The sequence below is a fragment of the Lolium perenne genome, chromosome 7, assembly GCF_019359855.2.
Source record: "Lolium perenne isolate Kyuss_39 chromosome 7, Kyuss_2.0, whole genome shotgun sequence".
Taxonomy (NCBI): Eukaryota; Viridiplantae; Streptophyta; class Magnoliopsida; order Poales; family Poaceae; genus Lolium; species Lolium perenne.
This window is the reverse complement of record NC_067250.2, coordinates 49304055-49375657: the sequence shown is the minus strand read 5'-3', so window position 1 is coordinate 49375657 and position 71603 is coordinate 49304055. Positions and strand designations below refer to the sequence as shown.

General features: G+C 44.8%; 4 protein-coding genes across 5 annotated transcripts; 3 read left to right on the top strand and 1 right to left on the bottom strand.

Annotated features, from left to right (window-relative positions):
* The first annotated feature begins 36701 nt into the window (after positions 1-36701).
* On the top strand, positions 36702-39080 carry LOC127317571 (sphinganine C4-monooxygenase 1). Its single transcript, XM_051348137.2, has 3 exons — positions 36702-37086; positions 37315-37607; positions 38317-39080. The coding sequence occupies exons 2-3, from the start codon at positions 37380-37382 to the stop codon at positions 38881-38883; spliced, it is 795 nt and encodes a 264-aa protein (XP_051204097.1). The 5' UTR covers positions 36702-37086; positions 37315-37379; the 3' UTR covers positions 38884-39080.
* A 2790-nt stretch (positions 39081-41870) lies between these two features.
* LOC127317572 (uncharacterized) lies at positions 41871-44630 on the top strand. The gene is made up of 3 exons (XM_051348138.2): positions 41871-43133; positions 44135-44213; positions 44363-44630. The coding sequence occupies exons 1-3, from the start codon at positions 42008-42010 to the stop codon at positions 44400-44402; spliced, it is 1245 nt and encodes a 414-aa protein (XP_051204098.1). The 5' UTR covers positions 41871-42007; the 3' UTR covers positions 44403-44630.
* Positions 44631-45881: 1251 nt separating this feature from the next.
* LOC127317573 (zinc finger BED domain-containing protein RICESLEEPER 2-like) lies at positions 45882-50886 on the bottom strand. 2 transcript variants are annotated; one of them, XM_051348140.2, is made up of 6 exons: positions 50391-50886; positions 49196-49279; positions 48845-49103; positions 46882-48729; positions 46741-46798; positions 45882-46327 (listed from the first exon to the last, which is right to left on the bottom strand). In XM_051348140.2, the coding sequence occupies exons 1-5, from the start codon at positions 50784-50786 to the stop codon at positions 46776-46778; spliced, it is 2610 nt and encodes an 869-aa protein (XP_051204100.1). In that variant the 5' UTR covers positions 50787-50886; the 3' UTR covers positions 45882-46327; positions 46741-46775. The 2 variants fall into 2 exon arrangements, with proteins under 2 accessions (XP_051204100.1, XP_051204101.1); XM_051348141.2 differs by having other exon boundaries at positions 45882-46322.
* Positions 50887-58283: 7397 nt separating this feature from the next.
* LOC127316058 (glycosyltransferase BC10-like) lies at positions 58284-63649 on the top strand. The gene is made up of 2 exons (XM_051346481.2): positions 58284-58844; positions 62905-63649. Exons 1-2 carry the CDS (start codon positions 58284-58286, stop codon positions 63547-63549), a joined length of 1206 nt encoding a protein of 401 aa, XP_051202441.1. The 3' UTR covers positions 63550-63649.
* Positions 63650-71603: the final 7954 nt, after the last annotated feature.

Sequence of the window (71603 nt, the reverse complement as noted above, 5' to 3'; positions counted from 1 at the left end):
CTCCACCACCGCCTTACGTGGATCCTAATTCTAACGGAGCGGTCTCGATGATTCAGAAGGGAAGGCCATCCAATAGAACTCAGAAAGTAATCTCGCGACAGGTGTTCATGGCAGAAAAAATGCCTCCACCAACAGTCGAGTACCTTAATTGGTCAGGGCAAGACATTGGCTTCACAATAGCGGACCATCCACAGCAAGTTCCTCGACCAGGGCAGTCAGCACTCATACTACCAGCGGTCATCGCAGGATTTGACGTATCTCGCGTGTTTATAGATGGTGGCAGCAGCTTAAACCTTATGTATGCAGATACATTAAGGAAGATGAACATATCCATAGCAAACCTGAAGCCAACAGACACGAGATTCCACGGTATCACACCAGAGAAGCCAAGCTATCCGCTGGGGAAGATTAATCTCGACGTTCAGTTTGGGACCCGAGAAAATTATAGAATCGAGAAGCTGGAGTTTGAAGTCGTAGATTTCCCATCACAGTACCACGCTCTGTTGGGACGACCAACATATGCTAGATTTATGGCGGTACCACATTACACGTACCTGTTGTGGAGGATGCCTAGACCTAAGGGACCAATCACAGTCAAAGGAAGCTTCGCCCTAGCCGATAAATGTGATAAAGATTTTCATCGAATATCAGAAACTTTCGGGATGCAAGCTGAGTATTTGGCGTCAAGGCTCATGACTGACTACGACGTGCTGCCAGACGTTGGAAGGCCAAATAAAGAATCAACTTTCAACACTGAGAAAAATTCTAAGGAGGTGCAGATTCACCCGACATACCCGAAAAAGACGACATCCATCGCAAACGACATGGACCTCGCATAGGAAAGCGCGCTCGTCGAGTTCCTCCGTGAGAACTGGAAAATCTTCGCATGGTGTCCAGCTGACATGCCAGGAGTACCCAGGGAACTTGCCGAGCACCACCTAAACTTGGATCCACTAGCGAGACCAATCAAACAACCCTTGCGACGTTTTTCGGAACCAAACCGCAAGGCTATGCTGTCAGAAATTGATCGACTAAGAGAAGCTGGTTTTATCAAGGAGCTGCACACAGAGGCCACATGGGTAGCTAATCCAGTGTTGGTGCCAAAGAAAAACATTAAGGTCCTTCGCATGTGCGTCGACTTTACGTGTCTCAATAAACATTGTCCAAAGGATCACTTTCCCCTCCCGAGGATCGACCAAATTATCGACTCCACGGCAGGATGTGAACGTCTTTCCTTTTTGGACGCATATTCTGGTTATAACCAGATCAGGTTAAAAGAAGAAGATGAAGTAAAAACAGCGTTCATCACAACTTACGGTGTGTTTTGCTACAGAACAATGCCCTTTGGTCTGAAAAACGCGGGAGCAACATATCAGAGGATGATGCAGAAGTGTTTGGCGACACAGATTGGGAAAAATGTGCAAGTATACATCGACGATGTCATCATAACATCAAAAAAGGGGGCGACGCTGATCGCGGATCTCAAGGAAACCTTTGACAACCTCGACAAATTCTGCGTCAAGCTGAACCCGACGAAGTGCTCCTTCGGCGTCCCAGCAGGAGAACTTCTTGGGTTTCTAGTTTCAGCAAGAGGGATTGAAGCAAATCCCGACAAAATACAAGCTATCGTAACAATGAGGAAGCCAACAAAGTTGAAAGAAATACAGCAATTAACTGGGCGAGTCACAGCTTTAAGCAGATTCGTCGCCAGGCTGGGAGAAAAAGCGTTACCATTTTATGCTTTAATAAAGCAAGGGGAGAAATTCCAGTGGAACGAAGAAGCCGATAGAGCTTTCGAGGATTTGAAACGCACAATCTCGACACCACCAATCTTGGTGGCGCCGAAGGAAAAGGAACCTCTCCTGCTGTACATTGCAGCCACACCCCAGGTGGTTAGCACGGTGCTAGTCGTCGAAAGAGAAGAAGAAGGAAAACTCCATGGAGTGCAAAGGCCGGTATATTTCATCAGTGAAGTTTTATCGCCTTCTAAACAGCGGTACCCGCAGTACCAGAAGCTAGCATATGGAGTGATCACAACGGCAAGAAAGTTGCGCCACTATTTTTCGGCACACCCGATAATAGTAGTCAATGAAGCACCTCTCTCAAATATACTGAACAATCCAGAAGCTACAGGGCGTGTCTCCCTTTGGGGAATAGAACTTTCCCCTCGGGACATCACGTACGAAAAAAGAAAGGCAATCAAGTCGCAAGTTTTGCCAGATTTCATTGCAGAGTGGATGGAGCTGCAAAACACGGGACCCCCAGATTTGTCAAGAACTTGGACTATGAACTTTGATGGATCCAAGAGAGTAGAAGGAGCTGGCGCAGGAGTGATACTTATATCACCTGAAGGCGACAAGTTAAAGTATGTACTACGGATGACGTTCCCAAACGCATCCAACAATGAAGCAGAATACGAAGCCCTCATACACGGGATGAAGATGGCGAAAGCTTGCGGCGCAACTCGACTAAAAATCTTTGGCGACTCACAATTGGTGGCTCAGCAAGTTATGAACCAATGTGATGCAGTCAATGATAGCATGATAGCATACAAGGAGGTGTACAATGAGCTTGAGAAGCTGTTTGTGGATGCGAGGTAAATCACATCAGTAGGTTGAGCAATGATGAAGCCGACGTTCTCGCAAACATCGGGTCGCAGTGCCTCTCAATCCCACCAGGTGTATTTTGGGAAGAAATAGCGGAAAGATCCACAAAGCCGAAGAAGGCGCAGAAAAAAGCAAAGGAAGAAAAAACTTCGGCGTCCCTCAAAGAGGCCGTGGAGGACGAAGAAGACCAAGAGCTTGTGATGATGGTAGAAGTTCCTTGGATGCAAGCATACATATCGTATATCCTTAGGAAAGAAATACCCGACGATCCAGTTCTGGCAAGGCGAATTATTCGACGGTCCAAAGCTTTCACAGTGGTCAAAGGGGAGTTATACAAGCGAAGTATTTCAGGCGTCCTGCAAAGGTGCGTCACACCCGAAGAAGGAAGGATAATCCTAAGGATGTGCATGAAGGAATATGTGGTCACCATGCGAGCAGTTGAGCTATTGCAGCCAAGGTTTTTCGGGCAGGATTTTACTGGTTGACAGCAATCGAGGATGCAAAAGAGATAGTAAGAACCTGCGACGCGTGCCAGAGATTCGCCGCAAAACCTCACTCTCCGGCGGCAGAACTGATGCCAATACCATTGTCGTGGCCCTTTGCCCAATGGGGACTCGATATGGTGGGCAAGTTGCACAAAGCTTCGCCAGGAGGATATGAGTACCTGTTGGTTCCTGTCGACAAATTCACAAAGTGGGTAGAAGCGAAGCCAATAAATTCACCAGATGCAGCATCAGCAATAAAGTTTGTGAAAGGCCTCGTTTTTCGGTTCGGAGTGCCTCATAGCATTGTCACAGACAACGGTACCAACTTTACATCCAAGGAATTCAAGGAGTACTGCGCAGAAGTAGGCATTAAATTACACTTTGCGTCAGTTGGGCACCCGCAAACCAATGGCCAAGTCGAGAAAGCCAATGGCATCATCTGCAACGGTATCAAAAAGCGCTTGCTAGGACCGCTTGAAAAGGCTCGACATACCTGGCCAGAAGAATTGCCAAGTGTTTTATGGAGCAGCCGAACAACACCAAATACGGCGACACAAGAAACTCCGTTCTTCCTCGTCCACGGAGCTGAGGCAGTACTGCCAATTGAGATAGAGCATGATTCTCCAAGAGTGATAGAGTATGATGAGGAAACTTCAAGAAAAGCTTTGGAGGACGACGTAGACGCACTCGATGAAGCTCGAGATGAAGTACTTTCACGAGTCACCAAGTACCAGCAGGACCTCAAAAACTACCACAGTCGACGGTTAAGGCCAAGATCTTTCCAGGTCGGAGATTTGGTCTTACGGTTAAATCAAAAAAGTACTGAAAAGCTCGAATCGCCATGGCTAGGCCCTTACATCATCACAGAAGTAATCGAAGGAGGTGCATACAGGATCAAGGACAAGAAGACAGGGGTTCCCGAGAAAAACCCCTGGAACGTGGCGCAGCTCAGGCGGTTCTACGCCTAGAGTCGAAATATAGTCCTCCTCTGTAAAAATACAATGTACTGAAACGCCCGCGAGTTTTCAGACGCACTCTTTTCCTTTTCGGGGCACCGAGTGGGGCCGGAAAGGTTTTTAATGAGGCGGGCTCGCGGTGCTGCAATATAATAAAGATAGTGGAGATATACTTCTTATTCTTCGACACGCTCGGGGGCTCAATGCCTTCAAGTTACAAAATATACACAATATAGATAAACTAGATTTACCGAAATATTTCGCCTTGGTACAAGAATACCTCGCAAAATAGAACATCGGAAGCTAACAACTATAAATATAGAGTACTGATACGCGTACAGCACGCGACCGTTGGGAACCCCAAGAGGAAGGTGTGATGCGTACAGCAGCAAGTTTTCCCTCAATATGAAACCAAGGTTTATCGAACCAGTAGGAGCCAAGAAGCACGTTGAAGGTTGATGGCGGCGAGATGTAGTGCGGCGCAACACCAGGGATTCCGGCGCCAACGTGGAACCTGCACAACACAAACCAAGTACTTTGCCCCAACGAAACAGCGAGGTTGTCAATCTCACCGGCTTGCTGTAACAAAGGATTAGATGTATAGTGTGGATGATGATTGTTTGCAGAAAACAGTAGAACAGTATTGCAGTAGATTGTATTTCAGTATAGAGAATTGGACCGGGGTCCACAGTTCACTAGAGGTGTCTCTCCCATAAGATACATAGCATGTTGGGTGAACAAATTACAGTTGGGCAATTGACAAATAGAGAGGGCATGACCATGCACATACATATTATGATGAGTATAGTGAGATTTAATTGGGCATTACGACAAAGTACATAGACCGCTATCCAGCATGCATCTATGCCTAAAAAGTCCACCTTCAGGTTATCATCCGAACCCCCTCCAGTATTAAGTTGCTAACAACAGACAATTGCATTAAGTATTGCGCGTAATGTAATCAGTAACTACATCCTCGAACATAGCACCAATGTTTTATCCCTAGTGGCAACAGCACATCCATAATCTTAGAGATTTCTGTCACTTCCCCATATTCACGGAGACATGAATCCACTATCGAGCATAAATACTCCCTCTTGGAGTTAATAGCAAAAACTTGGCCAGAGCCTCTGCTAATAACGGAGAGCATGCAAGATCATAAACAACACATAGATATAAATTGATAATCAACATAACAAGTATTCTCTATTCATCGGATCCCAACAAACACAACATATAGAATTACAGATAGATGATCTTGATCATGTTCGGCAGCTCACAAGACCCGACAATTAAGCACAATGGGGAGAAGACAACCATCTAGCTACTGCTATGGACCCATAGTCCAGGGATAGACTACTCACTCATCACTCCGGAGGCGACCATGGCGGCGTAGAGTCCTCCGGGAGATGATTCCCCTCTCCGGCAGGGTGCCGGAGGCGATCTCCTGAATCCCCCGAGATGGGATTGGCGGCGGCGGCGTCTCTGGAAGGTTTTCCGTATCGTGGCTCTCGGTACTGGGGGTTTCGCGACGAAGGCTATTTGTAGGCGGAAGGGCAGGTCAAGGGGCGTCACGAGGGGCCCAGATGACAGGGTGGCGCGGCCAGGGCTTGGGCTGCGCCGCCCTATCATCTGGCCGCCTCGTGGCCCCACTTTGTTGACTCTTCGGTCTTCTGGAAGCTTCGTGACAAAATAGGACCCTGGGCGTTGATTTCGTCCAATTCTGAGAATATTTCCTTACTAGGATTTCTGAAACCAAAAGCACGAGAAAACAAAGAATCGGCACTTCGGCATCTTGTTAATAGGTTAGTTCCAGAAAATGCACAAATATGACATAAAGTGTGCATAAAACATGTAGATATCATCAATAATGTGGCATGGAACATAAGAAATTATCGATACGTCAGAGACGTATCAGCATCCCCAAGCTTAGTTCCTGCTCGTCCCGAGCAGGTAAACGATAAACAAAGATAATTTCTGGAGTGACATGCCATCATAACCTTGATCATACTATTGTAAAGCATATGTAGTGAATGCAGCGATCAAAACAATGTATATGACATGAGTAAACAAATGAATCATATAGCAAAGACTTTTCATGAATAGTACTTCAAGACAAGCATCAATAAGTCTTGCATAAGAGTTAACTCATAAAGCAATAAATTAAAGTAAAGGTATTGAAGCAACACAAAGGAAGATTAAGTTTCAGTGGTTGCTTTCAACTTATAACATGTATATCTCATGGATATTGTCAATGTAAAGTAATATAACAAGTGCAATATGCAAATATGTAGGAATCAATGCACAGTTCACACAAGTGTTTGCTTCTTGAGATGGAGAGAGATAGGTGAACTGACTCAACAATAAAAGTAAAAGAATGGTCCTTCAAAGAGGAAAGCATCGATTGCTATATTTGTGCTAGAGCTTTGATTTTGAAAACAAGAAACAATTTTGTCAACGGTAGTAATAAAGCATATGTATCATGTAAATTATATCTTACAAGTTGCAAGCCTCATGCATAGTATACTAATAGTGCCCGCACCTTGTCCTAATTAGCTTGGATTACCGGGATTATCACAATGCACATGTTTTAACCAAGTGTCACAAAGGGGTACCTCTATGCCGCCTGTACAAAGGTCTAAGGAGAAAGCTCGCATTGGATTTCTCGCTATTGATTATTCTCAACTTAGACATCCATACCGGGACAACATAGACAACAGATAATGGACTCCTCTTTTATGCATAAGCATGTAGCAACAATTAATTTTCTCATTTGAGATTGAGGATATATGTCCAAAACTGAAACTTCCACCATGGATCATGGCTTTAGTTAGCGGCCCAATGTTCTTCTCTAACAATATGCATGCTCTAATCATAAGGTGGTAAATCGCCCTTACTTCAGACAAGACGAACATGCATAGCAACTCACATGATATTCAACAAAGAGTAGTTGATGGCGTCCCCAGGAACATGGTTATCGCACAACAAGCAACTTAATAAGAGATAAAGTGCATAAGTACATATTCAATACCACAATAGTTTTTAAGCTATTTGTCCCATGAGCTATATATTGTAAAGGTGAAGAATAGAAATTTAAAGGTAGCACTCAAGCAATTTACTTTGGAATGGCGGAGAAATACCATGTAGTAGGTAGGTATGGTGGACACAAATGGCATAGTGGTTGGCTCAAGTATTTTGGATGCATGAGATGTATTCCCTCTCGATACAAGGTTTAGGCTAGCAAGGCTATTTGAAACAAACACAAGGATGAAGCGGTGCAGCAAAACTCACATAAAAGACATATTGTAAACATTATAAGACTCTACACCGTCTTCCTTGTTGTTCAAACTCAATACTAGAAATTATCTAGACCTTAGAGAGACCAAATATGCAAACCAAATTTTAGCATGCTCTATGTATTTCTTCATTAATGGGTGCAATGTATATGATGCAAGAGCTTAATCATGAGCACAACAATTGCCAAGTATCACATTATCCAAGACATTTTAGCAATTAGTACATGTAGCATTTTCCAATTCCAACCATATAACAATTTAACGAAGAAGAAACTTTTGCCATGAATATTATGAGTAAAGCCTAAGGACATACTTGTCCATATGCAACAGCGGAGCGTGTCTCTCTCCCACACAATGAATGCTAGGATCCATTTTATTCAAACAAAACAAAAAACAAACCGACGCTCCAAGCAAAGTACATAAGATGTGATGGAATAAAAATATAGTTTCAGGGGAGGAACCTGATAATGTTGTCGACGAAGAAGGGGATGCCTTGGGCATCCCCAAGCTTAGACGCTTGAGTCTTCTTGATATATGCAGGGGTGAACCACCGGGGCATCCCCAAGCTTAGAGCTTTCACTCTCCTTGATCATGTTGTATCATCTCCCTCTCTTGATCCTTGAAAACTTCCTCCACACCAAACTCAAAACAACTCATTAGAGAGTTAGTGCACAATCAAAATATACATGTTCAGAGGTGACATAATCATTCTTAACACTTCTGGACATTGCACAAAGCTACTGAAAGTCAATGGAATCGAAATATCCATCGAACATAACAAAACAGGCAATGCGAAATAAAAGGCAGAATCTGTCAAAAACAGAACAGTTCGTATTGACGAATTTTATTGAGGCACCAGACTTGCTCAAATGAAAATGCTCAAATTGAATGAAAGTTGCGTACATATCTGAGTATCACTCACGTAAATTGGCATAATTTTCTGAGTTACCTACAGAGAATTTTGCCCAGATTCGTGACAGCAAAGAAATCTGTTTCTGCGCAGTAATCCAAATCTAGTATGAACTTTACTATCAACGACTTTACTTGGCACAACAAAACACTAAACTAAGATAAGGAGAGGTTGCTACAGTAGTAAACAACTTCCAAGACAAAAATATAAAACAAAGTACTGTAGTAAAAACATGGGTTGTCTCCCATAAGCGCTTTTCTTTAACGCCTTTCAGCTAGGCGCAGAAAGTGTGTATCAAGTATTGTCAAGAGACGAAGTATCAACATCATAATTTGTTCTAATAATAGAATCAAAAGGTAACTTCATTCTCTTTCTACGGAAGTGTTCCATACCTTTCTTGAGAGGGAATTGATATTTAATATTACCTTCCTTCATATCAATGATAGCACCAACAGTTCGAAGAAAAGGTCTTCCCAATATAATGGGAGAAGATGCATTGCATTCAATATCCAAGACAACAAAATCAACGGGGACAAGGTTATTGTTAACGGTAATGTGAACATTATCAACTTTCCCCAAAGGTTTCTTTGTAGAATGATCAGCAAGATTAACATCCAAATAACAATTTTTCAGCGGTGGCAAGTCAAGCATATTATAAATTTTCTTAGGCATAACAAAAATACTTGCACCAAGATCACATAAAGCATTACAATCAAAGTCTTTGACCTTCATCTTAATGATGGGTTCCCAACCATCCTCTAGCTTTCTAGGAATAGAGGCTTCGCGCTCTAGTTTCTCTTCTCTAGCTTTTATGAGAGCATTTGTAATATGTTGCGTGAAAGCCAAATTTATAGCACTAGCATTAGGACTTTTAGCAAGTTTTTGTAAGAACTTTATAACTTCAGAGATGTGGCAATCATCAAAATTCAAACCATTATAATCTAAAGCAATGGGATCATCATCCCCAATGTTGGAAAAAATTTCAGCAGTTTTATCACAGGCAATTTCAGCAGTTTTAGCAGTTTCAGGCAGTTTCTCGCGCTTTGCATTAGAAGTGGAAACATTGCTAACACCAATTCTTTTATTATTAATAGTAGGAGGTGCAGCATCTTGTGTAGCATTAGCATTACTAGTGGTGGTAATAGTCCAAACTTTAGCTATATTCTCTTCTTTTTCATTTTCTTCTCTTTCCCACCTAGCACGCAATTCGGCCATCAATCTTATATTCTCATTAATTCTAACTTGGATGGCATTTGTTGTAGTAGTAATTTTATTATCTATATCCTCAGGTTTAGCAGCCATTTTATTAATTAAAGAAGACTGTGACGCAAACATATATGAGATTCGGTTTTCAGCATTCGCAAGTTTAGTTTGCAACCCAGAGATCTCCATATTCAGATTTTCAAGTTGATTTCCTATATTCTTCAACAAGGTAGATTGCTCATTCATAGTTTTAGTAAACAATTTATTTTTCTCATATTGTGATTGCATAAAGTTCTTGGTGGATCTTTCAATTTCTAACATCTTTTCCTCATTAGGTGAAGCGTATCTACCATAAAAGTTACCATTAGCAGGATATGGCCCAGAATTGTTATAATTGTTATTTTTAATGAAATTCACATCAACATATTCTTTTTGAGCACCCAATGACGCTAACGGAACATTATTAGGATCAACACTAGGCCTACCATTCACAAGCATAGACATAATAGCATCAATCTTATCACTCAAGGAAGAGGTTTCTTCGACAGAATTTACCTTCTTACCTTGTGGAGCTCTTTCCGTGTGCCATTCAGAGTAATTGATCATCATATTATCAAGAAGCTTTGTTGCTTCACCAAGAGTGATGGACATAAAGGTACCTCCAGCAGCTGAATCCAATAGGTTCCGCGAAGAAAAATTCAGTCCTGCATAAAAGGTTTGGATGATCATCCAAGTAGTCAGTCCATGGGTTGGGCAATTTTTAACCAAAGATTTCATTCTTTCCCATGCTTGTGCAACATGCTCAGTATCCAATTGTTTAAAATTCATTATGCTACTCCTCAAAGATATAATTTTAGCAGGGGGATAATATCTACCAATAAAAGCATCATTGCATTTAGTCCATGAATCAATACTATTCTTAGGCAGAGATAGCAACCAATCTTTAGCTCTTCCTCTTAATGAGAAAGGGAACAATTTTAATTTTATAATGTCACCATCTACATCTTTATACTTTTGCATTTCACACAATTCAACAAAATTATTGAGATGGGCAGCAGCATCATCAGAACTAACACCAGAAAATTGCTCTCGCATAACAAGATTCAGTAAAGCAGGTTTAATTTCAAAGAATTCTGCTGTAGTAGCAGGTGGAGCAATAGGCGTGCATAAGAAATCATTATTATTTGTGGTTGTGAAGTCACACAACTTAGTATTCTCAGGAGTACCCATTTTAGCAGTAGTAAATAAAGCAAACTAGATAAAGTAAATGCAAGTAACTAATTTTTTTGTGTTTTTGATATAGAGTGCAAGACAGTAAATAAAGTAAAACTAGCAACTATTTTTTTTGTATTTTGATTTAGTGTAGCAAACAAAGTAGTAAATAAAACTAAGCAAGATAAAAACAAAGTAAAGAGATTGGGATGTGGAGACTCCCCTTGCAGCGTGTCTTGATCTCCCCGGCAATGGCGCCAGAAAACAGTCTTGATACGCGTACAACACGCGACCGTTGGGAACCCCAAGAGAAAGTGTGATGCGTACAGCGGCAAGTTTTCCCTCAGTATGAAACCAAGGTTTATCGAACCAGTAGGAGCCAAGAAGCACGTTGAAGGTTGATGGCGGCGAGATGTAGTGCGGCGCAACACCAGGGATTCCGGCGCCAACGTGGAACCTGCACAACACAAACCAAGTACTTTGCCCCAACGAAACAGCGAGGTTGTCAATCTCACCGGCTTGCTATAACAAAGGATTAGATGTATAGTGTGGATGATGATTGTTTGCAGAAAACAGTAGAACAGTATTGCAGTAGATTGTATTTCAGTATAGAGAATTGGACCGGGGTCCACAGTTCACTAGAGGTGTCTCTCCCATAAGATACATAGCATGTTGGGTGAACAAATTACAGTTGGGCAATTGACAAATAGAGAGGGCATGACCATGCACATACATATTATGATGAGTATAGTGAGATTTAATTGGGCATTACGACAAAGTACATAGACCGCTATCCAGCATGCATCTATGCCTAAAAAGTCCACCTTCAGGTTATCATCCGAACCCCCTCCAGTATTAAGTTGCTAACAACAGACAATTGCATTAAGTATTGCGCGTAATGTAATCAGTAACTACATCCTCGAACATAGCACCAATGTTTTATCCCTAGTGGCAACAGCACATCCATAATCTTAGAGATTTCTGTCACTTCCCCAGATTCACGGAGACATGAACCCACTATCGAGCATAAATACTCCCTCTTGGAGTTAATAGCAAAAACTTGGCCAGAGCCTCTGCTAATAACGGAGAGCATGCAAGATCATAAACAACACATAGATATAAATTGATAATCAACATAACAAGTATTCTCTATTCATCGGATCCCAACAAACACAACATATAGAATTACAGATAGATGATCTTGATCATGTTCGGCAGCTCACAAGACCCGACAATTAAGCACAATGGGGAGAAGACAACCATCTAGCTACTGCTATGGACCCATAGTCCAGGGATAGACTACTCACTCATCACTCCGGAGGCGACCATGGCGGCGTAGAGTCCTCCGGGAGATGATTCCCCTCTCCGGCAGGGTGCCGGAGGCGATCTCCTGAATCCCCCGAGATGGGATTGGCGGCGACGGCGTCTCTGGAAGGTTTTCCGTATCGTGGCTCTCGGTACTGGGGGTTTCGCGACGAAGGCTATTTGTAGGCGGAAGGGCAGGTCAAGGGGCATCACGAGGGGCCCAGATGACAGGGTGGCGCAGCCAGGGCTTGGGCCGCGCCGCCCTATCATCTGGCCGCCTCGTGGCCCCACTTCGTTGACTCTTCGGTCTTCTGGAAGCTTCGTGACAAAATAGGACCCTGGGCGTTGATTTCGTCCAATTCTGAGAATATTTCCTTACTAGGATTTCTGAAACCAAAAACAACTGAAAAACAAGAATCGGCACTTCGGCATCTTGTTAATAGGTTAGTTCCAGAAAATGCACAAATATGACATAAAGTGTGCATAAAACATGTAGATATCATCAATAATGTGGCATGGAACATAAGAAATTATCGATACGTCGGAGACGTATCAGCATCCCCAAGCTTAGTTCCTGCTCGTCCCGAGCAGGTAAACGATAAACAAAGATAATTTCTGGAGTGACATGCCATCATAACCTTGATCATACTATTGTAAAGCATATGTAGTGAATGCAGCGATCAAAACAATGTATATGACATGAGTAAACAAATGAATCATATAGCAAAGACTTTTCATGAATAGTACTTCAAGACAAGCATCAATAAGTCTTGCATAAGTGTTAACTCATAAAGCAATAAATTAAAGTAAAGGTATTGAAGCAACACAAAGGAAGATTAAGTTTCAGCGGTTGCTTTCAACTTATAACATGTATATCTCATGGATATTGTCAATGTAAAGTAATATAACAAGTGCAATATGCAAATATGTAGGAATCAATGCACAGTTCACACAAGTGTTTGCTTCTTGAGATGGAGAGAGATAGGTGAACTGACTCAACAATAAAAGTCCAATTCCGAGAATATTTCCTTACTAGGATTTCTGAAACCAAAAACAGCAGAAAACAGCAACTGGCACTTCGGCATCTTGTTAATAGGTTAGTTCCAGAAAATGCACAAATATGACATAAAGTGTGCATAAAACATGTAGATATCATCAATAATGTGGCATGGAACATAAGAAATTATCGATACGTCGGAGACGTATCAAGTACTCGTCGAAATTTTACTGCTTTGGTTTAAAAACCTCGCAACAAAAATATAGAACGTCACCACCAAGACACTCGGGGGCTTGTACTGATGACGCGTAAAGCACACGCTCGTTGGGAACCCCAAGTGGAAGGTGTGATGCGTACAGCAGCAAGTTTCCCTCAGTAAGAAACCAAGGTTTATCGAACCAGTAGGAGTCAAGAAGCATGTTGAAGGTTGATGGCGGCGGGATGTAGTGCGGCGCAACACCAGGGATTCCGGCGCCAACGTGGAACCTGCACAACACAACCAAAGTACTTTGCCCCAACGAAACAGTGAGGTTGTCAATCTCACCGGCTTGCTGTAACAAAGGATTAACCGTATTGTGTGGAAGATGATTGTTTGTAGAAAACAGTAGAACAAGTATTGCAGTAGATTGTATTTCAGTAAAGAGAATTGGACCGGGGTCCACAGTTCACTAGAGGTGTCTCTCCCGTAAGACAAACAGCATGTTGGGTGAACAAATTACAGTTGGGCAATTGACAAATAAAGAGAGCATGACCATGCACATACATATCATGATGAGTATAGTGAGATTTAATTGGGCATTACGACAAAGTACATAGACCGCCATCCAACTGCATCTATGCCTAAAAAGTCCACCTTCAGGTTATCATCCGAACCCCCTCCAGTATTAAGTTGCAAAGCAACAGACAATTGCATTAAGTATGGTGCGTAATGTAATCAACAACTACATCCTTAGACATAGCATCAATGTTTTATCCCTAGTGGCAACAGCACAACACAACCTTAGAACTTTCATCACACTTGTCCCGGTGTCAATGCGAGCATGAACCCACTATCGAGCATAAATACTCCCTCTTGGAGTTACAAGCATCTACTTGGCCAGAGCATCTACTAGTAACGGAAAGCATGCAAGATCATAAACAACACGTAGATATAACTTTGATAATCAACATAACAAGTATTCTCTATTCATCGGATCCCAACAAACGCAACATATAGAATTACAGATAGATGATCTTGATCATGTTAGGCAGCTCACAAGATCCCAGAGCAATGATAGCACAATGGGGAGAAGACAACCATCTAGCTACTGCTATGGACCCATAGTCCAGGGGTAGACTACTCACACATCACACCGGAGGCGACCATGGCGGCGTAGAGTCCTCCGGGAGATGATTCCCCTCTCCGGCAGGGTGCCGGAGGCGATCTCCTGGATCCCCCGAGATGGGATCGGCGTTGGCGGCGTCTCTGGAAGGTTTTCCGTATCGTGGCTCTCGGTACTGGGGGTTTCGTCACGGAGGCTTTAAGTAGGCGGAAGGGTAGGTCAAGAGGCGGCACGGGGGGCCCAGACCATAGGCCGGCGCGGCCAGGGGTGGGCCGCGCCGCCCTAGGGTTTGGCCACCCCGTGGCCCCTCTTCGTTTCGTCTTCGGACTTCTGGAAGCTTCGTGGAAAAATAGGCCCCTGGGCTTTGATTTCGTCCAATTCCGAGAATATTTCCTTACTAGGATTTCTGAAACCAAAAACAGCAGAAAACAACAACTGGCACTTCGGCATCTTGTTAATAGGTTAGTTCCAGAAAATGCACGAATATGACATAAAGTGTGCATAAAACATGTAGATAACATCAATAATGTGGCATGGAACATAAGAAATTATCGATACGTCGGAGACGTATCAGCATCCCCAAGCTTAGTTCTGCTCGTCCCGAGCAGGTAAAATGATAACACAGATAATTTCTGGAGTGACATGCCATCATAATCTTGATCATACTATTTGTAAAGCATATGTAGTGAATGCAGCGATCAAAACAATGTATATGACATGAGTAAACAAGTGAATCATAAAGCAAAGACTTTTCATGAATAGCACTTCAAGACAAGCATCAATAAGTCTTGCATAAGAGTTAACTCATAAAGCAATAATTCAAAGTAAAGGCATTGAAGCAACACAAAAGAAGATTAAGTTTCAGCGGTTGCTTTCAACTTGTAACATGTATATCTCATGGATATTGTCAACATAGAGTAATATAATAAGTACAATAAGCAAGTATGTAGGAATCAATGCACAGTTCACACAAGTGTTTGCTTCTTGGGGTGGAGAGAAATAGGTGAACTGACTCAACATTGAAAATAAAAGAATTGTCCTCCATAGAGGAAAAGCATCGATTGCTATATTTGTGCTAGAGCTTTGATTTTGAAAACATGAAACAATTTTGTCAACGGTAATAATAAAGCATATGCATCATGTAAATTATATCTTATAAGTTGCAAGCCTCATGCATAGTGTACTAATAGTGCCCGCACCTTGTCCTAATTAGCTTGGACTACCGGATCATCACAATGCACATGTTTTGACCAAGTGTCACAAAGGGGTACCTCTATGCCGCCTGTACAAAGGTCTAAGGAGAAAGCTCGCATTGGATTTCTCGCTATTGATTATTCTTCAACTTAGACATCCATACCGGGACAACATAGACAACAGATAATGGACTCCTCTTTTATGCATAAGCATGTAACAACAATTAATAATTTTCTCATTTGAGATTGAGGATATATGTCCAAAACTGAAACTTCCACCATGGATCATGGCTTTAGTTAGCGGCCCAATGTTCTTCTCTAACAATATGCATGCTTAACCATAGGGTGGTAGATCGCTCTTACTTCAGACAAGACGAACATGCATAGCAACTCACATGAAATTCAACAATGAATAGTTTATGGCGTCCCCAGTGAACATGGTTATCGCACAACAAGCAACTTAATAAGAGATAAAGTGCATAATTACATATTCAATACCACAATAGTTTTTAAGCTATTTGTCCCATGAGCTATATATTGCAAAGGTGAATGATGGAATTTTAAAGGTAGCACTCAAGCAATTTACTTTGGAATGGCAGAAAATACCATGTAGTAGGTAGGTATGGTGGACACAAATGGCATAGTGGTTGGCTCAAGTATTTTGGATGCATGAGAAGTATTCCCTCTCGATACAAGGTTTAGGCTAGCAAGGCTTATTTGAAACAAACACAAGGATGAACCGGTGCAGCAAAACTCACATAAAAGACATATTGAAAACATTATAAGACTCTACACCGTCTTCCTTGTTGTTCAAACTCAATACTAGAAATTATCTAGACCTTAGAGAAACCAAATATGCAAACCAAATTTTAGCATGCTCTATGTATTTCTTCATTAATGGGTGCAAAGCATATGATGCAAGAGCTTAATCATGAGCACAACAATTGCCAAGTATCACATTACCCAAGACATTAATAGCAATTACTACATGTATCATTTTCCAATTCCAACCATATAACAATTTAACGAAGGAGAAACTTCGCCATGAATACTATGAGTAGAAACCAAGGACATACTTGTCCATATGCTACAGCGGAGCGTGTCTCTCTCCCATAAAGTGAATGCTAGGATCCATTTTATTCAAACAAAACAAAAACAAAAACAAACCGACGCTCCAAGAAAAAGCACATAAGATGTGATGGAATAAAAATATAGTTTCAGGGGAGGAACCTGATAATGTTGTCGATGAAGAAGGGAATGCCTTGGGCATCCCCAAGCTTAGACGCTTGAGTCTTCTTAATATATGCAGGGGTGAACCACCGGGGCATCCCCAAGCTTAGAGCTTTCACTCTCCTTGATCATGTTGCATCATACTCCTCTCTTGATCCTTGAAAACTTCCTCCACACCAAACTCGAAACAACTCATTAGAGGGTTAGTGCACAATAAAAATTAACATATTCAGAGGTGACACAATCATTCTTAACACTTCTGGACATTGCATAATGCTACTGGACATTAGTGGATCAAAGAAATTCATCCAACATAGCAAAAGAGGCAATGCGAAATAAAAGACAAGAATCTGTCAAAACAGAACGATTAAATGATTGACGAATTTTAAAATGGCACCAGACTTGCTCAAATGAAAAATTGAAAATGCTAAAATTGAATGAAAGTTGCGTACATATCTGAGGATCATGCACGTAAATTGGCTTAATTTTCTGAGCTACCTACAGGGAGGTGGACCCAGATTCGTGACAGCAAAGAAATCTGGAACTGTGCAGTAATCCAAATCTAGTACTTACTTTTCTATCAACGGCTTTACTTGGCACAACAAAACACAAAACTAAGATAAGGAGAGGTTGCTACAGTAGTAAACAACTTCCAAGACACAAAATAAAAACAAAGTACTGTAGGTAAAAACATGGGTTGTCTCCCATAAGCGCTTTTCTTTAACGCCTTTCGGCTAGGCGCGTAAAGTGTGTATCAAGTATTATCGAGAGACGAAGTGTCAACATCATAATTTGTTCTCATAATAGAATCAAAAGGTACCTTCATTCTCTTTCTAGGGAAGTGTTCCATACCTTTCTTGAGAGGAAATTGATATTTTATATTACCTTCCTTCATATCAATAATAGCACCAACAGTTCGAAGAAAAGGTCTTCCCAATATAATGGGACAAGATGCATTGCATTCAATATCCAAGACAACAAAATCAACGGGAACAAGGTTATTGTTAACGGTAATGCGAACATTATCAACTTTACCCAAAGGTTTCTTTGTAGAATGATCAGCAAGATTAACATCCAAATAACAATTTTTCAGTGGTGGCAAGTCAAGCATATTATAAATTTTCTTAGGCATAACAGAAATACTTGCACCAAGATCGCATAAAGCATTACAATCAAAATCTTTAACCTTCATCTTAATGATGGGCTCCCAACCATCCTCTAGCTTTTTAGGAATAGAGGCTTTGCGCTCTAGTTTCTCTTCTCTAGCTTTTATGAGAGCATTTGTAATATGATGTGTAAAGGCCAAATTTATAGCACTAGCATTAGGACTTTTAGCAAGTTTTTGCAAGAACTTTATAACTTCAGAGATGTGGCAATCATCAAAATTCAAACCATTATAATCTAAAGCAATGGGATCATCATCCCCAATGTTGGAAAAAATTTCAGCAGCTTTATCACGGGCAGTTTCAGCTTTAGCGATTTCAGTGCAGTTTCTCGCTTTGCATTAGAAGTGGAAACATTGCTAACACCAATTCTTTTATTAGTATTAGTAGGAGGTGCAGCAACATGTGTAGCATTAGCATTACTAGTGGTGGTAATAGTCCAAACTTTAGCTACATTCTTCTCTTTAGCTAGTTTTTCATTTTCTTCTCTATCCCACCTAGCACGCAGTTCAGCCATTAATCTTATATTCTCATTAATTCTAACTTGAATGGCATTTGCTGTAGTAGTAATTTTATTATGATGATTCTCATTAGGCAAAACTTTTGATTTCAAAAGATCAACATCAGCAGCAAGACTATCTACTTTAGAAGCAAGCATATCAATTTTCCCAAGCTTTTCTTCAACAGATTTGTTAAAAGCAGTTTGCGTACTAATAAATTCTTTAAGCATGGCTTCAAGTCCAGGGGGTGAACTCCTATTATTGTTGTAAGAATTCCCATAAGAATTACCATAGCCGTTGCCATTATTATAAGGATATGGCCTATAGTTGTTACTAGAATTGTTCTGGTAAGCATTGTTGTTGAAATCATTATTTTTAATGAAGTTTACATCAACATGTTCTTCTTGTGCAACCAATGAAGCTAAAAGAACATTATTAGGATCAATATTAGTCCTATCATTCACAAGCATAGACATAATAGCATCAATCTTATCACTCAAGGAAGAGGTTTCTTCGACAGAATTTACCTTCTTACCTTGTGGAGCTCTTTCCGTGTGCCATTCAGAGTAATTGATCATCATATTATCAAGAAGCTTTGTTGCTTCACCAAGAGTGATGGACATAAAGGTACCTCCAGCAGCTGAATCCAATAAATTCCTTGAAGAAAAATTTAGTCCTGCATAGAAGGTTTGGATGATCATCCAAGTAGTCAGTCCATGGGTTGGGCAATTTTTAACCAAAGATTTCATTCTTTCCCAAGCTTGAGCAACATGTTCAGTATCTAATTGTTTAAAATTCATTATGCTACTCCTCAAAGATATAATTTTAGCAGGGGGATAATATCTACCAATAAAAGCATCCTTGCATTTAGTCCATGAATCAATACTATTCTTAGGCAGAGATAGCAACCAATCTTTAGCTCTTCCTCTTAATGAGAAAGGGAACAATTTTAGTTTAATAATATCACCATCTACATCTTTATATTTTTGCATTTCACATAGTTCAACAAAATTATTAAGATGGGCAGCAGCATCATCAGAACTAACACCAGAAAATTGCTCTCGCATAACAAGATTCAGTAAAGCAGGTTTAATTTCAAAGAATTCTGCTATAGTAGCAGGTGGAGCAATAGGTGTGCATAAGAAATCATTATTATTTGTGGTTGTGAAGTCACACAACTTAGTATTTTCAGCGTTGGCCATTTTAGCAACAGTAAATAAAACAAACTAGATAAAGTAAATGCAAGTAAACTAATTTTTTTGTGTTTTTGATATAGCAAACAAGATAGCAAGTAAAGTAAAACTAGCAACTAATTTTTTTGTATTTTGATTTAGTGCAGCAAACAAAGTAGTAAATAAAACTAAGCAAGACAAAAACAAAGTAAAGAGATTGAGAAGTGGAGACTCCCCTTGCAGCGTGTCTTGATCTCCCCGGCAACGGCGCCAGAAATTTGGCTTGATGACGCGTAAAGCACACGCTCGTTGGGAACCCCAAGTGGAAGGTGTGATGCGTACAGCAACAAGTTTCCCTCAGTAAGAAACCAAGGTTTATCGAACCAGTAGGAGTCAAGAAGCATGTTGAAGGTTGATGGCGGCGGGATGTAGTGCGGCGCAACACCAGGGATTCCGGCGCCAACGTGGAACCTGCACAACACAACCAAAGTACTTTGCCCCAACGAAACAGTGAGGTTGTCAATCTCACCGGCTTGCTGTAACAAAGGATTAACCGTATTGTGTGGAAGATGATTGTTTGCAGAAAACAGTAGAACAAGTATTGCAGTAGATTGTATTTCAGTAAAGAGAATTGGACCGGGGTCCACAGTTCACTAGAGGTGTCTCTCCCATAAGACAAACAGCATGTTGGGTGAACAAATTATAGTTGGGCAATTGACAAATAAAGAGAGCATGACCATGCACATACATATCATGATGAGTATAGTGAGATTTAATTGGGCATTACGACAAAGTACATAGACCGCCATCCAACTGCATCTATGCCTAAAAAGTCCACCTTCAGGTTATCATCCGAACCCCCTCCAGTATTAAGTTGCAAAGCAACAGACAATTGCATTAAGTATGGTGCGTAATGTAATCAACAACTACATCCTTAGACATAGCATCAATGTTTTATCCCTAGTGGCAACAACACAACACAACCTTAGAACTTTTTGTCACTATCCCAGGTGTCAATGCAGGCATGAACCCACTATCGAGCATAAATACTCCCTCTTGGAGTTACAAGCATCTACTTGGCCAGAGCATCTACTAGTAACGGAAAGCATGCAAGATCATAAACAACACGTAGATATAACTTTGATAATCAACATAACAAGTATTCTCTATTCATCGGATCCCAACAAACGCAACATATAGAATTACAGATAGATGATCTTGATCATGTTAGGCAGCTCACAAGATCCGACAATGATAGCACAATGGGGAGAAGACAACCATCTAGCTACTACTATGGACCCATAGTCCAGGGGTAGACTACTCACACATCACACCGGAGGCGACCATGGCGGCGTAGAGTCCTCCGGGAGATGATTCCCCTCTCCGGCAGGGTGCCGGAGGCGATCTCATGGATTCCCCGAGATGGGATCGGCGTTGGCGGCATCTCTGGAAGGTTTTCCGTATCGTGGCTCTCGGTACTGGGGGTTTCGTCACGGAGGCTTTAAGTAGGCGGAAGGGTAGGTCAAGAGGCGGCACGGGGGGCCCAGACCATAGGCCGGCGCGGCCAGGGGTGGGGCCGCGCCGCCCTAGGGTTTGGCCACCCCGTGGCCCCTCTTCGTTTCGTCTTCGGACTTCTGGAAGCTTCGTGGAAAAATAGGCCCCTGGGCTTTGATTTCGTCCAATTCCGAGAATATTTCCTTACTAGGATTTCTGAAACCAAAAACAGCAGAAACAAGAATCGGCACTTCGGCATCTTGTTAATAGGTTAGTTCCAGAAAATGCACGAATATGACATAAAGTGTGCATAAAACATGTAGATAACATCAATAATGTGGCATGGAACATAAGAAATTATCGATACGTCGGAGACGTATCATGTACCCATCGATAGCAAAATATATATATCTCCTTGTAACAAGAGAAAAATCTTCGGGATAACAAAGCAGTATAAACTCCAGCCAAAGGCTCGGGGGCTTGACGATCAAAAATAGAAACAATACATATTTTCAGAGTTGACAGCTTTACAATATAGATCATGTTTTCAAATACACAAAAACATATCAATGGTGAAACCACGGCAAGAAAAAGGAGAAAACCCTCAATGGATACCTAGCACATGGTCTATGGTTATTCGCTCATTGGAAGGACGAGTACTATGCTCGGCATAGCTACCCTTCACAAAGAACTCAGAATCCATCCGAAGAAGTTCATCCATCATATCTTCGGCTACAGGAGTCACCAGATCATCAATCTTGCCCATGTTTCTCTTTTTCTTCGACATCTTAGCCAGGCACGTGGGAACAATTTGATTCATGGGCAATTTTGGATAGCAAATCTTTATCATCATCATAGCAAATCTTGCGCCAGCAGAAAGTTGAGCCCGCACAAAGCCATGGATTCGAGGAGCATCTTGAAATTTTTCCATTAAAGCAGGAAGAGTTTCTGGCATCTTGATGCGAGGGAACATGGTTCCATAAACCAAAAACAGAGTCTTCGTACAGAAGTCAAGGAAGTCACGGACCTGAGCCGCGCGATCTTGGAATCTGACAATTTGGCGGGTACGCTCAGGGGTAACCCAAAAATTAGAACCATGTTGTGCAGCTAGTCTGAGCAAAACATTGGCTCGAGCTTCAACGCGTTGATCTTCGGCAGCAGTATCCAAAAATGAGCCTGGTACAGCAACTAAATTGTCAAGGAAGGAAAAAATAGCGAAAACAACATCCAGCATGGTTATGAACAGGAAACATACCTGTCATGTCCAGACTGGCGTCAGTCATTAGCTGAAGCATATAATTTTCTCGAGAAGAAGTTTCGGTAGCTTCAGCAACAGCAGCATCCTTTGCAGCAATGGCTTCGTTCGCCTGTTGAAGAGCAATTTTCTCTCTCTCGGATGCTTGACGAGATTGTTCCATCATCGCAAGAGTTTGTTTCTTCATGGATTGGAGTTGTTGGCGAAGTTCTTGCAAATCTTGCGACAAATGTTTACTGGAAAAATCTTCGACAAGGGTTTTCTTCGAGAATGAAGAAGCAGGCGAAGTATCGGCAGAACAAGGGTTGGTGGAGTAGTTATCAAATATCAACTGGAAAAGAAAATTTTAATATCGAATGATTGCGCAAGACAGAATTCCATTGATCTTCAGGAAAGTTACATGGATATTACAGAGGGAGTTCTTCAAAAGGACTACTAAGGTAATTGTCGCCAAATCTAATATGGCGACAATAGCTAAAGAAACAGAAAAAATAAAAAGAAGGGGCATTCAACTAGACCTCCGGCTTTGATGAGCTAGGAGTTGAAGATGGATTGATTCCGAGATAGGCCAGGATTTTCTTCGTGTTGGGCTTTGCCGCCTTAATCAGCGATCGCCATTTTGTTTGCTCTATCTGCTCCGTGTCGCCTACTTTTGCCCAGTCGATAGTTTGTTGGCTATCAGCGACCAAGGCAACAGTGTTTTCGACAACAATCTTCATGTTCTCCTGGCGCATCTTCAGTCCAAGATCCTCTGGTGGGTTGAAGTCCTTGGCAAGAGCAAGGAAAGTCTTGGGTTCCTCTTTCTTCGGGAAGAAGTAGGGGAACAGCCGCAACAATCCTGAGTCAGCATGTCCAATGCCTTCGCGAGCTTCGGTTCCATGAAACTCAAGGATAGAGAGTGCGTCAAGGAGAGGATCGTTGTCGGGATCTTCAAGCTCAAATTCTTGGTTTGTTTTACCTGTCGCAGAAAATATATGTCGGTCGACAGCAAGTAAAGAAAAGCAAGTCTAAGAAAAATAGAATGGATCGACAAAATTACCGACAAAATGCTGACTCTGCGTGTTCAAGCGCTTGATGATCGCCTTTTCACGAGTAGCCTGTGCGGCTTTGTGCTCGTTCAAAGCAGTTTCGGCATCATCAAGTCTTTTCTGCAGATCTTTGACACCAGCAGCTTCTGCCTTGGCTTTATCAGCCTCCGCTCTAGCTTTGCTAGCATCAAGTTCAGCCTTCTTGCGAGCCGCTTCACTTTGCTCTAATTTTTGAGCAAGCATGTCAACAAGCTTGTTGGCTTCCGCAAGTTTTTCTGCCAAAATAGTTAAGAATCGTCAAAAGTGCGACAAAACAGGAGCAAGAAGTTATAAACAAGGGCCAGCAAAGAATTATTACCTTCAGTCTTGCTGGCATACTCACGATACCCAATGAATTGGGCACCGATGCGAACAAGCTCTTTGATCATAGGATGTCAAAGAAGGACAAAGAAGGAAAATGTCGGTATGGGAAAAGTATGATGGCATAAAGAAGCAAATAGAGGAAATATAGACAGTGACAAGAAAATTAAGAACTTACATCATCCAAGAGGGGGCTAGAGGAGCTACCCAATTGGAGGGTAGGCTCCGGGATTGTTTCAACCCTTGTCCTTTTTGGTGAAGGGACAAGAGGGCTTGAAGGGGGAGTAGGAGCGCCGACGTTTTGTTGAGGAGGCGAGGATTCCTCTCCTTCGATGGGCGTCTCCGAAACAACCAGAGTATGTGACGTACTCGTTCGAGCAGCCACATCAACAGCTGGTACTTCTTCCTCATCATCACTGCGATTAAATATCGGCAGCATAAAAAGCAAGATAGACAAAAATCTTTGAGTACAAAAATAAAGGGAAATAAAAGGTGACTTACCAGCTGATGAGGGACTCAAGATATGGATCGTAAGCTGCCTTCTGGCGTGAAGGAGCAACTTCTTCGGCTTTGGAGGTGCCGGAATCTTCGACATCGTCCATTTTCCTTTTGTTCTTTGGAGAAACAGCAGGAGGAGGAGATTGTGCCGATGCAGTACCTTCAGAAGATCCCGCAGATTTTTGAGAATCTACGGGTTCATTCACAAAAGAGGGGGCATCTTGGTTGTCGTCGGTGACAACGGCCCTTTCCTCGACTTCTCCACCTTCAAGAAGGGGAGGAAGCGAGACAAGATTTGGATGGTTCTATATAAAAAAAACAGGGGAAGATGTCAAGAAAGGAGTTACAAAAAAAGATAGCAAGGCAATAACAAATCAAGCGACAAAGTTTACCTTGGGAAGCGCATTGGTGGCGCTGTACGGTTTTACACGACAGGAAGAAGGGACAGGATCTTTTTTGCTGAGGGAGGAGATTTTTCGGACAAGCTTTTCTAAGTCCTTGACCTCTAAATCCGCCGACAACCGATCTACGTCCTTGTCGCCATCATACTTCCAGAGAGGGTATTTGCGAGCTTGAAGAGGCTGCACCCTGGTTCTAAGAAAATACGCTGTGATCTGAATACCTGACAGCTCCTTGCCGCGAGTATTCTGCAACTCATGGATACGAGTCATCAGGGCCTCTGTCGACATTTTTTCTTCTTCGGTAGCCTCTGCATCCCAGGAGCGGCGGCGAAGGATTTTCTCGGCACCATCGAAGGGAGGGATGTTGTCTTCAGCACATCCATGGTTTTCTTCCTGAATGTACAACCACTTCTTGCGCCACCCCTAAACTGAGTCAGGGAGTTTGACGTCGAAGTAGACGACTGTGGGGCGAACGGAAATAACAATGCCGCCTATATTATAGGCGACATTGGGAGAGCCATTACGGCGACAAAAGAAAATGCGCTTCCATAGCGCCCAGTTAGGCTGGACGCCAAGGAAGGCCTCGCAGAGGGTGATGAAAATGGAGATGTGGAGGATAGAATTTGGCGTGAGGTGGTGAAGTTGCAGACCATAAACGAAAAGCAGTCCGCGGAGGAAAGGATGAATGGGGGCGGAGAGACCGCTGATGAGATGGTCGATGAAACTTACCCGATACCCCATTGGAGGGGTTGGGTAGCTTTCTTCACTAGGGAAGCATAGCACCTTCGGCTTCTTGCTGATCCCCAGCTTCTTCAAGAGATTGATGTCCTGGGTGGAAATTTTGGACCTTTCCCACTCCGCGCTTCCCAGATCTACGGCAGCCATTGACGACTCCGGCGTGCTGTGTCTGATCAACCGACGAGGTGGCATCAACAATGGCGCGGGAATGCAGCTAGGAGAGGATGAGCTCTGGGAGTTGTGGGGCGCAGGAGGAAGTTTTGCAGATGAAAGCAGGGGAACGGCGCGAGCGGAAGTGCTCGAGGAAGAAGAAGGGGATCTTATATAGAGGTGCGGTGAAGCGGCGGACCGTTGGATGGAAAAAGTGTGCGGCAGATGATAACCACGTGGAAACAGGGGTAAAAAAGTATTTTAACATTGGAGAAGTTACGGTACGTGCGCCAGGAAAAGCGGAGGACGTGTGTCCCCCACCTGCACGACGTGTCAAGATAATGGTTACTTTGGGCCCGCAAGGCAGCGGGAGAAAACTTCTCGCGATTTTCGGACTCGAAATCGTGGCTATCGTCAGCAATAACGTCACCTTTGCAGGAAAAAATTCGCCTCAACAGTTTCATAAAAAAAAGGGCGACATGGAAAGATATTGGCGAGCCTTTGATCAAATACAAGTTTTTGATCAAATGCTCGGGGGCTACTTTTGAAAAATGAAAAGATCAAGAAAGACAAAATAGAAATAGCGAGAGCCTATGATCAAATACAAATATTTGCTCATAGCCTCGGGGGCTACTCCCATCGGGAGCGCTGTTCGCGCACCCGAGAAATTGTAAAACTTCGGGAGAGAAAGAAAATATAGTGGCATAAGACTTGGAGCCTACACCCAGGCACAAGTCCTTGGCTGTAGCCTCGGGGGCTACTCCCATCGGGAACGCTGTTCGCGTGCCCGATGAAATTATAAAAAAGAAAGAAAGAATGAAAAGAAGAAAGATAGAAGAGCAAAAGAGTATATTTCGACTTATAAATAACTCTGCATATACTCCCATCGGGAGAGCAATATAAGTCATCTTTGACTCAATAAAATGTGCCATTCCAACAGCCGAATAAGCACTCGACAATATATTCTCAGAACGTCAAAGTTGCGATCAATTTCTGAATGCCGCAAAACTTTGCGAAGGTAAGACCCCAGATCCGTTCTGTGAGGCGTGGCGCCGTCTCTGACGTCGGTTTGCTACTTTTATCCGTATCAACAGATACAAAGAAAAATCCTAACGGACGCGTTAGGTACCCGATAAATATGACTGGGACTCGACAGAATGGTAAGACCTTAAGCGGCACCTGTCGAAGTTTACACCAGTATCCCGAGATCATGTCCAGGGACGTGATCTTGAAGTAGGTTTTTGCGGATTGCCACTAGAGCAGTTAACTAGTACCTGATCCGTCAGATGAACTAGCCCCAACTACCATTATCCCTGTACAATATAGAAATTTATGTGAAGAAATATAGAAAAGTTTTAAGTTGTTGAGTAAAAATAAACAGTCGAGATTTTCCCTGACTCTACGATTCAAGCAAAATCTCGGGGGCTACTGACATAGGCATCCCCAATGGGCCTGCCGAAGATAGTACCCGGGGTTTACTGAAGGCCCACTACCCGAAGAATAAGAAGATTCGGAAGCTCAATATATTATTAAGGAAAGCTAGAGTTGTATTAGGAAGCATTATTTGTAATCTTGCGGGATGAGTTAGAAACCGTCCCGGACTCTGTAACTTGTACAACACGAATCCCTCGGCTCCGCCTCCTATATAAGGGGGAGTCGAGGGACAAAGAAAGCATCGAATCATTGTCTCTCAAACCCTAATTTTCATAATCGTCGAGTACTTTTCGGCTGAAACCTTCGAGATCTACTTGCCCTCTACTTCCAACTAAACCCTAGTCTACAACCCGTAGGCATTGACAAGTTAATACCTTGTCAATACCCGAGCCTCCATCCACGAAAATTTCCGCCGCGGCCGCCATCGCAGAACCCATCTCGGGGGGTTCTGAAGCCTTCCCGGCACCCTGCCGGAGGGGGAAATCATCGCCGGAGGCATCTACATCGCCATGCCGCCTCCAAAGTGATGCATGAGTAGTTCATCCCTGAAATATGGGTCCATAGCAGTAACTAGATGGTTGTCTTCTCCACTTTGTGCTTCATGTATAGATCTTGTGAGCTGCCCTACAAGATCAAGATCATCTTTATGTAATCTTATATGTTGCGTTTGCTGGGATCCGATGAATATTGTATACTATGTTGAGATTGACTATATATTCATGTCATATGTTATTTGTGATCTTGCATGCTCTCCGTTGCTAGTAGAAACTCTGGCCAAGTGAACACTTGTGACTCCAAGAGGGGGTATTTATGCTCGATAGTAGGGTCATGCCTCTAGTTTTCTGGGAGAGTGACATTTAACTTCTAAGATTGTAGATGTGTTGTTGCTACTAGGGAGAAAACAATAATGTTTTATCCGAGGGTAATTCTATTGTTTACTTTACACATATTGCATAATGCGATAGTCTGTTGCTTGCAACTTAATACTGAAAGGGGTTCGGACGGTAACTTGAAGGTGGATTATTAGTCATAGACGCAGTTGGATTACGGTCTATGTATTATGTTGTAATGCCCATATCAAATCTCATAGTAATCATCTTGTCATGTATTGGTCGATATTCTGTCAATTTCCCAACTGTAATTTGTTCACCCAACATGTTATTTATCTTTATGGAGAGACACCTCTAGTGAACTATGGACCCCGGTCCTATTTCCTTTAGTGATAAATTCTATTGCAATCCTGTTCTATTTACTTTCTGCAAACATCTCTTTCCACTCGATACGTCTAATTCTTTGCTTTCAGCAAACCGGTGAGATTGACAACCTCACTGCAAATTGGGGCAAAATACTTTGGTTGTGTTGTGTGTAGGTTCCACATTGTTGCTGACGCCGGTAGTGCGCCCTGCCACTACCCACTAGTCAACCAACAACACCTTCAGAAGTCACGCCTTTCTCCTACTGGTTGATTAAACCTTGGTTTCGAACTGAGGGAAAACTTGCTGTTGTGCTCATCACACCTTCCTCTTGGGGTTTCCCAACCGCTTCCACAACAACTGCCAACAAGATTGTCTAGCGCCATCACCGGAGCACCATCACTAACCTGAAGGATCCGCTAACCCTACTAAGCCCATCATGGTAGGCATTGCCGAGGAGCCACCTCGTCACCTATGCCCTAAAAATAGAAACAAACACGCATCAGTTAAAAGCACCGGGAGCCTCACTGAGTCACCCTATGGAAAAACAGAAGCACATGACCATTGTAGAAGTTTCTCCGCGAGCGTCTCATGCTCTCACTTCAGAATCCGTCACCTCTATCAACCTGTTGACTGCCAAAACCCACCGGCGGGCAGCGGCCTGTCAACACTAGTAGAGCCGGGAAGAGCCTAGAGCTGCGGCTGGCTGAGACCCCTCCGAGCGACGGCCCGCAATGCTCTTCTGGTCACACGCGGCGATGCGAAGTGCAAGGGCGTGCCACCTGACCTATACCTGGTCAGGAAGGTGATGGGGATGCCTCGCTTAGTTCCTGCATGGCATACACGTAAACATTAAATACGAGCCTCGATCGGCTCTCAGGTTATCCTGTGAATCGGCTCAAAGAGCCGATCCACCCATGATTCGTACGGGGTGCACGAATACTTGGTGATCCTGCTTGATCAAGATATAGCTAATGAGATCTACGACGATTTAGGGTTTTCACCGCATAATCGGATCATCCTACTCCAGGTTGGGCCTCGCGGCCACGCACGGTGCTCATAAGCTGATCCTAAACAAGGCCTAAAAACCAACATGACGTTGATCCTCGGAACATCCTGTTTAGGACTTGCGAACGCCACCCTACGTGCCGCTGGATCCTCCCCCCCTTTGTAAGGCCTAACTATTGCAGATATTAAACTAATCCTTGCAGAACAAGGAGCAATCGTAACGGATCAGATCTACTAGATGATGAACAAGCAGGGTGCCGCCCCCACACCTGAGATAGGCGTGAGGGCGGCTAGACATGCAAGGGTTGCACTACGTAAGCATGTTATACGAAGAACTATGCTAACCCTAACACATCTATGATAACTACGTTGCTCGCCATCAAAGACGCTTCGATTTACGAGCAACGCGTGAACAACGTGGAGCTTGTCGCCTAGATCGCAAGATGCGATCTAGGCAGCATGTCGCTTACCTGATTGAAACCCTCGAGATGAAGGAGTTGGCGATGCGCCGAGATTGGTTTGTTTTGGGTTGAACGTGAGTTGTTGTTTATTCCATAAACCCTAGATACATATTTATAGTCCAGGGGACTTTCTAACGTGGGAATATCCCACCGTGCACGATACAAACTCTAATCTTAATCTAAAACATAATCTATTATAATTAAAGATACACGGGCAAACTAGCCCAAATTCTCCGTGCAAGGCCGCTTCAGAGATCTTCCACGTGTAGTCTTCCAAGCCCATCTCTCTTACGGCCCACCTCTGGATTTGTCCAAAATCTGGTGATAACACATGCCCCCTGGTTTTGGAAATAACATTTCCAAAATCATTATGCTTTCCTTTCGAAGGGTTATGTCGTGGCGGATCGTAGCCATTTGCGGCATCCGTCATCATTATGCCCTGTCCTCTCAGCTTCTCTGCAAAATTTGACAGCTCTGACATTACCCCTTCGGAAACTGTAATGGCAGTAATTCCCACCAGGTTTCTCATTATTTAACCGTGCCGACTGATTAGTTATCTTTATCCCCTTCCTCTGTTCCAGCCATCGGCACCCCAAAAAACCCTTCTGCGCACCATGTCTTCTTCTTCCTCTGCCTCGTCGGGACTTTCCTTCGAGTCCTCTTCTCCCGAGCCGATGCCAGCACCGAGCCCACAAGAGGTCCATGCGGCCAACATCCGCCGCGCCATTGAGGCCGGGGAGGAGTCAGACCATGACTTCTCCATCTGGTCCGAGGACGACCAGTCCTCGACGGACTGGGAGAGCGACCTCCGCTTCCTCGCCAACGGGGAATCGGAGGAGGAGAGCGATGACGATCGCTTCTCCTGGGATGACTTTACCTCCTCCGAGGTGAAGGAGGAGGAAGAGGAGGAGGAGGATGACGACGACAGCCCCTCCGACGAGCCGCCGGCCAAGCGCCATTGCCCCTGGCCAGGGAATCTCAGTGATTATGATAGCGACGACGACGACGACGACGTGGAGGACGAGGACAACGAAGGTCCTGCCGGCGGCCGCTACAGCAGCGACGAGCCCGCGGGAGCAGCGCCGATAGCCGCCGACGACGGTGACGACGAGGGCAGTGACGGCCCGTAGAATAGGACCTCTAGAATAGGATCAGCAACAGTAGACGGGGCAATGTATCCCCTTAGTACTCCCTTTTGAGAGCAATCAGCTCTTCTATGTAAGAAATGTGGTTTATCAATGAAGAACTTTTCCCCAATTTGATTTTGCCGATTTCTTCGGAGTTTAATTGAGCCGATTCCCTCTTCTGCTGACCCCGCCGATCGTTACTTAGCCAATGCCCAACGAGCCGATGACAACGCACCGGTATCTCAATGTCCCATCCCTTTGAGCTCTGGCGGACAACTAGGCAGATCGACGTTCTCACGAGAACCCCAGAACCACTGTCGACACGACTTGCTCCTGAAGTCGATACCACTGGGTTTTCAGCCCGATGAAATTTCAATCGGCTTCTTAAGAACGGAAGTTCTGCGCCATCAGTTGCCCCCCGAGCCTTTGTCAAGGCGAGCATATCAGTGGACTAACCAAATGTGTCGCCATCGGTTCCCAAGTCATGATGCGGAACCAGCCGATTTCAGCAAAATCGGCTCTCCAGAGCAGAGAACCTTCAGGGTGAGCTGCCCCCCGAGCTTCTTCAGTCTACTTTTCGCGCCTTGCAGGTCAGATCGGCTCCTTCCCTGTGGTGGATCTGATGCAACCCATCCTTAACCTGATCTGCACATTACTCGCAAAAGGAAACCAGAGGTTCTTGAAGAGAAAATCAACGTCATCAAGCCACTCAATTGAGGAGCTCTTCCATTAGAATCTCTCTTCGTGACTCACTTCCTGCTCCATTGACCCCTTCTGCTCATAACAGCTGTACCTCTTGAGTCGATGGCCACGTATCTGCATCGGCTAAATATTTTTTTTTTATTTGGCCGATTTTTCTTAATCGGCCCCCCCAATGTTTCACTGCACGCCACATGTTTGCACATGTTTATCTGCACATGTTCATCATGCCCCCCGAGCCGAATCTGCCAAATGACTGCAGATATCGGCTTTCATGGTTAGTCAGGGCACTGTACTTGCACGTCGGCTTCGCAAAGATTCATGCTGACTTTCATCTGCCGACGTGGCCGCTGCCCAGTAGATCGTTGCTGACCATAAACAGAATATGTGCAGAAGATAATTTCGGCCGATTGCTGGAATCGGCCTCCACATTGCTTGTTCGATGAAGGTTTTGTAATGTCCCTCCATACATTTTTTGGGGCCGATCACAAGGATCAGCCTCACCCGGTTTGCTCATTGGTTTAATCTTGCTACTCGGTTAGGCTGGATAAAACCAACCCAACCTCTGACTTGATGCGCCTGCTGTCGTCCACCTTGAGTGCATCGTATAATCGTGGAGCACTAAGCTCTGTCGGCAAGATGAGAACCATGTTTGTGCCAGCCGATGTTTCATCATCGGCTTTCTTTTGCTTGGGACGCCACTCCATTCTCCGTGGACGACCCTCTTCATCCAGGGCTCGCTGAACCTTTGCAGCCAGATCAGGCCGTGCCTTCCTTAGCGTATGCAGGTATAACCTTTCGGCTTCCTCCAGGCCGCGTAACCGCTGAACCCTGCGTTTTTGTGAACGGCTGAGTCCGTCAGGGCACCACCTTGGACGGTGGTACCTGTCTTCTTCTTCTGGTCCCTCGTCTTCGGAATCCTCAAGATCTGCCCAACGAGTTGACTCAGCGCGTTTGCTTTGTGGCGGGAGAGGCCCTAAGCGCTCGAACACAGACACGTTGGCTGCCTCCTTCTTCTTCTTGTTGCATTCTGGGCAATTGCCGATTGTGGGCAATCGGCTCATTCCTGAATCCCAGCAGTTGTCCGAAGAAAGGGCAGTCCCAAGAACCGGCGTTGTCATCTTGCTCCCTTGACTTGTCCGTGGCACGGCGCTCGTGCTCCTCCTCATCGCGATCCTGCCGATGATGTCTTCTGGCTTCTCTAGCCAGACGATCTCCTTCATCATCATAGTTGGACCGTCGGCGTTGGTCATACTGACTCACATATTTGTTGAGGAGGTGATCAGAGAGAGGTCGTTGATATCTTATATTCTTCACTTCCCCTCGTGACGTAGCGCTTGCCATCATGATGGAGCCGATCGCGTGGAGCGGCCTCCTCTCGTGTCCTTGCTATGAGAGCAGCTGCCCTCATCTCCATCTTTGCCGAGTGGTTCCCAGTCCTACCATGTTGATGCCGAACGTGGGACCTGGCCGGCAACCCTCGGGGTAGGTGACTTCCACCATGTTAACGGCGGGGAAGGGTTGGGTGTCGACCTTCATGGCGTACCGGTTGAAAATTAGACGCCCCTTCTCTATCGCCGCTTGGATGTGCCGACGCCACACCCCGCAACGTTGGTGGCATGGGAAAGCGAGTTGTGGAATTTGCGGTGCGGCTTTCCGTTCAGCTCTTGCGCCGTGGGGAACTTGAGACCTTCAGAATCGTCAACCTGTTTCTCCTTGAGCAGAGGTCGAAGATTTGTTCAGTCTTGGTCACGTCAAAATCAAATCCCACGGGCGGCCCTGGTGGCTTTACCCATTTGCGGGACACGGGGTTCCTCCCCGAGTCCACTCAGCCACTGCTACTTCTTGGTCTCCCGCAGCACTTCACCTTCCTCTCGTATCGACCATGACTACCGCACGCTTGAACTTGTCTTGGTACAGTCCTGGGTGGCGCTGTTCATATGCCGATAGTTTCGAACCATGTGCGCCACGAGGATAATCTGCTTGGGAGGCCATGTCCTTGAGCTGTGTTGCAAGGCCAGCTACTGCCAACTCGATCGCTTCCTTTTCAGCTTATACGAACCGAATAACATCGGTTCCTAAGATTCCCGAAGCGCCGGATGTACTCTGTCACCGTTTCTCCGCGCTTCGACGTAGTTGTGCTAGATCGGCAATGCTAGACTCGGAAGCTTCTGAATGGTATTGCATATGGAACTGTTCTTCCAATTGCTTCCAAGACTGGATGGAATTTGTCGGCAAAGAGGTGTAACATCCAAAAGCCGATCCTGTGAGGGACTGTGAAAAGAGCCTCACGCGTAGCTGATCCGACACTGAAGCCGGTCCTAGTTGCGCCAAATATCGGCCGACGTGCTCGATGGAGCTGGAGCCATCTGATCCACTGAATTTGGAGAAGTCAGGGAGCCGATATTTAGGTGGTAGTGGGATCATCTCGTACTCGTCGGGGTACGGCTTGGAATAGCTGATTGCCCTTCTTTTCGGCACCATGCCGAACTGGTCTCTCAGTATGGTACTGATCTGATCCGCCGTGGCCGGGCAGAAGTTGCACTCGAAGATTCGCCGGGGTGGCGTACTTAGCCAGCCATGTTTGCTTTTCCAGCTCGAGCCAACTGCAGGAGCTGGGCTGCGAGTTTCGTCGGGGTGGCGTACTTAGTTAGCCACGTCTCGTTTCAAGCTCTGTCGCTGACGTTTCTCCTGTTTTCGCCGGAGTCCCTGATGTTGTGGCCTGGTTTGAGAGTGCCCAGTTGCCACAATCTGGCACATACGTGCACGCGTATCCTTGAGGGATCTCCTTAGGCGCCTCGGTCAAGAACTGGTAGTCACTAGGATCACCACCAATCTTGTAGACGACGAATGCCGGTGTAGCCGGCACTTCAGGTGGTGCTGCCAACGCATATGGCAGCGGTGGACGGGACTGGAGTGGCAACTCTCCTTGATGCGTCCCGAGAGCTGGTCCTGACGGCGAGTACTGGTAGCTCATAATCTCCTGGATCACGCGCAGAGCGAGACGCTCCAACACGTTGACCAAGTTTTCAGAGTGGCGGTGTAGCGAGTGAGCCACCAAGTAGTTGATCTCCTGCCGCAGGCCCCTGGTGCGTTCCTCCGACGGGGCAGAGAGATCTATCCCATCGAGTGCACCTTGCGGTGAGAATCCCTTCCATCTGATGCCATGGGCGGGTTCTCTGAAAAGAGCCGATGAGGTCGGCTTCGAGGGTGACCTTGATCTCGTCATATTTCTTCTTGAGCTCGGCAGGCAGCTCCTCGTAGGTGACTGGCGTGCCGTCCGCCGCCATCTCAGATGTAGATGGCGATGTGGTCGATGTAGACGATTGTCCCACCGGGCGTGCCGTAATGTGTTGATCGCCAAAACCCACCGGCGGGCAGCGGCCTGTCAACACTAGTAGAGCCGGGAAGAGCCTAGAGCTGCGGCTGGCTGAGACCCCTCCGAGCGACGGCCCGCAATGCTCTTCTGGTCACACGCGGCGATGCGAAGTGCAAGGGCGTGCCACCTGACCTATACCTGGTCAGGAAGGTGATGGGGATGCCTCGCTTAGTTCCTGCATGGCATACACGTAAACATTAAATACGGGCCTCGATCGGCTCTCAGGTTATCCTGTGAATCGGCTCAAAGAGCCGATCCACCCATGATTCGTACGGGGTGCACGAATACTTGGTGATCCTGCTTGATCAAGATATAGCTAATGAGATCTACGACGATTTAGGGTTTTCACCGCATAATCGGATCATCCTACTCCAGGTTGGGCCTCGCGGCCACGCACGGTGCTCATAAGCCGATCCTAAACAAGGCCTAAAAACCAACATGACGTTGATCCTCGGAACATCCTGTTTAGGACTTGCGAACGCCACCCTACGTGCCGCTGGATCCTCCCCCCCTTTGTAAGGCCTAACTATTGCAGATATTAAACTAATCCAAATTATACGAAGAACTATGCTAACCCTAACACATCTATGATAACTACGTTGCTCGCCATCAAAGACGCTTCAGTACGAGCAACGCGTGAACAACGTGGAGCTTGTGCTGCCTAGATCGCAAGATGCGATCTAGGCAGCATGTCGCTTACCTGATTGAAACCCTCGAGATGAAGGAGTTGGCGATGCGCCGAGATTGGTTTGTTTTGGGTTGAACGTGAGTTGTTGTTTATTCCATAAACCCTAGATACATATTTATAGTCCAGGGGACTTTCTAACGTGGGAATATCCCACCGTGCACGATACAAACTCTAATCTTAATCTAAAACATAATCTACTATAATTAAAGATACACGTGCAAACTAGCCCAAATTCTCCGTGCAAGGCCGCTTCAGAGATCTTCCACGTGTAGTCTTCCAAGCCCATCTCTCTTACGGCCCACCTCTGGATTTGTCCAAAATCTGGTGATAACACAACCGCTTGTCCATCTTCAAGGTAGAGCTCCGCATAGCCCCGGGTAGACCACCTAGCACCACATACCAGCGGCTGCTCCAAAAAACAATGCCCTCGTGAGGGAGATCGACGCCTGCTGCGCCACCATTGTCCGATCCGGGATACCCGGGTCTAGAGTTTCCATCAGAAGCAACCCGAGTAGAGTGGAAGTAGACCGCAATGACGATGCCTTCAACAAGAGAACAATGCATACACACCGCTATCGTCCGCGCAGACTAGAGTCGGATCACAGTTTTCACTGCCGGCTACGTGACCCCACTCATCATCGGACAATCGGTGGACCACCTCTGGCAGAAGAGTAGACCACCACAGAGCCACTGACTCGTCGACGAGGCCACCGCCGCCAAATCCAGATCGACACTCATCGGGGTCTCCCCCGCTGTGAGATTCTTTACTGGCCGCCGCCCGACCGCCATGGGGGTTGCCGGGATCGGGTGCAACGCGCCGCAGACCACCTGCCCGAGGCCGCCGCCTCGGTACCCGCCTAAGGTCCCAACGTGCCTCTCCAGGACCAGCCCCGACACCAGCCAAGGGAGGCGGAGTCGTAGATCAAGGGATCCTCCGAGCGCGCGACATAGGACATGAGGCCCGCCACCGCCAATAGCCCCGGGCTTTGCCTAGGCGCGCCTGCCGGCGGCGACAGAAGGAGGAAGGGGGCGGAGGAGGTATGGGTCGGCGGCGATCTGGGGCGCTGCATGGGTGGCGCCGCGGAGGAGGTCTCCTCGAGATAATGTTTATTCACTAAAAATAAAAAGGGTTAAAAGAAAATGAAAAACAGGGGAAAATAGGGAACCGGCTTCGTCAAACCTCGTGCTCTCGGCTAGGTAAATCAATGGGCCGCAGTCCGCAGAGAATCTCGTCTGCGTGCCGGCCGCATTATTTCCTCTGACGTTAGGGTTGAATTATCCCAGAGCTTAGCTACCGCCTGATTCAGTCAGCTTCGACCGCCCATGGCATTTCAGATCAGTACAAACTGGAACAGATAGGAGCAGTCGGCTGATTATCCTTCGCCTCTCCTATCCCACACGGTCTCTGCTTCTCCCCTCTCGGGTCCGGGCGGGCGGCGGCATCCCCCTTAGCTTAATTTCTCTCCGGTCTCGCCGGGATTCGCTGGCCACCGCATTGCCGTCCTCGCTTCAAGCAGTCGCCTGAAGAAGCTCCGCCTGTCTCCGAGCGGAGGCAGCCCGAGGATCCTTTCTCCTCTTTCGCCCTCACAGAGTTTGGACCGGGAGCCTCCCTGTTCTGGCCTGGTAAGATCCGACCTGATTTGTCAGATTCTTCAGACAAAAATGCTTTCTTGAGTCTCTAGCCTCGCGGAATCGTCTCAGGACTGCGCATTTGCTGTTCCTGCCTACTGGTGCTGGAGTCCGCCGTATTAGGATTTAGGCTGCGTTTGGATTCAAGATTTGGGGTGTTTTGCCCAGGTTTTTCACCCCCAATCTGTTACCAGCTTTAACTGAATGCTTCCTTGCTTGCAGCGGCAGGGTCTGACTATTGGAGGCAGCAGCTGTAAAGATTTGGAGAGCTGGGGGGACAATCTGAGATGGAGTTTGCGGTCTCCGACGAGCTGCTCGGCACATTCGTGCCCATTGCGGTGTACTGGCTCTACTCGGGGATGTACATCCTTCTTGACAGAATGGAGATGGAGAACTACCGGCTCCACCCCAAGGGGGAGGAGGAGACCAAGAACATCGTCTCCAAGTCGACGGTCGTCAAGGGCGTCCTCGTACAGCAGGGCTTCCAAATCGCCGTCTCGCTTCTCCTCTTCACGGTAATAATCCTCTTCGGATAGTATTTTTACAGGTTGTGAGAAAGATTGGTCATCCATTTCAGTTAAGATTCAGTTTAAGATGCGTTCCACTGGGTTCCATCATCACACATGGCATGCTTGGACAACTTTGAAACACATAAGCTTTGATTGAGACTTAGTCAGTTGCTCACTGAAGTTCAAATCCTCTTGGTATGGAAAAAAAGAAGGCACTTCAAACTATTTATAGAATACTTACTGGTGTCATATTTAGTATGGAAAATAGCTCAGTAGGAAACACAATCAGTATTGATACATTAATGTGAACATATATTAGCTCTTAGGCTCACTTGTCAAGTAAACTGAGTAATGTTGGCCCCATTCACATTGGGGATTTTTTTCTGTCTTGACAGTCTTAATAGGTTTGGTTAATGACAAGAAACTAAGGTTTAATTTTGTTTTTGGTTTCTGTGCTTTTTGTTGTTGTTGATTGACTGCCAAACAAATGTCTCTTAGGGCGGCTTCACATGAACATCCTTTCTTTCTGTAGTAAATTGCAACACTCATATCCATACTTTCAAAAAGGAAATTGAGTAGTACAGATGGATTTCAAGAACAAGTGAAAAAACCTGTCCCCTTGAACAAATTTGTCTCTTAAAACTGCTCCTACAGTTCTCTGATGAAATTTCATACAATACTGTACTTAAGTTCTGGAAATGTGGTTGAAATGCAGATCCTTGGTGATGAGAATGGTACTGTGAGAAAGCAACCCCCCACCCTGATGATAGCACTGCAATTTCTCATTGCAATGTTTGTTATGGACACATGGCAGTACTTCATGCACAGATACATGCACGTCAACAAGTTCTTGTACAAGCATGTCCACTCGAAGCACCACACTCTTGTGGTTCCATTTGCATTTGGCGCTCTCTACAACCATCCTCTTGAGGGCCTCATTCTGGACACGATCGGTGGTGCCCTCTCGTTCCTCGTCGCTGGAATGACTCCTAGGACGGCCATATTCTTCTTCTCATTCGCAACCATCAAGACCGTTGATGACCACTGCGGCCTATGGCTTCCTGGGAACATCCTCCACGTCTTGTTCAACAACAACAGTGCATACCATGACATTCACCACCAGCTCTATGGCAACAAGTACAATTTCTCGCAGCCGTTCTTCGTCATGTGGGACAAGATCCTTGGGACTTACATGCCATACACTCTAGAGGAACGCAAGGGAGGAGGGTTTGAGGCGCGCCCTGTTAATCTCAGCCTAGCAGCACAGAGCAAGTCTGACTAAGCAATTTGCTTTCTCTTGAGGTTCACTTCCCTAGTGAGCAATGCTCGTATTGCGACACTATTCTGATCTTTCTAACTACATTTGTGTTGTAGAATTCTTTTCCTGTCCATATAGATAGAAGTATTTTGTGGGGACGCCATATTGTACCAAGGTATAGCAAATAAAACATTGTATGGAAGATGATCCATTCTGATTAATTTGTTTGTTCCCGCTGGGTTGTGTCTGCCTACATGCTGATGGACAAAGTGAGCTGATATTATTAGCATGGCATATATTATGCTCCAGTTCGTTGGCCAGCACATTGTCTCTGTAACCAATGTTGATGCCGGATGCTTAGGCGGTCTTTAGCAGCGAGCTGTTCTTATATTCTCATGGACCAGGCTGTCGGAGTGACAGTGCCAGCCCGAGAAACGTGGTTCTGCTGGACTGCATTTGGCAACCATGTGCATACAATTATGAATTATCTATCATAGTAATTTCAGTCTTCAGGCACTTGCATAATGACGTTACCCCATACCCTCGTGTTGTTACTGATGCAGACTACTACTACGTCTCTGCATTTTTTTTTTCAGGTTTTATTTTCTAACCGGGCTTTAACCCCTTTTCCATCGGAATCTCAAATAACCAGTACCACATCATTACAACTTGCACAGAAGAGGGAAAAGGGAGAGAGCCGGTTGCAGCATTAACAGGAAAACCTGTTAATACCGCATCAGCTATGGTAACACAGTAAAGATTATTGCAGGCCAAATTGCATAAAGTAGCACCACACCAACAGTTTGTCATACCACCAACAAAAGCTTTCCTAGCTGGCTCTTATTTGGCGTGTTCGCAAGATCTTCATGGTGGACTTCTGCTATGAAGTCAGAGCTACTCCCGTGTCCTTTGAGCGGCAACGATGCTTTGCGACGGGGTCTGGCCGTGAAGGTCTTCTTCGTCGTGGGACATGCGCATCTCCTCTTCGGAGCTCGTCAATAGAATCGGAGCTACCAATCACCTATGTGAACTATTGGATGCTTCATACTACCTTCATCCCAAGGCATAAGGCCTATATTTATTTCAGAAAGTCAAACTATGTTAAATTTGACTAAGTTTTTATCAAAAATCATTAACATGAAAAATACAAAATCAATATTATTAGATAGATAATAAAATATATTTTCATATGGTACCTACAAAATATGATATTTTCATAAGTTTTTCTAAAAGTTTGGTCAAACTTTATTTCGTTTAACTTTCTGAAATAAATATAGGCCTTAAGCCTTGGGATAGAGGTAGTATGAGATAACGTGTCGTTCACGTGGTTGTTGCGACAATTTTTTTCTTAGATTGCCGTTCTTGGAAAATGTTGAAGTTGTTGGCTCGAGGAGTGATAACAATTACATCGGTGTGCAATATCCTAGACATTTCTCGGGCCGGGCCGGGCTGACCAAAGCCCAACGTGGAAAATCTTGGTCTAGGCCTAGCCCGGCCCGGCCGTCGGGCCAAAAAATAGGCCCAAGCTCGGCCCATCATAGAGAAAGCCTGCCGGGCCTTGGGCTGGGCCTCTTCACTAAATCACATAAAATCAAGGCCCAAGCCTGACCCGACCTGACCGACGAGCCAAAAAATCAGGCCTAGGCCCGGCCCTGAGCATGGTTGGGTCAGGTTTGGCCCGGGAATTTCTGGCTGGGCCGGGCCAGGCTACCCATGGTCAGGTGTAGTGTGCAGCGTCGACAATGCTCAATGCTTCGGTGTGCGTAAGGTTTGTGTTGGTGGCTAGGCTAGCTGTGTGTGTGCCCTAGTGACGGTCATGTTCCATGACGGTCGGGAGGGCATTTTAAGCCGGTTGCCCGCTAATTAATTGGTCAACACTCTTATGCTCAAATCTCAATCAATGAACACAACAAGTTTTCCCTTTTGTTTCGAAATAAAAACTTGTACTCCTACAGTCTTTTTTAGGGGGATTGTACTCCTACGGTCGTCTATGTCCCCCCCCCCCACAGCTCTTCCTCGAGTTCTCCAGATCCGAGGCTAGCAGGCCCCTCCCCTCTCCTCTCTGATGCTGGCCGGCGGCGAGTAGGGCGAGGGTTCGCCCCTGTACAGTAGTAGGCCTCTAGAGTTTAGCCTGGTGCTTGGTTTTGGCGTCATGCCATTAGTATGGGGTGCTTCGCCGGTGCTTCGGGACCGACTCTGGCGGCGTTTGGCGACGGCTCTCTTCCTCGCGGTGCTCCACTGGTCGGAGACGATGATGAAGAGTGGTGGTGCCGTCGGCATCTCCGTTAACAATAAGGTCCATGTCCGTGTTCGTGGCGACTCAGCTGTCTCTCGCATGATTCGGCTTCCTCCTCCGGGCCGCCATGGTGGCGGAAAGAGGCCGTGGAGGGCTGGTGCTGCTGGTGATGCTGGGAAGTTGAAGGGAGTTCAAGTTGCTGCAGATTCTTGGAGATTATCCTCGATGGCCCAGGTTTGGCTATCGACTCAACTTGCCGTAGGGAGGCTGCTCCAGCTCCTGTCGCGGTGGCGCCAGGATTTCAACCTCCTTTGGAGGCCTCTTCGTGGATTCACGACGACGCACAGATTCTGCAGAGACCAAGTGGTTTCGTCCCCGGTCTCGGCATGGAAGGTTGTCGTTCGAGTCCTCTACCTGCCGGCGGTTGCAATGGACTGGATTTCGTTTCTGGTCTTTTATCTAGGGTCCTATTTGCATTTTCTTAGGTCCGGTTTGTAATAGCAATAGTTCTTGTGGACCTTGTTGTAATTTCTACTGCACCACAGTTTTAATGAGAAGCACTTAGGCCCTTCGGGCCGTTCCCAGTTAAGAAAGAAACTCCTACAGTCATACTATGTTTCAATGATTTGGGCCACAATGATCGGGCCTGGTCAAGTAAACCCTCGAAAAAGAACCTTCCGACTCCACTTACTTTGGGCTGGATAACTGGCCCAATCGAAACCCAATAGTCTCACATTGTCCACGCCTTTCGATTTCCCCCAACTCCCGGAGCGAGCGATCCCCACCCAAAAAAAAACGAAATACCTAGGCGGCGGCCGCATCGGCGGCGGCGGCAAACCACAGATCCTCCACAACTCCACTCCGGCCGGCCTCAAATCCGCACCTCAACCTCTGTTCGACCGCGGCGGGACCATGGACCAGTCAGGCTTCTCCAGCGAGCACCCATGGCCAGATCTCCCGCCGGAGCTGTTGGGCCTCGTGCTCTCGCGGCTGCCGTCGCACGCCGACCGCGTCCGCGTCGCCGCCGTATGCCACCCATGGCGCTCCAAGGCGCGGATGCTGCGGCCTCTACCCCCGCTGCTCCCGTGGCTCGCCCTCTGCGACGGCTCCTTCCTTAGCCTCCCCGACGGCGCGGTCCACCGACTGCCCGTCCCTGGTGACGTCTCCAGCAGATTCTCCACCGGAGGCATGCTCGCCCTAGTGCACGGCGACGGCACGTACTCGCTGATGAACCCTTCCCCTGCAAGGACGACCCCTCTCCCCGAGCTGGCTGCCTGTCTTCAGAGGAAGCCGATCGTGCAGAAGGTGGTCGTGTCCGATCACCTCGTCGCCGCTCTGGTCAAGGTGAAAAAATTGAACAACACCACGACCACGAAAGTCATCACCTCTGCTCGTGGGCAGCAATGCGACACCGCAGTGAAGTGGCCCGTGCCTGCGGGGAGCTTCATCAACGACATTGCACTCTTCAAAGGAAAGCTCTACATTCTCACCACAGAAGTGGAGCACTATCAACATGAGCTCCATATCCTGGACGGCAGGCGTGAGCAGACAGCCATACGCAGAATCCCAATAGTTGTCGATGACTACGAGGAGTCATGGTATAACCCTTACTCGACTGACAATTACGTGCCGCGGTACTATCTTGTCGTCTCTGGCGATCGGCTGCTGATGGTTGAGCGGAGGATCAATCAGCCGCCAATGTTTCCAAGAGACTCAGGAATTGTGAAGCGGACACGACACTTCGAGGTTTTCGAAGCAGCGGACCTGAGCAGCGGCCGTGGACGGTGGATTGAGGTTGATACGTTGATGGGGCGTGCGCTCTTTGTCAGCAAAGGCTGCTCAGAGTCGCTCCCTGCCATTGGTCAATGCGGAGTTCAAGAAGATTGCATCTACTTTATGAACGAGGATGATGCGTACACGGACAAGCATGAGAAGATCCGTGAGAATCCTATGCTGGACTCCGGGGTGTACAATATGAGAGACAAGACAGTGATGCCGTTGCTGTTGGAGGCGGCGCCGACGCCTGCAACAGGAGACGGTCTGTGGTCTCCGACTTGGCTTTTTCCAGAGACTTGAGTAGTTGAGTTAAGCTAGTTATGTGGTACTATCAGTTAGGAGTTTCTTAGATGTTAGTGCTGGAATTTGTATGTAGTATACATATTTTGCAATAATTTTTCCTTCATAGTACCAGTTAGTTTGTCCCAAAAGAAACTGCTCTTGCGAGTCTAACTAGCCCCTGGACTGTTATTAGTTTGAATACCGCGTGTCTGTTTACAAGCAATGATGCCTGATGCTTAGGTGGTTTTCAACAATGAGCTGTTCTTATGTCCTTATGTACCAGGCTGTTGGAGCCTGAAAATCGTAGTTCCGCTTGACTGCAAGCCTAGCATTTGACAATTATGAAGTGAAGTGAGTAAAAAGAAGCAGTTCCCACAGAAAAACAGACTTCAAACTAGTTCAAGTTCACACACAACAGTGCACAAATATTTTTATGCTTCAGTAACTTCAGTCCTCATGCGTTTTCTGTTCTTCTTTAGCTGGTTATGTTTTGTTTACACAATTTATGCATGTTCTTTGAGTATCCTGTTCAGTCACAGAACGATGATGCTTTACAAATATGTGAGTGAACATTCTGTACTTCTATGGATTTGTATGTTTAAAAATATGTAGAGATGATTCTGTTGTTTTCATGGATACAAGACTTCCAAAAATACATATACATTATTACTAGGCTTACGCTGGGTGAGAACTCTGTGCGCTGAGCACCGGCTCACCTAGGCGCACGGACATGTTCACCGCTAATCCTGAAAGTCAGGTGCTGCATAGTTTCCCTCGTCTAGGCACAGGTCCTGTCGATCAAGCCATCATTATCTAGGAGCTTAGTTTGATACATTGCATCCAAGCTTGTGAGATCTGGTGTTTTGGAATTGTATTTTCCTACCTTGCATTTTGGTTATTCGGTAAGTCAATTTGTATTTTTTTAATGGATTATGCCTGCAACAGTGAGCTAGAATGTAATTCGTGTTGATATATTTTCAGGACAAGGGAAGATCAGTGTGCATGAGAATTGGGAGGACGCTTTTTTGTTTTTGTTTTGGGGCGGTACTTGTCGTTTCAGGTTAGTACCAAAGCCATGCGTGAGACAATCTACTGCTGCTAACTTGCAGGGTCTCTCAAGTTTCAGCAACCTGAGATTCTAATGTTCAGTAGGAGTTCAATGCTAATACACATATTTATCAATCCTGTTTTCCTCCACTGATTGTACAGATTTTCTAGGTGGATTTGTTTAGGCCATGCAGGAGCATAGTCAGAGAACTGCCCAGGTTAGGTTAGGCTTCCTTTATATGCTAAGTTGCTAACACTTCAGAATTCAGGTTCACAATTGCTCAAAAAATTTGATGAATTAGCTTACTTGCTAATCACTATTTTTTCCCATGGTAGGGTGTATTATTGGACATGCTCGGCTTGTACCAAACAGAGCAAGTTAGACCAATTAGTTATCCAGTAAATGTTTAAAAAATTTGGCCGAAAACATGGATATGTTGGATCTTTACCACAGTGGTTGCATTTAGGCTCTTTTTTCCTTTTATATTACGATTACAAATTACTTCGTGTTTTGATCGTGCTCACCGTTGTGCACGTCTAATAGATCGATTAAGAACATCTCTAGCAGATACCATATAATGCGAAACTGCAAAATGTAGATGCAGTTAATCGTACTTTTACGACGAAAATTATAGCAGCATAATAGAAAGTGTAAAAAAGTGGAATCTTTGGTGGTGTCCATTTATTTCCTTTCTTTTCCTCAAGGGTTAATTAGATATATGCCACTCCAATTCATGCCTATTCGAAAAATGCCACTCCACTTCTCAAACTTCGAAATATGCCACTCCAATTCGTCTATACGTTGAAAAATGCCATTATAGTCATTTGGCCTCGTTTTTGGTAGAAAAACGGTCAATGTATTTTCTCCCGGACGAAACTGCCCCTGTTCGTCGCCACAAGTCTTAGCTTTGAGAGCATTTCTTCCCGCAGCAGTTCAGCAAAAAAATTACAGCAATGGAGCTTCATGTACTGTTGCATTATATACCAAGTAAATTCAATCTTATTTGTACCAGATTTACAAACCGAATTAAGTGGAAGAATTTGGCATGAGCTTGTCGCAAATACAACTAATTTACAACGGATTACAAGTGACAATATCTTGCATTATAGTAGATGAAACAAAATGGTCTTAAAACTGCATATTACTTAATCAAAAGGTGCAAATGGTCTCAAATTGAGCATCAGACACGCACACACACATGATCCAGTTTAAACATCACACACACACATACAATGGTCCAGTTTACAAACAGGGTTCACACCAGATTACAAGGAGGTGGTGCATCAGATGGCATCTCTGCCAGAGGTGGAGCAGATGCATCAGAATCTCCCCCAAGCCACCAAAGCAGACTTCTCTTGGTTCCTAAAGTTGGATTGAGTACAACATCACTAATAGATGGTGTAACAATCTGCTTCTTGTTCTGGGTCAGGCTGTAAGTGGGCCTGCCTGCGGGAGTCCCGCATCGTGCCGCACAGGCCCACATGATTAAGTAGGCTTACGCGAGAATCCCTCTAAATAACAAGGCTTAGTAGCGGCAGCCGCACAGGCCCACATATGCCGCGTTGTGCAGCATGTGCGCATACGGCCGAGTTGCCCAGCGCTGCATGCGGTTGCTAGCTGCTCCTATGCAGAAAGCTCTCAGCCTATAACTGTCAGCCTATGCAAAAAGCTTCATTAACATTTTAGCACCAATACATTTTATTGTAGAACACCAAATAGTCAGCTCCCATCCAAAGAAACCAAAAGGAGAAAAAATATTAACATTTGGACTACATATTGTTGTTCTAACTGTGCCCACAGCAGACGCTGCAGGCTAGAAGCAAAGCCATGAGCTGGAGCACTCCGGTTCCATATACATTCTTGACACAGAAGCTACAGGCATTAAGAAGCTACAAAAGCTTCAAGCTAGTTATAGCTACAGTACAATACTACTTCATCAGAACAGAGTATTACATTCAATCCGACTTGTTAAATATTGCACAGAAGCATAAAGATATTTTCTTCAAGATCTTTGCATCCTTGTTCAAAACAGCAGCGTGGCCGGATCGATGATGTTTGGCTGAACTGATGTTCTTGAACTTTGCTTGTATTTCTTCAAGGTCATCTCCAACTCAACTGGGACTGAACTAATAGCACAAATGAGAACATAAATAAGCATTCAGATGTCACCCAGATTCATTTAAGCCCTAGAAGGAAAATTTTGAGTATCATACACATTGGACAGAGTAGTAAACTTCAACTATTTGTATATCATGCACTAGAGAGGAAAAAACAAATATACTCCAGGATTCAGTCCATGAATATCATGTACACAAAATGTACTCCAGGATTCACTAGAGAGGAGTAAACAAAAATACCAAATGTCATGTACACATCATCTCCTTTCAATGATAGGACAGTTCATCTCCGATCTTAAGTGCTTAGCCAGGATACACAATATACAAACCATTAAGCAAACTAAAATGGGACATTATATGACCATGTAGCAGAACATGTGCTAATAATAGGAACTTAGATATCATGAGTACAGAATATGTACCTGTTATGATGCAAGGAAAGCTCCAAAACAAATTCCTAGTCATCATTTTCCATAGCGTCTGAAAGTACAAGAGAAATTTTATTTGCCACACGAAAATATTATATGAGCCAAAGGAAAGCACATAAGCGAAAAAATACATACCGGCTGCCTTAAACCAATCCTGTAGACATATCAAAGCCTCAATGGTAGTAGGTGCGAGGCTGCTCCTGTAATCACTGACGACGCGTCCTCCGGTGCTAAAAGCCGACTCGGAAGGCACTGTTGAAGCTGGGATGGCCAATATGTCACGAGCCATTACAGAGAGCACTGGATATATCTCAGATTTTCCTTTCCACCATTTTAGAATATCAATCTCCTCCCTTCGAGGTGTCAACTTTTCCTTCAAATATTGATCTAGCTCATTGCTTAACTGTCGCCTTTTTGACTTCATGTACTGATCCCACTCTGCAAGTGGGTCGTTAAGATCTTGCACCTCCTGAATATCACAATCTTGCATCTCTCCAGAAATTAGTTGATTGTATTCATTGAAGAGCTTCTGCGTGGTATTCTTCACTTCACTCATCCATGTGTCCACCTCCTTTTCACTTCCAAAGTCACTCAAGTGATACTCAAGGAAGTCGTACTTGTACCTCGGATCAAGGATAACGGGAATGCAAGCAGACATGTATATCTCCTTCCAATATAGGTTGAACTTTGTTTGCATCTGTTCGACCATGTGTGCAATTGTTGTGTCCTGACTTGATGCTTCCTCATTCAATATTTTTCTGTTCAAAACTGATTCTTCTGTATTCAACACTTTCTTGATGTTCCAAAGCTGGTAGAAGTAAAGATGGGAGGTTGGATATTTTGAGCCTGACAGAGTTCCGGTTGCTGTGTAGAAGATCTCCAACAAATTCAATACAGCTTCAGACAATGTCCATTCAGAGCTCGAAGGAGAAAATGTGTACTCCTTATCTTGATTCTCTAGGGAAACAAATGCACTTCGAAGGGGTAAAGCAGATTGAAGCATCAAATATGTTGAGTTCCAACGGGTGGTCACATCAACACAAGGACGACTGTATGTTTCACACAATCCTTCTTGTATAATTATCCCAAGAAACTTCTCGTATCTTTGTTGTGAGCTTCGCACATACTTCACACTCTCTCTAATGTTATTGATAACAGTTTTTAGCACTCGAAGACCATCTTGAACAATTATATTAAGCACATGTGTAGCACAGCGGAAATGAAGTAGCTTCCCTTCTAAAAGCAGAAAACCTTTCATCTTCAAGTTTGTCCTCAATAAGTTGACCATGGCAGTATTTACTGATGCATTATCCAATGTAAAGCTAAACACTTTGTCCTCTAAGTTCCATTCACGAAGGCTGTCTAGAACTATATTGAAAATGTTAACAGAGTTGTGCGGAGTCTCTAGCATAGCAAACCTTATAATATGTTTATGAAGAATCCAATCATTAGAAATCCAATGACAGGTCATGCAGAAGTATCCCAGTTTCTGGTTAGAGGTCCACATATCTCCTGTGAGAGATATGCGAGAGGAACAATTTTCAAAATAATCTCTCAGTGCATTTCCGTGATCGTTAAATGCATCCATACACTCATTTTTTATAGTTGTCCTAGAAACATTTTCAAACCAAGGATTCAATGAAGCCGTGAACTCTCTAAATGGTGCATATTCAACCAATGAAAATGGCATTTCATTGACAACAATTAGTTTTACCAATTTCCTTCTCGCGACCTTGGGATCGTACTTCCAATTGGGGTCCTTTGAATCAGAACGACCCATCCTATCAACCATTTCAGTCATTGCAGTTTTTGCATCGCATACCTTCAAATGTCGTTTGATATGGCTGGTCCCAGAGTCTCTGCTAGCTGCAAATATTTGATGACAATGAATGCACCTGCCTTCCACAAGCTTCCCATCCTTATAGATAGGTTCAGCTTCTGTCCATATGGCTGATATCAACTTGCGGCGTCTTCGTTTTGATGCTACATGCATGGGAAAAAGTTCAGTTAGCACATCAAAAGCAAACAAAAACTAAGTGAGCAACATACAAATACATGGAAGCACGTCAAAAAAAAAATACATGGAAGCAGATCATACCATGTGAATTGGTAGTTCTTGTACCAGGTGAAAGATCTTCAAGAGAAGGGGAACTTAATTGAGTAAAACTTGGTGGGTGCTGTGATGTCTTAGGTGAACCTGTCATCTTTGCTCTTTTAATGGAAGCAACCCTTTCTATTACTGATGCTCTTTTCACTGCTACAGAACGGGCAAGCATATTAACTCCTGGTGAACTTGTTAATTGGACTGGAGATCGAAGTAATGGACTGGTTGACTTTGAACCCACTGGAAGGTCTCCCTAAAAATTAAGACAGACAATTAAACTAGGGATTAACATGTGTTTGAAATGATCATGAACTAAGTAAAACCAAATTAGCCAAAAAAAGGAACCTTGATATTTCTTATTTTCTCTGATCTTGGCTTTCGGGTTTTCCCTTTGTGAAGCTTGCCCTCTCCCAGTTGAATCTGAGATGCCTATTAAACAAAGAGAACTATGTATTTTAGGCTCTGTTCAATAATTCCTATTAAACATATGTCTGAATAAAGAGAAATCATTATGCATAAAAGGTCTGCAGCGCATAGAAACAATCAAGAAAACAATATCCCAGCAAACTTTGGGATATAATTTATATAGCCTAAAAGAACAAAGTAGTCACATCTTCCTATCCTAAAAACCAAATTTGATACTACTGAAATAGCATCATAATACCATCTTTTCTAGGTTTAACAATTCGATCACCATATGGTGCTGTTGGACATGGTGGTCACTACCACTCACAGTCACCAGAGGCTTTCTTCTGCCATGTTCCTGGCCTGAAGGTTGAGTTTGTACCCCTAATATACTATGTCGATGAACTGTAATTCTTGTACTATAATAAATAGTTAGGACACAAGTGTAAACCACATTTTCTATTTAAGTTAGAAAACTTATTCGTAAAATCAAGTATTATAGCAATATCAAGCAACATTTTCTATTACTCCTGCCTGAGACTCTACTGGACATTTCTGAAACTGTACCAGCCAGATATGCATGTTCAGTTGCCTGTTCAGATTTTGCCCAAATATTAGTCAAAGTTGATGGTTCAGAATATTCTATCTTACATTTTTTTTCTGCCATTGCTTTCCTGATTATACTAAGGAAAACACAATTGCAGTGCTGGAACAAGCATGTGAAGATGCTGCAAAGGTTAGTTATTTACACATGTTCTTGTATACGAAATTCAGTTAACTGGTTGCATGCCAAAAAAATCTGAAACAGCTAGCATCAATATATATTCAGTAGCTATAAGTAGTATCACCAGAACGAATAACAAGCAATAGGATATCTACAGAGCCATGGCTAATTTGTCCAGATTGTATCATATGCCTGTGCACCCCAATATGTCCATAAATTGATTCACTAAGAGATTACTAGACGGTAGCATAATATTCACCCAAACAACAAACACACATAGAGCTAATTAAACATGTATAGCGAGCACCAGCAGTTCATCAGACCAACAGCACAGGACACAGCCGAGGCCCTGAGAGGAGGAGGAGTAAGTCGTACTAACAGTCAGATACACAAGTGAGTTGATTTCGCTACCTTGTTGATGGTGGGGATGATGGAGCTTTTGTTGGGCTTCCTGCGCTCATTGTTATTGCACTGCGACCGCTTCTTGCCGCCGGCGTCGATGCACAACTGTGGATCAGCACCGTCGTCCGTGCCAGGTTGTGGATCACCGCCATCGATCTCTTGGCCGCCCACCCTCCCCACGCCGTCCGTGCCAGGATGTGGCTCTCCGCCATCGAACCCTATCTTGCTTGCCTTCATTTCCGGCCTAGCCTTCGGCCTAGCCTCCGGCTGCCCATCGCCGACCAAGATGGGAATCGAGGGAGGAGCAGACGAACCGACCAAGAAGAAGAGCGCTGGAGGTGCGGAAGTAGTACAGGGAGAAGGAAAGGCCGGTTCCGTCGGAACCGGAGGAGGAAGGGCGTCCATGGCGGCGCTCCGGTCGCGGGGGAGGTCAGGTCGCTCTGGCTCGCCGCATCGCTCGAGAGGAAGACCTAAAATCGCAGCACCGCGGCAACTGCGGGCCGGCCCGCATATGCCGTTCTTTTTCCTTAACTTTCTGTGGGAGCCCGCAGATGCATTTAACTGGGCCTACTCCGTGGCGCCGCAGACGGCCCGCTGCCGTTTGCAGCCTGAGTTCTGGGGTGTGTGTTGGTTTAGTCATGTGTGGAACCAGGGGTAGTTTCGTCCAGGAGAAAATACGGTACACAGTTTTTCTACCAAAAACGAGGCCAAATGACTATAATGGCATTTTTCAACGTATAGACGAATTGGAGTGGCATATTTCGAAGTTTGAGAATTGGAGTGGCATTTTTCGAATAGGCATGAATTGGAATGGCATATATCTAATTAACCCTTTCCTCAAACCCCTTCTTGCCCAAAGGAACTCCACGAGCTTGGCCACGAGCTGCCAACGAGATAACATCGATCCTGTCGTCCGCCACCCCGCTCGCCGCTAGTTGGCCGCTCGCCGCCGGCTGGCCGCCCTCTCTCCACCGATCGGCCATCTCCCGCACCCGCCGCCCACCCTCTCGCACCACCCCTCGGCCACCCGTCGCTCGGCCACCGGCCGAAACGAGCCAGCAGCAGCCGTCCGCCGTCGCCCCCGCCGCCTGGCCGTCCGCCCTACCGCGGAAATCACGGCCCGCCGCCTCCCCCCTCACTTGACCTTGGCACCAGCATCGGTCGGCGTCGATCGCCCACTGCTTGGCCGTCCACCTCTACGCTGCCTCCCGATCGAGCGAGCGCCGCTCGCCGCCCGCCGGTCTGGAGGTTGCCTGGCTCCGTCCCGATCTCGACCGCGAGCGGTCCCAGCGCCCATGCTCCGCACGCGGCCCCGTCGTACTCCTGTTGCCGAAGATTCGCCGGAAATTGGTCGAGGTTCGCCGGAAACTAGCTAGCTTCAGCGACAGAAGGATCTAAGAGCATCTCTGGTAGAGGCCAAAAAAATTTTGAAACCGAAAACGTGGTACTCAGTCTCTCGAAAACCTAAATTCCGGCGCAAAACAGAAACCGTAAAATACGAACTGAAAACACCAAATTAAAATTCTCGCGGGAGAATTCATCTATAGATGATAATTCTAGCTTCGATTGAGCACGGAAGTTTACATAATACAAACTAATAAGCTAAATTAAGTACTGCCCGCAGCGGAGAAGAGCTAATTTTGCCCAAAATTAGGCCCCGACGGCGCCTCTACGCGCGGCGGCGCAGGTGGTGGCGGTGGAAGGCGAGGCGGCGGACGCGTGGAGCTCCTACTCCGCGTCGAGCTCGACGATCTCCAGCTTCACACAGCGGCCGCGCGCGCCGCCTCGTATTCCCCGACTTGTCGGACGGCGTCGGCCTCCTCGCGGCGCCAGCGGGCTCGGGCCTCCGCGGCGGACAAGGCCGCCACCTGAGCGATGACCGCCGCCTCCTCCTCGTCGTCGGGGACGTAGTCCTCGGCGGAGAGGACCGTCCTCGCCGGCTGCGCGACGACAGCAGTCTCCGCCTCCTCCTCCTCCTCGGACGAAGGGGGCGGCGCGAACCGCCGGAGGAGGACACCTCGTCTCCGAGCGCGTACTTGGCGAGCTTCCCCGGGAGCGTGAGCCCCCAGTTGGTCCACCGCCGGGCGCTGCGCTTGCGCGCGCCCTCCGAGCGGACCCATTTCCACCGCTCCTCCTCCGTGCGGAATACGGGTGGGCGCGGAGGCGAGTCCCCGCCGCCCAAGCTTCCTCCTCCCCTAGCGGAGCTACCGCGGCTTGGCATGCGGACCTATACGGGCGGAGATGCGGTGGAGGGGAGACGGCAATTGCTCGTCGGAGCTGGCGGAGCGAGGTGGCGGAGCGGCGGCAGCGGCGGAGGGGAGTATGGTTTGCGAACCGTACTCCCCTCCGCGAACCCTTTTAATACGAGGCGTCCGCTCAATTTCTCGGGCCCCTGAACTTCATTTTTGGGCCGACCCATGTTTTCGGGCTCTATTTTGCGCTCGTTTTGGCCCAAACCCGTAAAATTCGCCGGAAAAGTTTAGTTTTGGCGGGATTTACGGGCTCCGTTAGAGATGCTCTAACTACTAAAATTTCCCTCGTACCAACAATGCAAAACTGAATAGCTCGGCCCAATATCCACGTATATGCAGCATTTCACGAAGCGATGGGGTTTCTGCAAAAAAATAATTTGTCTTACATATTTTTGCCGTATTTTTTGACTTGATACCGTATACTAAGATGCTATAGACGGGATGTGCGGCCGTTTTCTATGGCACCGACCCTGCTGCGCCTTTCTTGGATTTACACGCAGTGTGCTTATTACTTCACAAAATAAATTCGCCCGCAATGCACCATCCCTAGAAATGCAAAAGTGGTCGTGCGGATCAAGTATCTTATTCTTCACAAGTGGCACGCAAAACCGACGGAGCAATGCGTATGCTAAATATTGCCACCTCATTGCCCATGCCTAATAGGGAAAACTGTAGTTATACTTATTTTTATTGAAAATATATTTTTGTGACTTCAGGGCTACATCTACTCCAAGATACATCTCAAGAAAAGCAAGATGTACACACACAAATTGGCCGAGGTTTGCCGGAAAACTGGCCAGCTTCGGCGGAGGAAAGGAACCAACTATCTAAAATTTTCCTCGTGCCAACAATGCAACGAACTGAATAGCTCGATTCAAAATCCACGTAAGAGTTATTTTCCAGTTTTCAGCCGAATGCGGTATCTGGTAGACGGCATGTGCGGCCGTTTTCCATGGCACCACCAGAGGCTACCCTTTGCACCCTTTCTTGGATTTACACGCAGTGTGCTTACTTCACAAAATAAATTCACCCGCACCAATGCACCGTCCCAAGAAATGCAAAAGTGTTCGTGCGGATCAAGTATCCTATTCTTCACAAGTGTCACGCAAACTTACGAGCAATGCGTATGCTAAATATAGCTACCTCGTCGCTCAGGCCTAATAAAGAAAACAGTAGTTATACTTACTTTACTGAAAATATATTTTTGTTACTTCAGGGCTACTCCAAGATACATCTCAAGAAAAGCAAGAAGTACACACACAAATTATGTCTTTTTTTTTGAAATTAACACCACTCTATTAAGCAAACAGCAGACCGCCTCATTAAAAACCTTCCAGCCCCCTTCGGTACCCTGGAAGGAAAAGAGTGCGTCTGGAACCTGCTGCCGCAATCACAAGATAGTTACATCGTTTACAAGTTGCTGAAGGATAAATCTAGGGGGTTCATCGACCCAATTACAAGAATTTTTAGAAATATAACTATGTCTAGCTATCCCATGAGCAGCTTCGTTTGCATCTCTGAAACAGTGTTTGAACTCAACAGCTCCCACATGCACTATAAGGTCCATACAATCAGCAAAAACAGCTGACGCCTCACCCCACCAAGCTTCCGTTCCTTTGCATGCATCAATGGTCTCGAGAGAATCAGATTCAGCTATAATATTAGAGCATCCCATACGTTGTGCGAGGGCTAGGCCTTCTTTCATGGCTAGGGCTTCTGCAGTCGCCGCCGAAGCCAAATTAGGATAAAAGATAGAAGATGCGGCAATGAATCGGCCTTGATAATCTCTTAGGTTCGCCCCAACAGCACCAGATCCATCATTCTCATGAAAAGAACCATCCACATTCACCTTTACCTGTCTTGACTCAGGTTTAGACCACCGGGTTTCAGATCTCCTAGGGACCCTTTTCCGATTCGCAACATTTGAAGTAATCGTTAGGATCGACATACGACAGTGGTGCAATGGAGCAACAGCCTCGTCATGGGTACGCTTTCTTCTAATCCACCATAAGTACCACGAAGCGACGAGGATAGTTTCAGTAATACCAATGTTCTGAAACCCAGGGAGTCTAGAATTCTGTCTCAGAATAATATGCTCCAGGATCGCCGAGCCAGAACGATCCACAACCAGAGCATCATTAATACTATCACTTAATCCAAGCATTCTCCACAACTCGGTCGCAGGCTGGCATTTAAACAATAGGTGGCGTATATCTTCAGCATCAAGGTGACAAATGGGACATTCCCCACTTGTTCCGACATGGCGATTCACCATAATGGATTTAAGAGGCATGATTCCATGGAGCGCTCGTCATACAAAAATCTTAATCTTACTTGGGAGCTCCATCTTCCAAAGAATTTTCCAAACTGGATTGTTGACTGAAGATCCCGGGAGTGCTAATCTTGATGCCCTAGGACCAAACTGAAATCTCCATTGCAAATGATAGGCTGATCGAACAGTAAACCGGCCATGCTTTGTGAATTTCCATGATATAAAGTCATCGAAACCATTAGAGTTTAAAGGTATCTGCAAAATTCTATTAACGTCCACCGGTAAAAATAGGGATGATAAAGTTGCTTCATTCCATGCACCAGACACCGGGTCAATAAGTTGGATCACCTTAGAGTAGGAAATATCAGACCTGGGGGAGATAATTTTCCCATTCGGGCTGGCAGGGATCCATGGATCAGTATATATATTTATATTCTCCCCCGAACCAACTCTCCAAATATATCCACGTTTGAAGGTAGCAAGACCGGCTAACAAACTTTGCCAAGTGAAGGAGGAGCCCGCCTTAGGGCCTGCTTTAAGAATGTCCCCATGAGGGAAATATTTAGCTCGGAGAACTTGGGCACATAAAGAATCTGGGACAGTAATTAGGCGCCATATTTGCTTTGCCAACATGGCTAAATTGAAGGAGTGGAAATCTCTAAAACCCATACCGCCTTCATTTTTTTGGGAAACAAAGTTTCCACCACGCCCACTAGTGCATCTTCTTGCTATTTTCGTCATCACCCCACCAGAACTGGGCTATAGCATCAGTCATTTTCTTACAGACACCAATGGGAATTTGGAATACAGACATAGCATAAACAGGGATGGCCTGTGCCACAACCTTAAGAAGAATCTCCTTACCAGCAATTGACAAGTATTTCTCCTTCCATCCATTAATTCTTTGAATGATCCTTTCCACAAAATGGATGAAACAATCACTTCTCTCAGCGCCAACAATAGCCAGGAGGCCCAAGTACTTATCAGAGAGAGCCTCAGTTTCTATATGAAGAGCTTCACAAATATCTGCTCTTATCAACACATTAGTATTGGGGAAAAAATATGCTCGATTTAGCCAAACTCACCATCTGTCCCGAATTAGCACAATAGGTGTCTAACACTTGCTGTAGGGAAGTTGCATATGTCTTGATAGTTAGGACGGCAATTTTATTCATAGATCACGTATATGTGGATATCTCTTGTAATGATTTTTTTTTTTTGCATCCGAGTAAGTACCAGCGATTCATAGGCGCAGATTTTCTTCCCTGATACCCATCGCACATATAAGGTAATTAGGTAATCCCAGTGCAATATATGTTGCAGATCATTCCAAAGAATCTTCTTGCCTTGTTGATAGATAGCGGCCGGGAAGTGTCGACATCTGTTTGCTCTCTCAAGTAAACCTAGCCGAACACTGCAATAACAGCTTAGGCAAAACTTGTACATCGCATCAAGGTAGGTGGCTTCGGTCATTCGCAAATACTTATCGATGCGATCGCCTGGCACTTCATATGCAATCATACAAATAGTTGCGAAACACTTTTGATAAGAGGTGAAGGCATCGGGCTTGTATCTGAAGTAGGTGCCGTAGTTCATGAGGCCTTGTAGAATAATTAAGAACAAGTATTTTGACATCTGAAAATGACGCCAAAAGATGGTCGAATTGAAGACCAGCTTCATGGGGTGGAAGTAGTCATGCGGAAGCCGGTAGTGCCTAGCCTCTCGATTGCGTGCCACATTGCCCTTGTGAGGCCTAGTCGAGCCCCTACACACCGGTTGTTGCCTCTCAGTGTGGTCTGTGAGAGGCCACGACAATCATGAATTCCGAAGAGCTATCCGACTCCTTGTCGGACGAGCTATGCATGACGGTATTGAAGAAGAACTCGATCGACTTGCTGAGTCTGTTTGTGGCTAACAGGGAAGAAGTCATGGCCAATCCACATGGCTCAAATGGCCGAAATGGTCTAGGTTTTTGTACCTCTTGACCGGCCTGACAATTGGCCGAACAGGTCATGGGGGTCGATGCCGGTGGGAGGGTCCGAGCAGACGGGTGGCAAATATGGTGTTCAAACGGTGCCGACGGGTGCTCTCTTGGACGTTGGCACCAGTCGCAGTCTCCGGCAAGTTGCGGCTTGAGGGTGTCGGCAATGGGAAGGCGCAGGTAGGTGGCAGTGACGCTCTAGGGTGCAAGGGGAGTAAGTGACACGATTTTGGTGGCTACTAGGGTTGGTGTTCGTGGCGAGCAGGCCTGGGTCAATTGAGGGAGACACGCGCGGACACGGGTTGCTATCCGCTTCGACGCAATTCGGGCCCGAATTAAGGCCACGAATGCGTCAGGCCTTGGGATGGGTTTTACCCATTTTTTGTCCGCACGGACTAAAATAGACACGTTTGATCCATTTACGTCGGATCACCGAAGATGTCCTAAGTACTAACTTAGACTGCTTACCATGTTTCTTATTTTCAGATGGTTGATTTTTTTATCGACCCTCGTTGATCCGTGATTGTAACTCTTGAATATTCGTTTTTTTAATAAAAGGTTGTGTGCATCAGCCGGGATACCCCCATTTCGAAAAAAAAACCAACTTAGAATATTATTAGTCAACCCGGATCATTATAAAAGAACCGGGAAAGACAGACATGAGAATAATCTTACGAACCCACCATCTGCGCTAGCTGCGAGAGTTGATTTCTTCTTTGTTGCTGCTGCTTGATTGGACAAGACGACACACCTCTTTCGGGCGGCCGGGAAGCTCATCCTAGGTCGCAAACCTTCTGCATCTAATTAGCTTAATATATATTTTCTTTAGATTGAAAAACCTTTTGCTGCAGTATCTTCTTAATTGGATAGATAGTATTCAGTAGTGATACTTGTTTTTCTTTTGGCAATTTGGTGATTTGCTGTTCTTTCATGGGCATGGGCTGACCGTGTAAATCAAAGCTTACCGAATAGATGTTCTTCATGATGTGATTTCTTGCATTTGCATGCTCCCCCGACTAAAGGAAATCAAATCCTCACACCTGGTAGATAGATTGCTCCATTATTTGATATATACCGTAAAATATATTTCCTAAGATTTTTTTTTGAAACTTCATCAGAATTTTTTGTTTGTGGAGTTGCTATAAAAAAACGGGATATTCATTCGTTCCCGATTTGATCGGTAATGGCTGCTACTCTGCTGCTCATACGGATGAAACTTTTAAAAATAAACTCTGATATTTTGATCAACCTAGCTTCCAATTTCCAATGTTAGTTCTCCAGTCCCCTAACAATCTGTGGGAATTTCTCCATGATAATCTTTTGCACTTGCGTCTAAAAATCTCTCCTTTTTGTTGGAGTGCTTGTGTACAGCAATCCGCATTATGCCGGGAGGAGCAATGGTGGTCAACTGCAGCAAAGGCAAAGACGTCTACGCGATGGCGACGGCGCCGCCCAGGAGATTCTCGGTGGACCTCGTCAGGCTGTTTCTGCTCTTCGCCGTGCTCACCACCGGCTTCCTCGTCGCCGTCCTATTCTTCGGCGACGGCGTGGCCGCCTCCAGCTACTACCGCCTCCCGAGCCTCGCCCTCCCCGATGTCCTCCACGCCGTTGGGACATCGGCGCCGTGCACGGAGGAAAACGAGGTGGAACGCTGGTGGGCGCGGCCACCGGCCAAAAGCGCGTGGCACAACATGAGCGACGATGAGCTGCTGTGGGCGGCATCGTTCGAGGCCCGGGCCACACCGCCGCGGCGGCCATCGAAGCCAAGGAAGGTGGCGTTCCTGTTCCTGACGCGCGGCCCGCTGCCGCTGGCACCGCTCTGGGAGAGATTCTTCAATGGCACCAGCACCGGCGGAAACGGCACGGAGCTCTTCTCCGTGTACGTCCACACCACGCCGGGGTACCGCCCCGACTTCCCGCCATCGTCGCCGTTCCACGGCCGTCAGGTTCCCAGCCAGGTACGCCATAACAGCTTTGGCCTTTTGGGATCAAAAGATTGGATGCGGCTTGCATGCTCTGTCTTCTTTCTCCACCGTTCGTTCTCCTAGACCATTTTTTTTCCAGGGACCTCTATATTTTCCTCTACATTTCTAGATAGACTACTTCTCTAAAACGATTCTCTATATTTTTTCCAATTTTAATAGCAAACATCAACACGCATTTAAAAAGTCTGACACATCAATGTATATATAATATATATATCTCAAAATTGACATCAAACATCAGCAATTCCTCCACCGCAGCAACATCCTCTCATCCCTGGCCGCAAGGTGCCCCTCCCTAGCTCAACCACATTCACTCCTCTCCCGCTGCAGAGGACCTCCACCGGTGCGCCAAGGTCAATCTTATTAGCGCGTCGAAGAAACAAAAATGTATCAGACACCTATGGCGCAATAAACAGTGTCGACAATTAGCGTCGACATGCATCATAGGCTCGCATCAAGAATGAACACAAAAAAGCCTCATATATAGGGTCACACAAAAGGCAAAGAGATTGTCCCAAACCAAGTATAGTGTACAAGGAATGTGCTTACACATAGGACTAGGTTTAAGGAGAATCCCTTGTCTTGCATTGTGCCACCTTGTAATCATTGGCCAACGAATACATAACAAAGAACACCTAATAAAAGCAAATATGTAAAGCCTCATAACACAAATCACAGTGAACACCATAATTGATGCTATTTAACCAAGCACAATGCAGCAGGAGGAGTGTTTGTGCATTGTGCAAGATTGGATAGCACCACCGTGGTGTTAAAATGTTTCCACGTTCAATCACTGGCCATAATCATTGGCTCATCACAACAACTGAATAATAGTTACAGCCTCATATAGTTGTTGGACACACAAGTCTTAGGGACGGGTTAGTGGACCAGGTGCATTGCTAACCTTCATTGTTAGGACAATGTACATTGTTCAGTAACTCCATCCCAATTTGGGACACGTTTACATCACCGGTCTCAAAAAAGAAATAAAAAAGGCCTCATATATAGGTATAAAGCATTCACATGGATGGTGGGAGCGAAATAAGAGAAATGCACACTTCTGTGTAGACATACCTCTAGTTTTGGTCACACCATCCCTTTAATACATGTACCAGTTTAATTATAGGTCTCATATATGAATATCATAATGAATGAAACATATGCCTCATAAGTGTAGCGTATGATTTAGCTACCATTGCAACACTGCTCAAGGTCTAAGAGATAATCAAACATTCATCAAATGCCATGCACAACCAATTTGGTCGTCTAATTGAGAGAAATTGTTGAATGTGCAGCTACCCCAGTGATCTACACATTGTCAAAATTATAATCATCCACATAAGCATCCATTAGAATGCATGCAAGAGTATGCATCGAAGATCTGATCTAGGCGGTGCAAGAAAACTCCATCCTCTCTTTGGATCTATAGTAAAAAAATAGTGTAGGTTGTATGTTCATCCGATATGCGAACAATGTAATGGCATGCGGACAAAAAGTTCTAGATCCAATCAAATCGATATTGAGGAACTAAAAACAACTACGGCGTAGTCCTAAATTGAGATGAACATAGGCAAACATCTAGTGGAAGCAAACCCTCACGATAACCCTAACAGATCTAATTTGCATGTCATGGCAAAGTGCACAACCGTGAGTGTTGGCACAGAACCACGATGAAGAAGCTACAAAGAGGAGGGTTGAAAATCTTATCGCCATCGTTGAGGTTGACGACGAGCTCGATGTCGCGTAGGTACTCACGGTGATTCTCCCATCCGGGTTGCGGGTTGCAGATATCGTCACAGTCGGTGTCGCCATCGTCTCCTCCGCCATTCCCACTCCTCCTCGCTGCAATGTAGCAGATTCGGCGAGGGTAGTGCAGCTGCCGAGTTTGGATGTGACAGGTTGGGGATGAGAGTGGAAGATGGAGAGTGATGGGAAGGATTGGGCGGTGAGGCGATTGATGGCATGTGTTCCTGCCTCTCCCTTCACCATGCGAGAGTGGTGCATGCTCGGTGAAAACGGCTGATTCGACCGTTCCTCCCGAGGCATGCCCGCTTTAAAACCCATGCTATGCAACAACGCGGGTGAGTTCAGCCAACCAAACAGCTCACACCCCCTCCCCCATGCGGGCCAAAGGGCCTCCAGGCTACGAAACGTGTCCCTAGGAATGTTGTACTTGTATGGGAACAACATGTGTGCCTATTTTTGCGCCAGTGTCAATCCCGGGTGTGTTTTGATTCTGCTCGACTCTTCCAATTAACCGGCGTTCAGTACAATTGCGTTTGTATTTTTTCGAAAGGGAAAACTCAGCGTCAACATCTGCATCGATCGATGCATATAACCTTTTATTTATTTTATTGAAGCTCAAGTCTAAAAGTACTATGGAGTCTGTAGCGGTCTACAAAAGGATGCCAAAAATCTCAACCATTGAAATTTCTTAGTTTAAGAGCAACAAATCTCCAATGTTCATTTTGTCTTGATTTCTAATTGTGTAATAGATAGGCTACGAATTCTGATTCGAGAATGCCACATGGTCATGTTAAAAACAAAAGACTGTCACATGGTAGTATAGCCTTTAGACTAGCCCCAATGGGAATATCATAAGTAGTATCATGGATGCCATATTGGTAAAAATCTGATGTGGCACACTAATTAATGAGGTGAGAGATGGGAGTGGTATCATAATATGATACCGTATCATAACACGTAAAACTAAAAAACTTAGTGACAAACACATCAAAAACTCTATAGTCTGCCCGAGCTTGCTTGCTCTGTTTATCGTTACCGAATCAAGCCATCCGTTTTCTAGCCCCACCTCGTATTCCAGCAAGTATTTGGTACGTGTAATCCCTTTCTCAAATACCAGGCCAACTACCTTGCTCGTGTGAAACCTGACGCATGCAGGCCGTTGGGTCTTGGACTGGCACTGTTTCAACTACCTAGTCTACCCGTTTTATTAATTGAATTCCTAGATCAGGTTCGGATAACAAGCACTTTATTAGCTTATGGCTTATTGCTAGTGTCTTGCTTGAGGATCACTTTCAGTGTTTTGTAAATAAATAAGTTTTAAACGCTTCTTAGAACCTTAAAAAAATATTGACAAAAAATTACATGTACCTCTCAACGTTAATGTGTTCGCAAAGTCGTTTCACAAAAAATCAATATTGTTTGTGTCGTGTGCAAAAAAGATAAAATTTGATGCTAAAAAATAGCTTTTAATAGGACAGTTATTTATCTTATTTTCACATGACAAAAAAACGTCGGGTTTCCACAAAAAACAGCGTTCTATGTAATCGCAAAGTCGATCCACGAAAAAATGATATTATTTGTGTCTTGTGTAAAAAAGTTAAACACAATGCTAAAAATTGCTCTTAATAAGACATTTCTTTATCCTTTTAATATAACACGAAAAAACTTTTGTTTTTGATGAAAATTTGTGTGCACACATAAAACCCAGACATGTATGCACGAATCTTTTGTTCAATTTTTAAACATTTTTTTAGTGGCAGAATCATAAACATCTGGAATCAAAAGTATATTTCTGACAAACCTAACACTTCACTACTTCAGTAATACTACTTGCAGAACAACATTTCACATACAATCATTGAGATTCCGTACAGGTTGGAACTCATAACCACATAGCAGAATCTATTACTCCAGAGTACTAATGCTACCGGCCAAGCAAGATTCATTTAATTTCATACGCTTTACATGGATGACATACACCAGTATTTGCATTTTCCAGTCCGTGTATTCGAATAGATCAACAGCCGCATTAATTGGACATGGTTTAACCACAGCCACACAATTAGCGAGTGTAAACAAGCCCGGGCGGAATTCGTCCGCGTTGCAAACACCTCATGTACACAAATTAGCATTGAGATTATACAAAACGTTAAATGTGATGATACTTTGATATTACCTTATGATACTATGTATTGTGGGTGTAGTATCATAAACTAGTATCAAGTGCATGATACTAGTGTATGATACTTTCCATTGTGACTAGTCTTATGTCGTATATATACCTCAGGTGACGCAGTGGGGGAGGCCGAGTATGGTGGACGCGGAGCGGCGGCTGCTGGCGAACGCGCTGCTCGACCATGACAATGAGCACTTCGTGCTCGTCTCCGAGTCATGCATCCCTCTCCATCCTCTTTCCACCGTCCACGCCTACCTTACCCGCTCCGTCCATAGCTTCATCCAGGTCATTGATGACCCAGGCCCGGACGGCCGGGGCCGTTATCACGCCGGCATGGCCCCTGACGTGTCCATCTCGCAGTGGCGCAAAGGCTCGCAGTGGTTCGAGCTCCGGCGATCTCTCGCCGTGTTCGTGGTTGCTGATGGCCGTTACTACCCTAGGTTCCGTGAGGTGTGCCGGCCGCCGTGCTATGTGGACGAGCACTACCTCCCCACGGTGCTCACCATTGTGGCGCCGGGGAGCATAGCCAACCGCAGTGTTACTTGGGTCGACTGGTCCCGTGGCGGGGCGCACCCTGCGAGTTTTGGTACCAAGGATGTAAGGGAGAAGTTCTTGGAGGGGATGGTGTGGAAGGAGAAGAAAAGGTGTACGGGCAATGGGCAGTTGGAGGAGGCATGTTTTTTGTTTGCAAGGAAGTTCGCGCCAAGCGCGCTGCAGCCACTGCTCGAGCTTTCTTCCGGGATCCTCGGGTACTAGCTTCGCTGCCTGTATCAGTCTATCTGTATGTATTATAGCTCCTACACAACTCACTCTACAATTGATACAGAGAGGAATTCTTTCTGATGTAAGAAGGACATGAAGAGCTTTCACATGTATAAAACACTGCTATATGAAACAATAAAAATTTAACAGGTCAATGTAGTGCTTCGGTAATAAACAATCATTTCACATCCCTGCGATTCTCAGATCAGCAGTTTTCTTCAACTATCAGGTTTGTAGAGATTTCAGTCAACATCCTTTATCGCGGAGATTCAGTAAGACAACATGTGTTCAATAATTGGCAATTTCAAATTACTGAAATACTGATAAAGTTCACTACAAGTATAAACAAAATACTTCGGAAACACTATGAATGATAACTGTGTTTCGTCCTATTAAACACTAGATCTTTTATGGTACGATTTTCTGTGATCTGTCTGATTGATCGTTAGAATGTTAGTTCGTCTGGAAGAACATGTATTGCTTAATACTTTAGGAGCCCATGTTGGCATTCCCGTCCGTTTTGACAATGTAATGATAGAAAATTCCGAAATACTTGATGCTGAACTGAGCAGAAATGCTACTTTTACGATAGGAAAATTTTTCCATCTCATTGCGTGTTCGCTGATATCTTCTTATTCACGGTAAAAAAACCTTCTTGTGTATTTTGATGTCATGAATTCTTCTAACAATTGGTGCTACACCACTAAAATCTGCTTTTGCTCAAATTTCTGTTTGTTTGGTTTTCTGATTTCATTCAATACTAGAAAGAGCCTTTTCTATTTCAGTTTACATAAATATCTTTCCTAAGCTAGAAAATGTTTACCATACACATCAGAGGCATATAGTCGGATCGACAAGATGCAAATGCACAATGTATGTTTTGTTTTATAAAAAAGAGATTTAACCGACTCACTAGTTTTAGTCAGGGCGATACAACTAAGTAAATTATCACTGGTAGAAAAACGGCCTTTAGTCGCGGTTCGCAACTGCCATTTGTCGCGGTTGCGCAACCGGGACCAATTAAGCGCGAATAAAGCCCCCCCCCCCCCCCCCCTAGTCGCGGTTGCTGCTTACGAACCGCGACTAAAGGCCCGTCCACGTGGGCGCCAGGCGTCCGTCGGGGCGGAGGACCTTTAGTCGCGGTTCGCCTGGCCAACGCGACTAAAGGCCTCCGCAGGTTTAGGGTTTTAGCACCCCCCTAAATCTGGTTTCTTTTTAGTGTTTTTTTTTTAATTTTTTTTTTGTTTTATTTCAATTTTGAAGAAGTTTCAGTACACATATTCTACGCTACTATATACATGCATATGAATGTACAATTTCAAACAAGTTTGAAATTAGAAACAAGAAGAATTCAAGAGGAATATACAATATATATTCAATCTCAGATGACCATATACAACTTCGAACAAGTTTCCATACACAATTTACGACATCAGAAGTTTTTCGTCCTCGTAATAGTGTTCTCCTTTAGGATGGAGGACTTCCCTCATCAAAAATCCCGCTAATTCCTCTTGAATTGGTCGGAAGCGAGCTTCTGGACTAAGCGTCTTCCGCAAGTTATTCCTCCGCACGTTGCTATCCGACGGCTTCCGCTCAGAGGTGTGTCTGCGAATGAACTCACAAACATAGTATCCACATAGATTGGTCCCCGGTGGCTGAATATCCACATTAACTAACCTTCTAAATTCTAGCTCATGTTTGAATTCATCGACCATTTCATCTGAGAACCGTCTCCAAACCCTACAGGGCAAATAAAATTAAATGAACAAGGGAGTTATTAGTTACTTGATATTAGGAAATGAACGAAAGAGGCCGATCGATATAGAGCAAAAATGATTGAAAATAATTACTTTTTCAGCATATTTATCATCTTGACCCAAAGTTTTGAATCCATATTCAGAGAGTCCATGATGGGAACTCTGGAGGTGTGAAATTCAATTATTAGCAGAATCCAGTGGAACCTGCGGACATGATACATGCACAGTCATGCATAACTCATCGATTAGACATACCATGCGTGGAGTAAACAAAAGAGAATATGCTCAAGACAGAAACACTCACCCAAAATGGTAAGGAAATAGAATTTGACTTTTGAGTTGCTTTGTAAGAAAATCCCACAGGTCTTTCTCGACGTCGCGGGGGTATCTTTCTAACACATATCCATTAACGATATGTGGGTAAATGAACCCAACATCATGGATGTTCCTTTTCTGCATTCCCCAATCTTCATTCTGCATAATAGCGTACACAACAATATAGTTAGGACAATATATATAGTGCAGACAATGAACGAGATGAGGTAGAAATAAATCACTTACATAACGTAGCAACTGATGATAGATTTGTCGAGCTCGCGCAGATTGAACAGCTGGAACAATTCACTCATATGAACTGTTACATAGTAATGTTTGAAGTGATGCTCATGTCTAACTTCCGCATAAATATATTCTTTGCCGGCCTTATTTTTTATGAAACCCTTGTACCAACGTAGCAGATTTCCCATTTGTGCTGGTAGACTCTCTTCCTGCGCAGGCTCGACGAGAGGCCCATTTGGCACATATGTAAATGCTACCTCACTCATTGGCGCATCCTCAAGGCCTAACACTGCACGAAGAGTCATACGGAACTCGGCCGCTTTTTCTTTGGCACCCGTTACAGTCATTCCCTGTTCTACCGCAGCTGCTATGATAGCGGGGTCCATTAGTTCAAAGTCCTTATCCATATCGGCTCTGAAGGACAATGTCATAGCATCCGGACCGGCGGCTTTCACTATGAGCGGGGGGATCGATTGTTTATTCTATTCCCCGAGCTGGGCAACTTGTTTCTCGCTTTTTTTACTTTCTTCTTTCTTCTCCTCCAAGGCTTTCTTCTCCTTCTCCGCCAAGGCTTTCTTCTTCGCCAATATTTTTGCTTGCCTACGAAGTTCACGTCCATAGTCGTCAGGCATATTCTTCTCGACTTGGTACGGTGTCGTCAAAAATGACTTAGCCCACTTCTTTTCCTTCTCAGTAAATACTGGCTTGGACTCAGGCTCTTTTTTCTCTTTCATATCCGTCTTCCATTTCTCATACTGACCAGCCGCAGCCAAGTTGGTTTGCTCTTCACTAAGTTCCCAAGGCCTTGGGAGGAGAGGTTTCAGTGATGGCTCCGGTACCTTTGTGGTCTTAGGTACATAAGGGTCCGGGTTAATAGTCCAGGAGGAGGTTGCCTTGCTGTCAGCCTACTTCTGCTTCTTCGCCGGAGGTGGATTGGGGGGCGGCGTACCTGCCGGAGGAGGACTGGGGGCGGCGGCTGTTTACCCGCCGGAGGTTGTGGATTGAGGGGCGGCGTCGGCTGACATGAAGGAGGTGTAGGTGAACCACCACCACCACCACCACCGCCACCACCACCACCACCGGAGGGGGTGGACTTTTTAGCCTTGTCGCCTCGCCTGGGAACACTATGTACTTCTTGTTCCATAGAATCAACTGGCGCTTGACATCTCCAAGTCTTCTCTCCCCTTCGGGTGTAGCATAGTCAATCTCCAGGTACTCAAACCCTTGGACTATGTCTTCCACCGTGACACGAGCATAGCCATCTTCGATGGGGTTGTTGTGGTGGAGTGCTCCAGGTGTACAGGGTAAAGCACTGCCGGTAGCTACCTTCGTGGAACATATGTTCCCCACTGGATAATGCAAATCACATTCTTTCATCTCCTTTACATCATCCACGGGGTAGTGTGGCTCTGGTGCACGAATCTCGATCGTCGGTGCATTAGCACCAGCCGAGGTGAAGGGTGCATTAGCACCAGCCGAGGCCAGCAAGGGTGCATTTTTTTGAAGCTAACTACTGCAGGGGAGCCCCCCACAGCCTTTTATTACTTATGAAACAAAGAAAGTATATACAAAAAGTACAAAAGACCAAAAAAGAGAAACTACCTACAACTATTTACAACAAGTTGTCAATCCATGATGACAAAATGGGCACAGTACTCTCTTTTACCCTATGCTTAAGCAGGGTAACATCAAAAATAATCCCTCTGTCCAATACCTGAACGTTGGCCGTATATTCTTAAAAATCTTGTTATTCCTCTGCTTCCATATATTCCAGCAAGCCAAAATTATAATCTCCACAAAACAGGGGCCCTTAAATCTTCTTTTAGTATTCTTCAGCATCTCTGGTCTTGATCCCTGTACCCAATTTATTTGCAAGTATATCAACACTCTGACACTAAAGGTACATTCAAAGAATAAGTGGGACCAGTCTTCCAAAGCATCAGTACAATAAAGAACACAAGTATGATCCGAGGACTTGCCAGTGCCTTCTCCTTAGCATATCCTTTGTGTTGATTCGACCATGCAAGATGAGCCATGAATTTTTTTTGGGTTTGTAGGTACACTTACTCTTCTAGATCCATTGTGAGGGAAAATGAGAAGTTATATGCTGAAAGCTCAGTCTATACACCTGGCTTGGAATAAAAGCTCCAGATTTATTACTTGTGATAAGCCACTGATCATTATTGTTCGATGTGACAACTCCTGTTAACATATCTTGAAGTGTTCTTAGCTCAGCAGCAGCTTCAGTTGATATAGGAAGATGAAAAACTTATGCAGGATCAGTAATTTGTAAGGCCTCTTTGACTGAAATGAATTTGTCCTTGGCAAAACAAAAAAATCTTGGAAATCTTTCATGAATAACCCAATCATTCCAATTATCTGACCAAAAGATAATTGTCTCCCCATTCCCAAGCTTACAATGTGTCACTTGTCTGTATATATCAAAATGTTTCATAATGCTCCTCCACCAAAAGGATCCACAAACAGTGACTGCATGTGGCACTTCCTTATAGTAATATGAATTTCTAATTAATTTGACCCAAGGAAGATCCACATTATTATAGAATTTATGTAACTGCTCATCATAAGACACTTATTTTGAATCTTCAGATTGATGATACCTAATCCTCCCTTATTCTTTGGCTTACATATCATATCCCAAGAGGCTAAAGAATGCATGTTCTCATCATCTTTCCTTTTCCTCCACAAACAATTCCTTCTGGCTCTATCAATTACATCAATCACTCCATCTGGTATGTCCAGTGTACTAAGATAATGGATAGGCGTCGAGGACAAAACTGAATTGACCAATATTAATCTGTCACCATAAGATAAAAAAGATGCAGAAGCAGTAAGCCTCCTTTCAATTCTATCAGTGAGTGGAGAAAGATCTCTTATTGCTGGCTTAGTTGTGCCCATTGGAATACGAAGATATGGGAATGGCATGGAGCCAATGTTGCACTGTATTTGTGTTGAAAGAGTCTTATCTTCCACTTGAGATATATTAATTGGTATAAGTGATGATTTGTGATAATTGACCTTGAGGCCAGTAAAAGCTATGTACTCCTCAAGGACTTCTTTCAAAATTTGCAATTGATCTGCCTCAGCTGTTAACATGATAATAGTATCATCTGCATATTGCACAATAGGATAATCATTGCTTCCTCTATTTGGAATTGGTGCTTGCAATCTCCCTGCCCTGTATGCATTATTGACATAACTTTTCAATAAATCTCCACCTAGAACATACAATAGAGGAGATAATGGGTCTTCCTGTCTGACTCCTCTTCTGCATAAGAATGTTTTACCAGGGACTCCATTCAACAGAATTGCAGAAGAACCAGAGGCAAGAATCTCTGATACCTAAAGAATGAAGGTTGGATCAAAACCTTTTAGCTCCATTATCTTGATGATAGATTTATGCTCAATTGTATCAAAAGCCTTTTCAAAATCTAGTTTTAGCACAATAACTTTCCTCCTGGATTTGTGACATTGATGTAAATACTCAAAAGTCCATGCCAAGCAGTCTTGAATAGTTCTTCCCTTTATAAACCCATACTGGTTTTCATGTATGCATCTTGTAATATGGATTTGGAGTCTATTAGTAGCTAGCTTTGTGAGGAATTTCAAACATGTATTTGTAAGAGAAATTGGCCTAAAATCATTCACTGTTTTTGGAGACAAATTCTTTGGAATCAAAGTTATATATGAGCTATTGATACTTTCCAAAGGAGCTTGACCCTTATGAAAATCTTTGCACAAATGAATGAAGTCTTCCTTAATGATAGGCCAACATTTCTTAACAAACATACCATTAAAACCATATGGACCTGGAGCTCTATTAGTTTTCATGTGCTTTACCACTCCCTCAATTTCCTCTGTAGTAAACTCTTGTGACAAAATGTCCAATCCCTCCACTGGAGTGATAAGGTGTGATATGTCAGCTTGTGTGGAAGAATCATTTGTAACTCCCATTCTATTTTTATAACATGTCCAAAAAGCATTTGCCTTCTGATTGTGCTCCACCATAGAGTTCCCTTGCTCATCCTTTATTACTGATATAACATTATATCTATATCTTTCATTTGCTTTTGCATGGAAGAACTTAGTATTTTCTCCTCCTAGTTTGATCAATCTAATGGTGCATCTATTCTTCCAATAAGCAGACTATATACCCAATAATTTCTTGAGATGTACCTTCACAATATTCCTGAAGTTAAATTCCTCCCTACTTAAATCCCTGGAATCCTCCAAATTATTAAAAACAAGATGACTTTGTTGCATTGGTCAATAATCAATTTTAAATGAGACAGATTCTTTCCCCATTTCTTCAGAGCATATCAAACATTTTTAAATTTGGCAGCCAAAACTGAAACAACATTCTTCTTATGAGTTGGTAACTCCCAAGCCTTCCTCACCACGTCCATAAATCATGGTTGCTCCAACCAAATATTATCAAATCTAATTTTTTTCCCTTTGGAATGGAGGTAGAAATAGACACCACACAAGGGGTATGGTCAGAGGTAGATTTTGACAAAGGAAAGACCATTGTATTGGGGAACCTTAAAGTCCACTCACATGTGGTGAAAAACCAATCCAGTTGTTCCATCAAGAGTGTGGCTTGCATGTTAGACCATGTAAACCGTCTGCCTTTGAGAGGTAATTCCAGTAGACCCAGGTGACTAACAATATTATTAAAAAGGAAGATATCTGCCATATCAGCCCCTGGTTTATTCCTATCATGAACTGATCTCATGAAATTGAAATCCCCAAGAAGTAGCCAATTATCATGTATAGGAATATCCAAATCATGCAGCCATTGAACAAATTCATCCCTCATAATTCCTCTACAAGAGCCATACACAGTGACCAAAGTCCAGTTTTCAGCAGTATGAGCAGATGCAAATTGTATTTTGATAGCAGAGTGAGTTGTTTCTAATAAAGTACCCATGAAAACTTTGATGTTCCAAAGAACAATAATCCCTCCAGAAGCACCAATGGAAGGCACAAACACAAATCTGTCAAATCTTTTGGGGCAAAAAGTCCTGATAAATGAGTGCTCAAAAGTCTCACATTTTGTTTCTTGCAAACATATGATGGCACAATTACTTTCATCAATTTTGTTATACACCAGTAATCTTTTATCTTTATCATTCAATCCTCTGACATTACAACAAAGCACATTCCAATCAACCTTCATTTTTGAGAAACTATTCACTGAAACCAAAGACAGAGGAGCAGCAGTGAACCATGCATAGCAGGCCACACAAACAAAGATATCAGCACCATAGAGATATTTAATAATTTCATTACAAGCACTAGAAGCATGAAAAGTCTTTCACTCTCAAAATATAAACCCCTGACTGACACAAAAGCAATACTGGCTGCCTGACATAGATGCTTATTCTTCATTGGATGACTTCTTTTTCTTGGGATCCTGAGGAGCAGCCATAAGCTTTTCCCTTGTTAGTTCTTCATCTGAGATCTCCAGTTGCCTTCCAATGTGCTGCAAGGTTGGAAAGGGAATAAAAGGAGCAACCTCCTCCTCTCCGTCAGCTTCAGGTTTCAATGCTTTTGGTTTTCTCCTGGCTGAGCTCTTGTCTTGCATACTCACAAACTTGTACCCATCAGTTTTAGCCATATGCCTGGTGCACCTTCTGACAGAACTATCAGTCCAAGAAGAACTATCAGCAAGAGTGCATTAGCACTAGGCGGGGCTTCCGTGGAAGCCAT

What these genes read in the sequence shown, in the direction of transcription:
- LOC127317571 (XM_051348137.2), top strand. Translation starts at nt 37,380, where the DNA reads ATGGAGTTTGCGGTCTCCGACGAGCTGCTCGGCACATTCGTGCCCATT. An exon ending in TCTCGCTTCTCCTCTTCACG is followed by an intron (nt 37,608 to 38,316) that starts GTAATAATCCTC and finishes GTTGAAATGCAG; the next exon opens with ATCCTTGGTGATGAGAATGG.
- LOC127317572 (XM_051348138.2), top strand. Translation starts at nt 42,008, where the DNA reads ATGGACCAGTCAGGCTTCTCCAGCGAGCACCCATGGCCAGATCTCCCG. An exon ending in GACGCCTGCAACAGGAGACG is followed by an intron (nt 43,134 to 44,134) that starts GTCTGTGGTCTC and finishes ATATATTTTCAG; the next exon opens with GACAAGGGAAGATCAGTGTG. An exon ending in GGCGGTACTTGTCGTTTCAG is followed by an intron (nt 44,214 to 44,362) that starts GTTAGTACCAAA and finishes CTGATTGTACAG; the next exon opens with ATTTTCTAGGTGGATTTGTT.
- LOC127317573 (XM_051348140.2), bottom strand. Translation starts at nt 50,786, where the DNA reads ATGGACGCCCTTCCTCCTCCGGTTCCGACGGAACCGGCCTTTCCTTCT. An exon ending in TCATCCCCACCATCAACAAG is followed by an intron (nt 49,280 to 50,390) that starts GTAGCGAAATCA and finishes TTTGTTTAATAG; the next exon opens with GCATCTCAGATTCAACTGGG. An exon ending in AGAAAATAAGAAATATCAAG is followed by an intron (nt 49,104 to 49,195) that starts GTTCCTTTTTTT and finishes CTTAATTTTTAG; the next exon opens with GGAGACCTTCCAGTGGGTTC.
- LOC127316058 (XM_051346481.2), top strand. Translation starts at nt 58,284, where the DNA reads ATGGTGGTCAACTGCAGCAAAGGCAAAGACGTCTACGCGATGGCGACG. An exon ending in GCCGTCAGGTTCCCAGCCAG is followed by an intron (nt 58,845 to 62,904) that starts GTACGCCATAAC and finishes TATATACCTCAG; the next exon opens with GTGACGCAGTGGGGGAGGCC.